Genomic DNA, 72,089 nt, shown 5'->3' on the forward strand with positions numbered 1-72,089 from the left:
CAAAAACTCAAAACTGACCCTGAATCCTAAAAATACCCCTTTACCCAAAAACCCAAAAACTGACCCTGAACCCAAAAAATACCCCTTTACCCAAAAACTGAAAACTGACCCTGAACCCAAAAAATACCCCTTTACCCAAAAACTGAAAACTGACCCTAAACCCAAAAAATACCCCTTTACCCAAAAACTGAAAACTGACCCTGAACCCAAGAAATACCCCCTTACCCAAAAACTGAAAACTGACCCTGAACCCAAGAAATACCCCTTTACCCAAAAACTGAAAACTGACCCTGAACCCAAAAACTACACCTTTACCCAAAAACTGTAAACTGACCCTGAACCCAAGAAATACCCCTTTACCCAAAAACTGAAAACTGACCATGAACCCTAAAAATACCCCTTTAACAAAGAACTGAAAACTGACCCTGAACTCTAACAATACTCCTTTACCAAAAAATAATTATTATTATGTAATTACAAATTAATTATTATTTATCAATAACAATAAAGTAAATATATTAGCACATTAGCTGTAAATAAATAAATGTAATTATTATAATTTTTTCCAAATTAATTTACAATAAGTAAAAAATATATATTAAACTAAATGAAGCTAATTAATATAATTAACTAATTAATATTAATTAATTACCAATTAATTATTATTTAAAAATATGTAAAAAAATATTTAATTAATTAACTATTTAATAATAATTAATTAACAATTAATTATTATTTAAAATTATGTACAAAATTATATTAATTAATTAAGTAATTATTAAGTAATTACCAATTATTTATTATTATTTAATTACCAATTATTTATTATTTAAAATTATGTCCAAAATTATATTAATTAATTAACTAATTAATATTAATTAATTACCAATTAATTATTATTATTTAATTACCAATTATTTATTATTTAAAATTATGTCCAAAATGATATTAATTAATTAAGTAATTAATAATAATTAATTACCAATTAATTATTTTGTACAATTATGTACGAGATTTTATTAATTAATTAACTAATTAATATTCATTAATTACCAATTAATTATTATATAAAATAATTTACAAAATTATATCAATTAATTAATTAACTAATTAATATTAATTATTTACAAATTAATTATTAATAAAAAAAAATTACAAATATATATTAATTTATTAAATATTTTTAAATTACTTTCCACCCTTATCCCCTATAAACCCAACAACCCGCTCCTAAAACTAGATATGTTTTTTAAAATATTTTTATATTAAAGATATTGTAATTTTTTCATATAGACCTTTTTATCAAATTTTTATGTACAATTATTATATTTTTTCCTATACTATTTATTTTTTCCATTACTAGACGATTTTTTGTATTGTCGATATTTTGTCATACGATATTATTTTTTTTGAAATTTATACTTACTTGCCTATTACGATATTTTTGTATACGATATTTTTGCTTCCTGTTAGACGGACCGGGAGGGTCGGCCGAGGATAAGGGGAGAGGTCTCCGGGGAGAGCCGTCTCCAGTGAATCGTACAGACAAGTAACTTCCCCCCCACAGACGGACACCACACAAGGATAAAGTTCAACGATACTTTATAGGCAATTCTTCAAGTACGGTAGAATGGTACAAGGAGGTCTGGACTCAGGGGTCCCCTCTATTCTGGTCTCTGTTTGGGAAAAGGGTAGCGGGACAGTCTTGTTACCAAAAAGATGGAAATAGCTCTCAATCCTCGAGCTCGGTGGTGTAGATGAACGGGCCGCGGCGGAGCCAGCAGGTCCCGAGATGGATGAAGGAAGACGACGGTCCGCGGCAGAGCCAGCAGGTCCCGATGAAGGTGGTGGTTACAAACGGTCCGCGGCCACGCCAGCAGGTCCCGACGACGATGAAGGATAGGGTGGTTCCCAAAGCCGCGGCAGCGCCAGCAGGCAAGACGAGGGTGCACAAGACAGAGCTACGGCAGCGCCAATAGTCCGTCAAGGATGAGTTCTTCTTTGCGTCTCTCGACTCCAAGATACAACTCCCGTCCTGCTCTGGAGCTGCCCCAGTTATAGGGCTGGTGTGCTTTGATGTCCGGACCCTCGCACTTGGAGGTCGGGAGGTCCGGGATGAGGGAGTCCCGACACCCAGCAGGGGGGTGGAGCCAGCGCCCGGGGAGGCGATGGGCGAGCGGCACTTGGCGGGGGAGAGCCATCGACACCTCTTGCTCCCATTGACTGACCAAGTAGCCCGCTCACCTCCTGGGTGGATGTTGGTGCCGGAATGTCTGAGGCCTGGCCAGGCCCAGGGTTGAGGTCGATCGGGGGCCAGGCGGCCTCGTGGTGGAGTGTCCAAGATGGCGCCCAGGATGGGCGCGCAGGCCGGTAGTGGGTCGGCCTACGCGGTCAACAGGTTCGAGTGTAGGGGTCCCTGCGGGGACGGTGGACGTGCAATGGTGGTGTGTGGTACTTGCGTGGCTGGGCTCGGGCCTGGTTGGGCCGGGGGAGAGCGGCCCTTCATGTGGCCTGTCCAACATGCGTCCCCCCCAGCTGAAGGCGGGGAGAGTTACCCATCCTCTTGGGGACTCTTCGCGTCGAGGCGGAAGAACCGGGACAGGCCATCTGCGTTGGCGTGATCTGGCCCAGGCCGGTGTTCAACTGTGAAGTCCATCCCTTGTAGGGAGATGGACCAGCGTAGTAACTTCGGGTTTTCCCCCCGCATCTGCATCAGCCACTGCAGGGGTCGGTGGTCGGTCTGTACCCGAAAGTGTGTGCCAAAAAGGTAGGGCCGGAGCTTCTTGAGGGCCCATACCACCGCGAAGGCCTCCCTCTCTATGGTGCTCCAGCGTTGTTCCCGTGGTAGGAGTCGCCGGCTGATGAAGGCCACCGGTTGATCACGGCCTTCGGTGTTCACTTGAGACAGGACTGCCCCAATGCCATGGTCGGAGGCATCCGTCTGGACGATGAACTCCCGGCTGTAGTCGGGGGCCTGGAGCACAGGGGCGGAGCACATGGCGGCTTTCAATTGTTCAAAGGCAGCTTGACACTCTGGGGTCCAGTTGACTTTCTGGGGCTGATTTTTTGACGTGAGTTCTGTGAGGGGCCTCACGATAGTACCATAGTCTTTCACGAACCTTCGGTAATAGCCCGTGAGGCCCAGGAAGGCTCGTACCTCGGTCTGGGTGATGGGGGGCTGCCAGGACTGGATGGCGGCAATTTTTAGCTGCAGAGGGGCCACCAGGCCGCTTCCCACCTGGTGCCCGAGGTAGGTTACAGACCCTTGCCCAATTTGACACTTGCTGGCCTTGATCGTGAGGCCAGCTCGCTGAAGGGCTTGCAGCACTGCTCGGAGGTGGTGGAGGTGCTCGGACCAATGGTTGCTGTATACAGCGATGTCGTCTAGGTAGGCGGCGCTGAATCCTTCGAGCCCCGCCAGGACCTGATTGACGAGCCGTTGGAATGTTGCTGGGGCATTCTTCATGCCGAAGGGCATGACTGTGAAATGGTAATGGCCATCGGGAGTGGAAAAGGCAGAACGTTCTTGTGCCCGGGGTGTGAGGCCGATTTGCCAGTAGCCCGCCGTCAGGTCGAAGATACTGAGGTAGCGGGCAGCTCCCATGCGGTCGATTAGTTCATCTGCCCGGGGGATGGGATGTGCGTCTGTCCTGGTGACCGCATTCAAGCCCCGGTAGTCGACGCAGAACCGGAGTTCTGGTGTGGTGCCGGGGGCAGCTGCTTTGGGGACCAGTACTATAGGGCTGGCCCAGGGGCTGTCTGAGGGCTCGATGACCCCGAGCGTGAGCATTTTGGCTACTTCTTCCTGGATGCAGGCCCGTACCCGATCTGGCACGCGGTAGGCCCGGTGGCGGATAGGGGGGCTGTCCCCCGTGTCCACATCGTGCGTACACCAGGAAGTGACACCTGGGGTGAGGGAGAACAGGCTGGCGAATTGTGACAGGAGAACTCGGCACTCCTGGCGTTGCTCTCGGGTGAGGGCCTCTGAGAGTCGGACCCCATCTACGGAGCCGTCTTTCTCCCGAGTTCGTAGAAGGTCAGGGAGGGGCTCGGAGTCCTCTTCAGCCCCATTGTCTGTGGCCATCAGGAGGCTGAGTTCTGTCCGTACAAAGTGCGGTTTCAGTCTGTTAGCGTGGAGGACCCGGAGGGGGTTCCGGGAAGATTCCAAGTCGATGAGATAGGTAGCCGGACCCTTGCGCTCGACCACTTTGAAGGGCCCTGTCCACTTGTCTTGTAGGGCGCAGGGTTCGGTGGGGGACATCACCCATACCTGTTGCCCAGGTTCAAATTCGATGGAGGAGGCATTCCGGTCATACCACCTTTTCATGTCCTCTTGACTGGCCTCTAGGTGGGCTTTTGCTAGTTCTCGGAATCGCCGGGTCTGGTTGCGGAGGGTTAGGAGGTAGCGGAAAACATCTGGTGGGTTCTTTAGAGGGGGCATCTCCCAGCCTTCCTTGACTAGGCTGAGCGGCCCCCGCACGGGGTGTCCATATAGCAGTTCAAATGGGCTGAAGCCCAGGGACTTCTGGGGAACCTCTCGATAGGCGAAGAGGAGGCACGGCAGCAGCACATCCCACTGGCGACGGAGGGGCTCTTCCAACCCCCCGATCATCCCTTTGAGCGTGCGGTTGAACCGCTCAACGAGTCCGTTTCCTTGAGGGTGATAGGGGGTCGTGAACCGGTAGGTAACCCCGCACTGTTGCCAGAGAGACTTCATATATTTCGAAATAAAGTTCGTGCCTCTGTCACTGACGACCTCCCGGGGGAAGCCCACCCGGGAGAAGATCCCCATCAGAGCCCGGCCGACTACCGGGGCTGTCACAGTCCGCAGGGGAACAGCCTCCGGGTAGCGGGTGGCGTGGTCCACTAGCACCAGGATGAATCGATGGCCTTGTTTTGTGCGCGGGTCCAGGGGCCCTACGATATCGATTCCGACCCTCTCGAACGGGGTGGTGACCACGGGAAAAGGTTGCAGGGGGGCTTTCAGTTTGCGGCCGCTCTTTCCACTGGCTTGGCACGTGGGGCAAGATCGGCAATGCTGGTGTACATTGTCCCTCATTTTGGGCCAGAAGAAGTGGGTCACCAGGCGGCTATAGGTTTTGTCTTGACCCAGGTGTCCTGCCAGGGGGACATCGTGGGCCAGGTTTAGCAGAAAGTCTCTAAAACGGAGGGGTACCACTAGGACTCGGCTGGCCCCCAGCTCCGCGATTCTTTGCTCACTGTACAGCAGATCATTGTCCCAGTAGACCCAGTGAGTTCCGGAGGTATCCCCTGCGCTTTGGGCTAGCGCTTGCTGGCGGAGTCCCTCGAGGGAGGGACAGGTCTTTTGTTCTTGGCGAAATTGTTCTTGCGTGGGCCCCCCCTCTTGAGGCCACTGGTCGGGGTTAGCGAGGTCTGGAGGTTGAGCTGGTTCGGGGGGGACGTCACGGTCGGTGGTTTCGGCGGGGGCGACCGGAGGCGGTGGCGCCGGCCATTCGGGTTCCTCTGGGCGGGGGTTGGCACGGGCGGTCATGGACCGGGTGGTGACGCACGCCCAGTCCGGGACGCCCAACATCCCCAGGTGCTCTTTTCGTTCGACTGCTGCCCATGGAGAGCTTTCCAGGTCATTACCCAGGAGGCAGTCTACGGGGGCATCATCTCGGACCGTCACCTTCAACATGCCGGAGACCCCTCCCCATTCGAAGGGGACGCAGGCCATCCGACACAGACTTTCTGAGTTATCGGCTGAACGTACAGGGCAGAGAATGTTGGGTAAGTATTGTTCGGGGGTCACCAGGTGACAGCGGACGGCTGTTACACTGGCCCCAGTGTCACGAAGGGCTTCAGCCCGGCGTCCATTGATGCCCACCCATTGGCTGTACTTCTGGGTATTAGCGGGTAGGGGGACCCGCGGGACCATGTCTCTCCCCCCTAGGCAGGCGAGAGCCATGGCGGCTGGCTCCCATTCTTGGTGCTCCTGTTCATATTCTTCTTGTTCCTCTGAGATCTGTTCCTCCCCCAGAGCAGCAGCGGCTACTTGGCGGGGTCTTGGGCTCTGGTACTGGGGGCAGTTTGGGTCGTTTGCATAGTGTCCGACTCGTTGGCATCGATGGCAGGTACCATTGGCTCGATATCCCGGTCGCGCTGGGGTGCTGCCCCGGTTGGCCGGGGGGGTGGTGCTGGTAGTGGGGGTGACCGGAGCGTTGCTTCTACCGCGTCCTTGGCCTCCTCCTCCTCGGGGACGGTGCTGACCATTGTTGTTCCGGTTCTGTTCGTAGGACCCATTTCGACCCACTCTGGTGATCTCCCACCGGTCAGCTTCGGCTGCGAGCTGCCGGGGATCCGTTAACTTGCTGTCGAGGAGGTGCTGGCGAAGTTCAATGAAGCAATTGTTCGACAGATGCTCCCATACCATAAGATTGAACAGTTGTTCGTAGGTTGTGACCTTGCTTCCTTTGATCCAGCCCTCGAAGGCTCGGCTAAAGTAATTGACATAGTCCACCCAAGTTGTACCCGGGATGCGGGTGCAGTCTCGGAACCTCTGACGGTACATCTCGGGTGTGAGGCCATAGCGGGTGAGGAGTGCAGCTTTCATATGGTCATAGGAGGTCATCTGGTGGTCCGGGAGTTGCAGCAGGGCGTCGCGGCCCTCATTGAGGAATCTCCCCCACAGACCGGCCCCCCAATCGCTTCTATCGATCCGGTGTGCAGTCATAGCGATTTCATAGGCCTTAAACCATTGCTGGATGTCGTCCTCTCGGAAGTATTCTCGAACGACATCCTTGGGGATGTGTACCTTCTTCTCTGTTGCCCCTGGAGTGTGGGGTTGCTCGGACACCCCTGCTTCTTTATTCTGTTTGCGTAGGTCGATTTCAGCTAGTTTCCGCTCATGTTCATATGCCAGTTTCTTTTCCTCGAGCTCCCTTTGTCTCTGTTTCTCCTCTCTTTCTTCTCGGAGACGCAGGTGCTCTAAGTTGATTTTCTGTTCGGCCAACTTCAGTTCAACGTCCATTTTGAGCCGGGCCATTTCCAGCTCGTGTAGTCGGGTTCTTTCTCGTTCCTGGATCTCGTCTGGCGAGAGACCCGTTCTTCGCCCTTCAGGGGCCATGGGGGTTTGTGCTGCGATGTTTTGATCGGGGGTTCCGGCAGCCCCGGTTTCTGCCCAAGATTCTAGGGCCTGCTTAAAGTCATCTTTGGTATTTAGTCCGGTGGTAGCGATACCTAATTCGATACAGAACTGTTTAAGTTCACGATGGCTGTACTCATCCAATTTCTCCATCTGGAATTTCTCCGTTGATCCGCTGTCTTTAGTTGACATCGTGATTCGCCGTGGGGTGAGCTACTCTCTGTACGGTTTATGCGGTGATTCGGATCCCGCCGCTGGCCACCAATGTTAGACGGACCGGGAGGGTCGGCCGAGGATAAGGGGAGAGGTCTCCGGGGAGAGCCGTCTCCAGTGAATCGTACAGACAAGTAACTTCCCCCCCACAGACGGACACCACACAAGGATAAAGTTCAACGATACTTTATAGGCAATTCTTCAAGTACGGTAGAATGGTACAAGGAGGTCTGGACTCAGGGGTCCCCTCTATTCTGGTCTCTGTTTGGGAAAAGGGTAGCGGGACAGTCTTGTTACCAAAAAGATGGAAATAGCTCTCAATCCTCGAGCTCGGTGGTGTAGATGAACGGGCCGCGGCGGAGCCAGCAGGTCCCGAGATGGATGAAGGAAGACGACGGTCCGCGGCAGAGCCAGCAGGTCCCGATGAAGGTGGTGGTTACAAACGGTCCGCGGCCACGCCAGCAGGTCCCGACGACGATGAAGGATAGGGTGGTTCCCAAAGCCGCGGCAGCGCCAGCAGGCAAGACGAGGGTGCACAAGACAGAGCTACGGCAGCGCCAATAGTCCGTCAAGGATGAGTTCTTCTTTGCGTCTCTCGACTCCAAGATACAACTCCCGTCCTGCTCTGGAGCTGCCCCAGTTATAGGGCTGGTGTGCTTTGATGTCCGGACCCTCGCACTTGGAGGTCGGGAGGTCCGGGATGAGGGAGTCCCGACACCCAGCAGGGGGGTGGAGCCAGCGCCCGGGGAGGCGATGGGCGAGCGGCACTTGGCGGGGGAGAGCCATCGACACCTCTTGCTCCCATTGACTGACCAAGTAGCCCGCTCACCTCCTGGGTGGATGTTGGTGCCGGAATGTCTGAGGCCTGGCCAGGCCCAGGGTTGAGGTCGATCGGGGGCCAGGCGGCCTCGTGGTGGAGTGTCCAAGATGGCGCCCAGGATGGGCGCTCAGGCCGGTAGTGGGTCGGCCTACGCGGTCAACAGGTTCGAGTGTAGGGGTCCCTGCGGGGACGGTGGACGTGCAATGGTGGTGTGTGGTACTTGCGTGGCTGGGCTCGGGCCTGGTTGGGCCGGGGGAGAGCGGCCCTTCATGTGGCCTGTCCAACACTTCCCAATATTTTTTACCTTCGATATTTTAACTTCGATATTTTGTCTTTCCGATATTTTATTTTCGATATTTTGTCTGTGTACCATGGGAAGGACTAGGAGCTTTGGTCAGAGCAGTGGTGGCCTGATGATCTTAAACCCGCCCGTCACCTAAGGAGACGGTAAAAAACTTGGGTGTCGGGTTCAACAATGGACTAACATTCGAGAAACAGACAAGAGCTGTTGCCGCTGTTTGTTTTGGGCTCCTGAGAGGATTGAGGGCCTTGCTTGTTTTTTTTCCTCCCAGAGTGCGCCAAATCATCCTGCAGGCCTCCATTCTTGCTAGGCTTGATTATGGCAACGCCTTATTTCTGGGTGCCAATAAAGCTAGTATTAAACGCCTGCAGAGGGTTCAGAATGCGGCAGCACGTATGTTAGTGGCGCTTCCAAGATCTCAGTCGGTGGCTCATGTGCTCTCTAAGTTGCACTGGCTGCCCATTGAAGAGCGCATTCAGTTCAAGGTGTTGTGCATCGCGTACAAAATTTTGAAGCACCAAGCCCCTATTGGGCTATGGGGTCTATTGAAGCCCTATATGTCCAGGCGTGCTCTGCGATCTGCCAATCACAGGCTGGTCTGTGTAACCCGAGTAAAAAAAAGCGAGGGCGGGGGGGTCGATCGTTTGGCCTCTTGGCGGCCAAACTCTGGAACTCCCTCCCAGCACGCATCCGAGTCGTCCCTAGTCATCCCTAATCTTTTGATGTTTCGGAAGTCCTTAAAAACATGGCTGTTTCCTACCATCTGATGTTGGTCTCTTGTGAGTCTCTCTGCTCCTCCTCGGTTTCTGGTTGCGCTGGGACGCCTCGTCCCTGAGGCAGCCATGCGCATTACAAATCCTGTATAAATAAATAAATAAATACATTTTACAGGCTGCTTCTGTGGGTGGCACAACCAGTGCTGCCAGTCCACTAGCAGCATTTGGATGTACAAGCCGGGGGCACACTCAATGCACTGTACTATGGTTTGACAAGTAAACCAAACAAACCATTCATGGAATCACTAATCCATACATCAATTTACCATAGGGAGAGCATATGCACTATAGCACTGATCAGCAGTGGTAAAGTGCCCAGAGTCATAAAACAGCCAAGAACAGGTCAGAAAAATTAGAGGAGGAAGGCAAGAAGTTCAGGGATGACCCTGCAAAAAGGGCCAAGTTCAACAGTAAACCTACAAGTCCTGTATATCCCCACAACCATTAGGTCCTGCGGATGTAACTGTAGATTGCTTTTAAAGAGCTGTCATAATTAGATGAAGTTACAGGTGAAACCGTTGACCCAAAAGGCTGTTTTTTTCCACTCATTTTCATTGTTTTCCTATATTAAACTGTTAGTTTCTATAAAGAAACCTTGAAGGATCTACAATAATGACCCCTTTCTGAATTCAGAATTCTGTCTACTTTTTAAAAATGTGTAGCTTTCCAGGATCCATTATTGTTTTCATACCGATTTCTACCAGTAACTTGAAAGCACAAAAAATAGCAAAAATAGGCTATGTCCCAGAAAAAATGTGTAAAAAATTTTGTTTTTCTGACAAAAGTCTGTCAAACCCTTGAAGCTGGGAAAATGGTGATTTAGGCCCCTTTTTTGATACCATTTGCAGGGAAAACTCCATACACTTTCATTTGCAGCACTTTTTTCCCCCAAAAAAAATGTAGCTGTTTTTTGGCTAATTTCTGGGTACCCTCCAGGGGAATCCACAAACCCTGGGTACCTTTAGAATTCCAATGATGTTGGAAGAAAAGGACGCAAATTTGGCGTGGATACCTTATGAGGTCAAAAAGTTACAGGGGCCTAAGAGCGAACTACCCTAAATAGCCCAAAAAAGGCTTAGCACAGGGGGGGGGGAAAGACCTAGCAGCGAAGGGGTTAAGACTTGAAACAGCAGTATTTTACCTCCTTACACAGTGATAAATTATCGTTTGTCACTGGAACTGTGCTGCTTTTGCCTTCAAATGTAGCTGCATAAAGTGCCATTTCTACATTAAACAACAGAGCATAACACATTAGTATACCATAAAGCAACACAACAACACACCTAAAGACAATGGGGCACAACTCAAAATTCAACAACTACACTACAGCGTGATGCAATCATGCAGCTCAAAAGTATAAAGAAAGTTTAACTCATTTAAGAATAGTTTAAGAGCAAGCTGTCACAATAGGTCACCACAGTTGCTAAGAGTCATTTCGCTAATGGCTGCTTCTCATTAGAGTAATGACCTTAAACAAAACACATAACTTCCTATTTTAGAACATGCCAAATGAGGGGATCTGGACGCTGGTTCCATACCTTCATGTTTAATGCATACTTGCCTCTAACTATAGATGGCTGCAAATCACCCCCAGCGGTAGTGGTCCCAGGTAGAACAATAAAAATGTACACCTTAGGTGAACCTAGGCCCAGACACAGCTCCACTTCTCCATGTGTTTGACATAAGTCTTTTAAGCCACCAAACTGAAAGTTATTATGGGCTATGAAACGCTGGGAAATTTTAAGACATGGGCAAAGTGGGCAATTGCTGAGGCCCCCAGCATCCAGAAGACCCCGTCATAATGTATAATTTCCAACATTATCTGACCAAGAAGAGGTTGGAGCTTTAAAAACTGTGTCAGTGAATAATGCCAATACTCCCTCGAACAAAAGTTGCAGCTTGTGTCAAGCATTAGTCTAATTTTATTGATCAAGTATGTGTATCCTACAAAAAGCAAAACGTGTTTATCAAGCAGCTGGTGTTTTAATCAAACACACACAACACTTTCTAAGAAGATAAAAAATATTTTAGGAGGTTATGATGAATAAATCAATCTTAAAGTCATAATATTTATTTCAGCCTTTGTCGGACAATGTCTATGTTTATATATTAGTTCTGAGTTATTCAGGAATTTGACATTTTAATAATTTATTCAAATAGCGTAGAATCAGTTTAGGGTTTTATAGTGACTTTACGGTGGCACATTTCCCCTTTTGTAATTATTTTTCTGGAAATTGGACTCGTATATATATGAGTTTTCAACATATTTGCCCCCAAGTTAAAAAATGTACATCTTCATGAACAGAGTGAAGTTTTTTTTCTATTCTATGTCAAAAGATGGAAAACATAAATGGCCCAATTTAAAAGGTGACATTCAGGGTATCCAACGACAGAGAAATGAGCAAGTTACTCTGTCACCCTGTCGGAGGTCCGGATGACTAGGGACCCAACCTATATGTTGGTATAAAGGATACTCCATCAAAATGGCGATGGAGTACCCTTTTGCCAACATAATGGCCCATCTGCCAGTTTTGAATGCGGACAAACCTTTGGTGTAACGATGGCAGAGACTACTCTGATGGATTAAGGGCTGTAAGAAGATGACCAGTGCGTAGACCCACCTAATTTAGATAGGCAGACATAGAGATCAGTTTTCACTGTCCATCACCACCAGGAAAACAATGGTGGAAAGGGGCAGTAAAAACTGCTAAATGGTCCCTGTTAGACCTGGCATCTTTTGGCATGTTTCCTCTGTCTTTTTGCTTTCTGACCTCCTGGTTTTGACTCTGTTTTTTCTGGTTTAGTGTCTCTGCACACGTTCTTACTGCTGTTCAGTGTTAAATTGCAAGTGCTCCTATTGTAAATTGTATTATGGATTGGTGTTTCCGTGATTGGCATATGTTATTTACTGGTAAGCCCCTAGTAATGTGCACTAAGAGTGCCAGGGCCTGTAAATCAAATGTTGCTAGTGGGCCTGTAGCACTGATTGTGCCAACCACACAAGTAGCCGTTCAAAGAGTTCTCAGACCTGACACTGCAGTGTCTGCGCGTAGTTTTTACTGCCATGTCAATTTGGCAAGTGCACCCACTTGCCAAGCCCTAACCTTCCCTTTTATTCCATGTAATTCACCCCTTTGGGCAGGGTGCAGTGTATGTGAAAGGTAGGACATGCGCTGGTATGGGTGACGTGTCCTGATAGTGAAATACAGTGTATTTCATTTTTCACTATTGAAAGGCAATCTGTCCCATTGGTTTGAGCCCCAATGTACCCCAATCTAGGCCTTGGTAGCTACACAACATTTTACCAAGATTTGTCCTACCTTGCTCTGTATAACAGTTCTAGCACTGACCTTTTACCCAGTTATGTGCTGAATAACTGTCAATCAGTTTATTTAGAAACTAGCCTCATTTATTATGCATGAGGTTACTTAGAAAAGTGTCCTGCAAAGGTGTCATTTGCTGTAATGCAAGAAAGGAAATTACCTCCTCTAACCCCCACCCCTTCTCACTGGGCAAAAAAGAAGGTGGTTAGTGTGTAGGGATGCTTTCACACTCTGAACCCTACTGCCACTGCGCCTGCTGTACTAATAACAGCTAAACACCTGCAAGGCACAATGGAGTGGCCGGACAGTGGTCTAACAGTCTCCTGGTGATTTTGCAATTCATTTTACTATTCCATCTCTCTTGGTGAGAACTGGAGGCAGGTAAGAGGCCCACAAGTCCTCAGTTGTCCTGCAGCTGACCAGTGCCATTGCCCTGTGGTGCTTACATACTGATATAGAGGAGCAGATGGAGGAAAGAAAAACTTCTAGGACCACTTCCACACTCTGTTTCTGAAAAAAAGGGGAACGTGTTGGTAGCCTTCAATGAATTATCCAAATTTGTGAACCTGAGATTAGTCCCACAGGTGGCCCCTATATCTTTGCTCTCTCTCCACTGCAAACAGAGTTTTGCACATAGTTGGTTCAAAAGTTGGTTCATCATCAGCAGCGACCTTTCAATGAAACCCCAGATTAGCGCGGTAGTGTCTTCTAGCCACTTTCAGCTCAGGAAGATTCGTAAAATCTCCCGCCTCCTTACCACCGAGGCCCTCACCCTGGCTCTGTTAGCGCTAGTCATCTCAAGAATTGACTACGCAAACGCGCTTTACGTAGGTATCCCTGACTACCAAGCCAAGAGACTCCAGCAGATCCAAAATCAAGCCGCCCGCCTTATCTTCCGCCAACCCAGACATCAACATGTTCGCCCTCTTTTAAAAAGTCTTCACTGGCTTCCGGTCACCGCGCGCTGCAAGTTTAAACTAGGTTGTATAATCTTCAAATCCCTTGCAGGCGGAGGCCCTTCTTTCATTTCCTCTCTCCTTCACCTCTATGTCCCCTCACGTGGCCTTCGCTCGTCTCAGGTGGCTTTACTGTCAGTCCCAAGATTTAAGAGGAAGAAACACGGTGGCCTTAGGTTCTCATTTTTAGCTCCTTCTTTCTGGAATGCCCTTCCCCTCCCTCTAAGGCTGTCTTCCCCTTACACTAGGTTCCGATCCCTCCTTAAAACCTTTTTGTTTACCGAGGCCTATAATTAGTCTTGTCCCCTCACTTTTCCTCCGCTCCCTCAGCACAAGCGCCAAGAAACCTTCAGGTGTTAGTTGCGCTATATAAATTTTTTTAACATAACATAACAAAAGAAACTTACAAAGCTTAAACAAGTGCAACAGCTATATCAGTGAATTCACTACTGCTTCATTTTCCAACAAATCAATACCTTAAAACTCTAGCCTGACTGTAAATGAATGTAAGACAGCCCTTCTGATGTCACAAACGCAGTTGCACTTCTCAGCGCAAGCCAATATCCAGGCTGAACTAGTAGAAGGTATATACCGCTAGAGTTAGATACTCAGCCACACTTCAAAGTGGAAGGATAGGATGTCAACTTTAACTATGTAGGTGTTTGGACTGCCACTAAAGCAGCAGACGTCAGCCTAATCTGAGGGGTTGGTAAGTATGATATAGTGACTTGGACAGTAGGACAACGTTGTCTCTATCCCTCTCTATGACTATGCTTACTGAATATGTTACACTCTACCTATCCCTGCCTCACTCACCTCTATTTTTCTATCTACTGTTTCTTCTCTGCACTACTCATCTCTAGCTCTATCATCCCTGCCCCAACCTTGCTTACTCTTCTTTATCTCACACACTACTTCCATCTCCCTATAACTTTGTCTTTACTCCCTTTCTACCTCATTCTTCTGCACTTTACATATCTCTCTACCTAATTTGTCACATCTCATCCCTCTATACCTCACAAATTACTAAATCCATACCCTTTCCTCTACCTCATTTCTCTACTTCCCTATTTCTCTGACTACCTCTGTCAGTGCTCTCTAGCACACTCTATCCTTTTATGTGCTTTACAAGCACTAATGCCTTATATATCTTTCCTTATTTTACCTCACCTGTGGATACTCCTCTCTTTGAGTAGACTGCTCTCCTCCCCTTCTCTACCCATTGCTCATGTCCTCGTCTACTTCTCTACCACTTTTATGCCTTCCTCTACCTCTCTATCCTGTTCTCTCAATCTCATCCCTCTACCCTTCCTCATCTCTACCTCTCACTCTTTGTTTCCATTTCACATCCCTGTATCTATCCTCAATCTAATGGACAGTGTGGGTAATTCTTAACTTCAGTTCTGTTATCTTAAACTCACCTCGCCAGAGGTTCTCACAAGAGGTGACATATTTCTAAGGAAATAGTGCTTGAACTTCTCAGAGTAGTTGGAGTACTTCTAATCGTAAAAGTTTAAACATATAAACTGGATGACTCTTCTTGGTATATGGCGGTGTCAAAACGTCACATCAAGGTGACTATACTTTTAATAGTGAAATACTAATAGCTGGTTGTGGTTTCAGCAAAAGAAAACTCAATATCTGAACGGGCTTTTCATGGGGCCTGATCTTTAAAATGTCTGAACTTGTTAAATGGATGAAAGGATGTGTAATGTGAAAGTGATGATCTTGGAAGATAATCTGGGTCATATGAAATTGAGGAGTCAGTGTTTCCAACTTTCTGTAACACTTATGGCGTTTTAGCCTAATATTAGGAAATTGTCCCGAAAGATGCACCATTTAGCTACAATTATTTTAGAGTTTTCTTAGGGAGAGTGAATCCACTACCACCCTGGCGTGAGTCAGGCTTGATGGGTAGAGAATTAGACCACTGAAATGTTTCTTGAAAATTGAGCTGCACAATGTAGAATCTGGCGTGGAATAAGCGTTGACACTTAATTAGTAATTGATGGGGAGGAAATTGAGTATGTGGTGCATTACCAAGAGAGGCCAGCATTGGGACTGGCCGGATGAATTCTGCAACTGGTCAACCTGTTACCTACACTGCAAAGTGGGATTTCTATTTTCTTTGTTATCTTGCTCTCTCCATCGTGTGTAGTTGGTTTGCTTGGGGGATATTTTGAGTGCACAAAGCATATTATGGGATACGTGCGATTGCACTGTGTCCTGAGGTTGCATTCACCGTTTCTTCTCTGTTGCTCTATCTGTTTTTAGTTCAGGTTTCCTCCCCCTCTTTTCATACTACCTCTGAGTTGTACTATCGGCTCTAGCGCTTTCCCCTTCCTTCCGGAGTTCGACATTTGGTTTCTACTGGAGAGGACCTCCCTCCCCACTTAGTGTGGGCTGATCTCACTTCACCCTCCATTTGCAAGTGGTGATTAGGAAAGGGAGAGAAATGTCTCAAGTTTTTCCAAGAAATCCCAGTATCGGTCTTGCACTGCTCAATCTTGCAATTGGTAAACATGTAACCCGCCCTACAAAGCAGCAGGGACATCTTAGGGATTTTTGGGATCTGGTCGAAACATAATATGGGCCCCCCTTCTGGGAACAACTCTAAATGTATTATCTATTTTCAGCTCATGCAAGCCCCCGGCACCTATGGTCTGATCACTGACAACCCTCTTTGCTGCCCCCAAAACCTTTAAGGGGACCCCAGTCCTTCAGAAGGGCCCCATTCAGTGCAAAGTCTTTGAATATTTATGAGATATTAGAGACCTGGGAGCCCCTTTTCACATTGTGCAGGGGGCCCCATCGGGTTTGCGTTATGCCACTGGCTGGGAGTGTGCTAAAATATATGTACTAAAAAGTATAGTGGGAGTATCCTGAAAGTTTAATTATGGGGCCCTAGAAAGATGGGGGTACAGGACCAGAGCCCAGTTTGCCTACGCCTTAAAACGTTTCTAGAAAGTAGAATGTATTTCTTCTTTATTCCTCACTACTATTCATCGAGAATTATCCATAACTTTTGGTCACACCATCTCTACTCATTGGTAAGTACCGTAGACCTGCGTGTTTGTGTTGTCGGTTGCATCGTTCGCAGCATCGCTGGTCTTGGGTGAACCTAAAGACCACAAACACGGGGTGTCTGTTGATTCTCTTGCCCCTGTCCTTTTACATGGTTTGCACCATTACCACTCCTGAGTGGAGCCCACAGATCTATGTACGTGTGGTGTCCGTTGATGTTCTAGGGTTGCGCCATTCAGTATAGGTGGGAGGACACTGTAGACCCATGCATGTGTATCTGTCTTTTGATTTAGCTACAATCCTACATATCCTAAACAAGCCAATCCAAACAAATACTTTCTTATAAAGTCAACATTACAAACTCAATGGTAGTATGGGGACGTAAGTACAAGAAGTGCAAGGAAATGCAAGTCGATCTGTAGCAATCCTTCCTTTTATGGCGCCCTATGAGCAGCCACAAGTTCCCCACGTCTCTGGACCTCGGGCGTAATACTAAAATGCTTACAGCAAAGATCACTTTATAAAACATTCACTTAACCAACATACTTGCTCCACTCAGAAACTGTTTAGGGGTCTCGTTCCGGCAAAAAAAATGCTGTACCCCTACAATACACTACAATTAAAGGTCTAATTCGCTACATATTAGCGCATGACGAGTCAGAACAGAGGAGCTGTTGAGTCAGTACAGTTCATTTAAGTGGGTTGTAGTGTGTTAACCCCTTTAAAGCGTTGTAAATCCCTCCCCAGTGCTGCGCTGTCCATTGGAACTAGTGCTGAATGGACGTCCAACGGTCGTGCGCAGCACTGGGGAGGTAGTGGCCGTGACGACCGTTGGCCGACGGCAGCAATTAAGGGGTTAAAAGTCATGTTTCTACCATGGCACGAATGTGTTTGTCAATGTAAGAAAGGCTGCCCCCTATTTACTAGGTCTGGGAGCAGGGAGAAAAGGAACCATATATATTATTGCAAAAGTAAACTCCCACCCGACCTCTACTGCTTTACCATTGGCTGTCAAAAGCTCAAAAGTCTAGGGCAATTTCAAAAGATTGTCTCGACACATTAATTTCTTTGATTATTTTTTCATTCTTTATTTATATTAATTTTTTTAAAGTAGTTTTTTCACAACTAATTATTTTCGTATAAATATTATTAAATACACATTTCCACAATTGCACAATTCTCAGTTAATTTGAACAAAACATTACAATGTATGAACTCATCACAATGTGCATTGTTATTTACAAGTCCATTTATTTATACATAAAAAGATTAAGCACAAATGTATTACAAATGCAATCCCCTACAATCATAGCCAATTCAGTAATACTCCACAGTCATACTCCATACTCTCACGATCATACTAACACCCAGACCAACACTGCATGCACAGATGAAAAACCAAGGGATGGCAACAGCCACACTCTTGTGCTGTGTTGGAATCTGGGTGCTGGAAGCTGGAGTGTGTGTTATCCCAGATTCCAGCACAGAACAAGAGGGTGGATGTTCCATCCCTTGGTTTTTCATCTGTGCATGCAGTATTGGTCTGGGTGTTAGTATGATAGTGAGAGTATTGAGTATGACTATGGAGTATTACTGGATGGGTTATGATTGTAGGGAATTGCATTTGTAATATTTTTGTGCTTAATCATTTTATGTAAAACTAAGTGGACTTGTAAATAACAATGCACATTGTGATGAGTTCATACATTGTAATGTTTTGTTCAAATTAACTGAGAATTGCACAATTGTGGAAATGTGTATTTAATAATATGTATACAAAATGAATTAGTTGCGAAAAAATCTTCTTAAGAAAATTCATATAAATAAAAAATGAAAAAATAATCAAAGAAATTGATATGTTGAGACAATTTTTGAAATTGCCCTAGACTTTTGAGCTTTTGACAGCCAACGGTAAACAATGTTTTTTGTCTCATTTGCCTTAACCCCACTAAAGAAAAAAAAATGGTAAACAATAGAGGTTGTGTGGGAGTTTGCTTTTGCAATAATATATACGAATGTGTTTGTCTGCATTTCACTCAGTGAACTATATTCCGGTGCAATATATTATATACTGCAGGTGCATTAATCACTGCTTTTGACAAATAGTGCTTCTGCACTGTTAGACGCTTCCACGTTTTTCATTAGTCCCCTGTTTCCTCTTCGGATCTTGCCGTAAAACCCAACTTTGTGAACAGTACATTTGAAAAACTGTGCAATAAAATATACTATCCGGCCTCGTGTTTCCCAAATATCATTGAGAGAATCATCTCCCCAAACCTCTCTGCAGGGTTAAGGTCATACTCGTGTTAAATACATATGAAACTGGTATGTACTTATTTGGCAGGATTACTTCTAGTTCATTTTAAGTTCTCTGTCCAGTCTTGGTGTACTGTAAACTCTGAATGTGGTAGTAACAGAGAAGCGATGATGCACATTGTGAATTATTTTCTTGTTGTGTTATTATTACAAACACTCAAAAGGAAATGCTGTACTTAATTCAATACGCTTAAGAAATACATTATTTTTTTAATTCATGCTGTAATCATCCACGGATGCATTTGGCAGGTTCAAATAGAAATAGGAAAGTAGAAAAAGGGGATAAATATGTCAACTTTGGTATGTGAATTATTTGACACTCTCCCTTGGCCTCGCCTTCTGGGTATCTACCATATGTTGTCAGCTTCTTTCACCTCCATCAGAAATGTGATGAAGAATCTGCTAGTTACTAGGCAACCTGGTTGATGCTGTTTCCTGGCACATACCAGTGTGTGCTTTTTACAACGCTAACTGCTCAGCAAACTCGTGCCTTCAATGGTCTGTAAGGGCACGTGGCAGCATTTCACAAGTATGGAAGAAGCCCTCAATGTCTAATAGCAAAGCCGCTGGCAAGCCGATATATTTTTAGGACACATATTTTAGCATTAAAAAGCCTTGCATATTTTTTTATTTTCTTTCTTACTAGATATTTAATACGGTTGCAGACAGTTATCAGCTTCCTCCATCATACATGTTGGTTGTTCAGGGTCCATGCAGAACAATTACATCATATCAAACTTGTGGTGGCTTCTCATTTTGTTGACTTATCAGTTGGGCACTTAGCACCTCTGACCGAGTTTATTCCTGGGTATTTTGGTATTGGTATTTGTAAAATTCCAAAAGGGTATTTGTACAGCAGCGCTTAACATCAAGTCGCATTGCCCCACTTTGATGTTTGAAGCACCTTTCACGTTCCACTGCAAAGGTACCTTACCTTAACTTGAATTTTAACTGGAATTTGTTTATTTTCTTTTTTATGATTGTATGAAATGGTATCATTTGTGGAATGAGGTGGAAGCCTACTCAAGCAGCAACCACAATTCTTTGCAAGGTGAAACACAGTCACACCCCAAATTAACCTGTGCTTAACCCTCTAGTAGCCTGGCACAAAAACAGTCAGGATTCACAAAGAGACGATGTATGAGAAAATGTATACAGCATTTTAAACAATACTTGGCAGAAATTGGGTTTTTGTTTGGCAGAGGTATGCACTTTGTCGGAGCACGAACCTCAATCCTAGACAGTGTAGGTCACAACACAACCTAAATGATCCTGTGCTCAACCTCTGGTAGTTTGGCACAGAGCAGTTAGGCGTAACTTAAGGGGCAATGTGTAAAGTATGTATTCAACACTTCAAACAGCAACATAGAAAAACACCACTAAAAGACTTACACCAGGTTAGAAAAATATAGAATAAAGTTATGATAAAACAAGACCAGAATGTAAAAAATTAAATGTGGAGAAGTCGAGACACGATATTTTAAAGAACAAATGTCAAAATTGCACTTTGAAGCAATAACACTTAACTGGGTGATTTGGTCGTGCCAGACCGGAGCAAAGTCAGAAGTTGAGAATGACTGCAACGGGAGCATGGCCCGGATACAAGGACCCTCTTGGGCTCTCTGAAATAAAGCCCCTTGATCCAGGATGCATTGTCCTTGATGAGGATGCGAAGTGCAGCCGAGGTAATGCTTTGGTGTCAAGCCAAGCAGTGGGTGAGATGCATTGATTTTCTCCACACAGCTGTGGTGATTCGTCAGTTCTGAGTGTGAGGCACTGGTTGTGGATGCGATGCACGGCTGCTGCTCCCAGAGTAGTGGATGCATTGATTCAGAAGGTGATGCCCTGGTTCTGAGGGCGATGCACCGGGTCCACTCCACGCAACAATGAGGATGCGCTGGTTCCGACTCATGGAAAGGTGAAGATGGGCCGATTTCAATGGAGATGTGTGGGTGCTGGATGTAGAAGCATCATAGGCCTCACTTCCAAGGGACCATGACTGGGATGGTACCACTTACTTGACAGGACAGACTCACAACGTACAGAGTCCAGGTGCAGATGCAGGTAGTTGAGGTCTTTGATATTCCTGAGACTTGGAATAGGAGGGAAACCAGCATGCCCTTGGATTCACTCTGGGTTCAAGTGATGAAGATCCAGTCCTTCTCACCCATGCAGGAGAACATTAGGCAGCAGGGCAGCTCAGCAAGGCAAAAACACAGAAAGGCAGAGTTCAGCAAAGCAGTAGTCCAGCAGAGTGGCAGTCCTTTCAGCAACACAGCAGCTCTTCTTCCTGTCAGAGTAGGCATAGGTCCAGAAGTGAACTTAATTCATAATGTCAGAGGACTAGTACTTAAACCAAGCGGTGACTTTAAAGTGGGGGAGACTTCAAAGAAAAGCATTGAAGTGCACAGAGTCCCTGCCCTTCCTTCCCTAGCTTCAGACTCACTGCAAGGGGGTATTCAATATTTAGTGTGGAGACAAGACATAGCCCTTGCAGAAGTATGTGTCAGCTCTGCCCTCCAATCCTGCCTTGGTTGACCCATCAGCATGCAAATGGCCGTTCAGTCACACCAAGCCTTCCTTTGTGTGTGGACGTTTAGAGGGAATGCAGGAAGAAAGATGCCTCCAATCCGAGACGTGTATTCAGAGACTAGAAGAAGGTACCAAATGGCTAAAGTAAGTAAATGCAAACTTTCTAAAAGTGGCATTTGCTAAATAGGAGCCTGATATAAATCTTCACCATAAGTTGTGATTTCAAATTGTGAGTTCAGTGATACCAAACTTGAAAAGTTTATCTCTTCACAACTGGAATTACATTTAATGAGGTAATAAGGTAATCCAATGCTATCCTGTGGGAAATCTAGGCATTGCAGCAGCGAAAAACTAAATTGGTAGTTTTTCACTACCAAGACATGTTAAGCTTGAAAATACATGTCCTGTCTTTTACATACATGGCACCCTGCCTTGTGGGTTCAACAGGGCCCCTTTTAGGAGTGACATATGTATAAAAAGGGAAGGTTTAGCTCTGGCAAGAGGGTTACCATGCCAAGTTGAAAGGACAGTTTAAAACTACACATACAGGCTCTGCAATGGCAGGCCTGAGCCAGGGTTAGAGGGCTACTTAAGTGGTTGGCAAAACAAGTGCTTCAGGCCCGCTAGTAGCATATTAATTTCCAGGCCTGGGGCACATGTAGTGCACTTTTCTAGGGACTTATAAGTAAATTAAAAATGCCAATCGAGGTTAAGCAAATGTTTTCATGTTTAGGGGAGAGAGTACAAGCACTGTAACAGTGATCAGCAGTGGTAAAGTGTGCAGAGTCCTAAAATCAGCAAAGAGTTTGTTCAGAAAAATGGAGGGAGGCTGAAAAAAAGACTGTCAGGTCTAAACGTAATGAAGGGAAAATACAACACAAGAAAAATTCTACACCAATTTGGAAAAGAAGAGTAAAAGATTGTACATTTTTTGACACCAAAATGACAAAAATGCAATCAGTAGAACCAGAGGTATGCAATTGTACATGTTTAGATACAAATAGTGATCAATAGCACAAAGCACCAACTGTGGTCAACGGGTCGTGCAGTACCTGGACAAAGTCACAAGTTTGAACCGACCAAGATGGAGCACAAGCCGGGTACAGAAACCAAGTTAGGCCCATTGAACAAGATACCTTAAATCCTGGTTGCAGAGCATTGCAAGATTCCACATTGAGGATGCGACATGCAGCAGCTGATCTGAAGAGCAGCGAGCTGCTATGTGCAAGGTCCTGCATTGAGGATGCATCACACAGAGGCTATTCAGAAGAGCTGCGGGGATATGAAGCAACATCCTGAATTAATGATGCATTGTGCAGCAGTGGCCTTGAGGAGTTGTATCGTGCTGCTATTATTCGCGAAGATGCAATACTGGTTTCACTAGACGCGGCGGCGGCGTTTGACACCATTGAGTGGTCCTTCATGTTCACAGTGTTCCCTAATTTAGGTCTGGGTCCTAAATATATCAAATGGGTTTGTCTCCTCTACCAACAGCCATTATCCCAAATAGTGGTCAATAACAGGAAATCTTCCACTTTTGGACTTGGCGGGGGCACCAGGCAGGATTGTCCCTTGTCCCTGCTTCTCTTTGTCCTGACTCTTGAACCACTGGCGATGAGGGTCTGCAGGGACCCTATTGTCAGTGGGCTCAAGTGGATCCCCAGATGGGAAGACCGCATATCATTATATGGGGACAACATCTTGCTTTATCTTGCATCACAGACTGCATCCCTAAACAGGGTCCTGAATATATTTCAGGTGTTTGGCTGTTTTGCTGGTTACAAAATTAATTGGACCAAGTAGGTGCTTTATGTCCTCAGCGGGGCAATGCCTCAACTTCCCCGTGGGTTCCAACTGGTGGAGGCCACAGATGGCTTCAAGTATCTGGGGATTTGGATCTCTAGGGACCCATCCAGGGTCTATGAGATCAATCTCTTACCTCCCCTGCAGTGTCTCAGATCTGACGTCTGGCATTGGAAAGCACTCCCTCTCTCTCTCTTGGGGCGAGCGGACCTTTTTAAGATGATGTCCCTCCCTCAATTCCTATATGATTTGCAAAATACTCCCCTCTATGTTAACTCCTTGTATTTCAAGGAACTAGACGATCTTCTACGAGACCTTCTCTGGGAGGGTAAACCCCCCCGGATTGCCACACACAAGCTCACGCTGGGGTGGCTGAACGGGGACATTGCACTTCAGACATTAAGAAATATTACTGGGCATCCCATCTTGCCGCAATTAACCAGTGCATGTACAAACCTCAGGGCGATCCTGCCTTCCAGATCTATAGGTTACTTCTACTGGGAGGGAGTTTTGAAGGGGCACTGTCCATGCGCTCGTTGAAGCCAGCCCTGACTGGCCCCACCGGCCATGCGGTGCAAGTGTGGAAAGCAGCCACGTAGAGTTTGGGGTGAGAAGGGCAGGATTACGCATGCCACATCACTCTGGCACAACGAGCAACTGGGTAGGTTGACCCACTCGAAGGGTTTCAAACATTGGGATCTTTTTGCAATATCCAAGGAGGGAGACATGTGGAACTCAGGCTATATCATTACCTTTAAGAAGTTGCAGGAGGAATTTGAACTGGCGCGTTCTGACTACTTTTGGTATCTACAAATTACACATGCCTTATTCGATGTGCTCCTCAGAGTAGTGTCACTCCCTGAGTTCTCCCTACTCGAGGATAGAGTGCTAGATGGCGATTTGCCGGAGAGGGCCATATCACTGATCTACAAGAAACTAATCAGTGACATATCTGATCCCCTTGTTCATCTGAGGGCAAAATGATACTATGATGTAGCAGGCTTGGATGACGAGGAGTGGTTGGCAGCAGTGGCCTCTCCTCTAGAGATAGCCATTTCCTCAAGGCTCGATTAATTCAGCTAAAGATCCTGCATAGGTCCTACCTGTCTGGTCCACTATTGGCTCGAATGGGGTACAGTATAGATGGCGGTTGATCCACACAATATGGGCAGGAGGGTACCTTTGTTCACACACTTTGGTAATGCACTACTATTAAAAGGTATTGGGCGATGGTAGTGGGACTCATGGAGGGGGTGTTGGGGAAGAAGATCAACTGCAACATCAAGTTTGCTATCCTAAACGCCTGGAACCCAACGGACCTAAACTCCAAAGAGCGTATATGGGTAACTTTGGGATTGATGGTGGCAAAGCGCAACATCGCAAGATTGTGGAAGGCCCAGACCCCGCCAAATATAGGAGACTGGAGTAGGGATATGGATTAGTGCATGGTCACAGAAAATAACATATATGAAGCTAGGGGGTGCCCCGTCAAGTGGACTTAGGTATGGGAGAAGTGGAACATCCACAGGGGAGGTATATGTGAGCCCCCGAGGACGAGGGAAGAATATGTTATATGAGATTTTAACACGCTCTAATTGCAATTTTCGTGCTTTCGTTTTAGTATAATTCTGTCATGTGACGCCACTGTACCATAACCTGTTGCCACTGTATGTGTAATGTGCCTTTCTCAAATGTCATGCCTTGATGTCAATAAAAAGAATTATAAAAAAAATAAAAGTGAAACAAAAATATTTCTCATTGTTGTGCCTCCTTTACATCTCCTAGGGGACGTTTTTTGCACTGCTTCAGATAAACGAGTGTACGTAAATCTGGTACACTGTTAAAATGCCATGGATGTCACTGTGAATGCCACAAGCAACACCCATTGCATGTCCCTTGAATGCAGAAAACTGCATTAAAAGGCATCAATATTTACGACGCAGGAGTAACCCTAACAAAAGTGGCTAAGTGTTGCCTTGTATATATGGTCTCTACAGTAGATTGCCTCCTAGATCATAAATTACCATGATTAGACATGTAGCGATCTAGAACATTATCCCTGCTCAGGTATTTTCATAAGCCTTTTGTTACTTTTGGTCTATTTGAAAATTATTAATATGGATCCCCATATTCAGATTATTTATTACAGCCCAGCTTAATTAATAAACACTCAAACACTAGGTCTTTTTTTCATTTCTTTGTATTGGAGGTTATTTTTCCATTGTTACATAGACTAGGCCTGGGTGGTGAACTTCTCTCCGTTCACAGTGTTTGAAGAGTTTTCTGCACTTCGCACTCCACGGAGTTCGCGGAGTGCAGAAAACTCCGCTTCGCGATGTGCCGTGGAGTTTTTTCGCGCTCAAAAGAAAAAAAACATTAAGGATAAACTGGTTTGTGCACACACCCAAGTAAAGAAGCCAAAGGTTTCCATCCAGAGCATGCTGTCCCTTCCCCCTATTAAACGACATCACCGAAGCGGGAATTGTACCTTGTGTGCCAGCACAATTGTAGGTGACAAATTTGACTACAGAGGAAGAATTACCATACATGAGGAATTCACCCACGGCAACACATCTAATGTAATCCTGTCTCAACTTGCATACATCAGCAAGACCATTCAGGCCGTGAAAAAGAGGATCACTCAACACAGATCCAGAATCAAATGCTAGGTTCAAAATGCACCAATGGTCCGACATTGTGAAGAAAAAGGACATGGGCTGCTAGATATACTATAGACCCTACTTAAGCATGTAAAAGGAAGATGTTCTGACTCCCTTTTATCCAGGTTTGAAGCCAAAACCATTCTACGACTGGGCACGACTGAAAATGGACTCAATGAGATGAGCGAAATAATGCACTGCGCTTGAACAGATACCAAAGACTTCCATAATTACCCCACACATAAAATGTTCCAAACCCATACACTGTCACACCCCCTGACTTCTTTTCCTCTAAGATAAGAGCATACCATGCCTTCCACACAAACAAAGGCCAGGCTAAAGGTCCGACTATCAACAACTCCACATGCAAAAGCCACTCATCATACAGGCCAGGACCAAAGGGGTGACAGTACAAACCCATCGAAATGTGGACACCAGAGAATCACCATGCCCACAAACACAAAGTAAGGGCTTCCTTGACAACAGAATAACAAAAAGTCATACATAGGATGGGCAATAGATTCCTCACACAAGCCTCAAGTAGCACACAACCACTGGCTCATCCACGGACCCAACAGCGAGAAAGCAACTCGTGACCGTACAAACATGCGACCGCCATTCCTCAGCGGATCATTATTGTCTCAGTACTTCAAGATCATTCACTTAAAACACAGATAAATCAAGAGGAATTACAATTTCCCATTAACAGGAAGTCAGGACCAGGACAGGCAACCGGAAGATGATTGGAAGCATAGTAGCAAGCATAAAGCAATAGGCTTCATGAGACACCACCAATAGGAAGCAAGACACAAGACAGGCACCCGGAGCAGGGTCGTAACCTTAGCAGCGCGTGACCGTGCCCCCTCTATGAAGTACAAAACCAGGAAATAGGCCGAGCTTGGCACATGAAGACGAGCTGCAGGCGGTCTGACAGAAGGCGAGAAGAATACTGCCCCCACAGGAACACAGCTAAGCGATTTAAAGTAAGATAACCTCAGCAAAGCCAAACGCCAAGGTTCACCTGGGACTCGCACCATAGTAAGCACACGAGGCATGTGACCAGGGGCATGGATGAGGGGAGGCTACCACCTACCTCTTCACACAAATAATTCTAATCTCAAAAACCTGATTATCATGCCGCTTTACAATATAAGATAACCATAAAGGCATAGAGCATTAGCACACAACTATGGAGCACATAGGGCATGTTAATAGTGATGCACATGCACACAAGCCCAACGCATAGAGAATGAGCCGAGTTTAATACATGCATATGTCAGCAGAAGCAGCCCATTGTCAAAGTGAATGCAAGTCCCTGTACTAGACCCCCTTTTCAATTCCCCCCCCTTAAATACCCACAGGAAAAAGAAAGAAAACAAGAGGCACTTAGCCCCTCAAGTGGGACATGGAAGACCATCTTCTTTGCAGGGTCTAGCTCAGACCACAGTTGTTAGGTCAACGCCAACAAGACAACACGGTATGTGCTTAAAAGCATCACAACATTATCACTTTTTAATTCTCCCATGACAGTATAGTGTAATTGACATTGTCCATTGATACATTCACAGTATCCACACAAAGAATTTGGCCCTGAAGAAGACCTTCTACCAAAACAACATTAAGATCCACACTTGATGGTCCAAACATGTCAACGTGTCAACGTATTATCCATAAAGGTCAAGAGTTCAGTTGAACAATTCATAAGTGCACAAAAGGCACCCAGTAGTAAGCGCAAGGAAGAGGGCTACAATAAATTCACCTAAACAGAAGTTGTAGCTTGCCGTCCTTGTCTGAATCTTTCTAACCCTTTAAGGTGCAGATAATGACTGTCCTGCAGTTGTTCTAACTGCTGCTCTCGCTCTTTGAAAGAATTTTCATTATGTCTTGCCTTTTGCCATTTGTAAGCCTTTATGGCTTCCAATAATACAATGATACAAATGACAGCTTTTATGATGTGTTTCAAAATGTATCCCATTATAACTTGTCCCAGACTTCCCAACCAGCTCCCAATCTTTCCAAATCCCTTACGAATGTGTTCCTAAAGTCAATCTGCAGCCAGGTCACGTAAATCTTAGTGTATCTCTGAAATATTACTAATGTACTTTCTTATATCCAGACTATTGCCAGGAATATAAGTGCAAAAACCACAGTTGGTGGACAGAATGCAGAACAATGTCATACATTCACCCCAGTACAGAGATCTGGGCCTAAATCCATTGTTTTTTTGCACTCCACACCACCCCAGTTCAGACATGGCCACATGCAAATCAGTCTTCCGAGGACCGGTTTCTGGCATTCCAGCCATCTTCAGCCCGGCTTGCTTGAATCCAGTGGTGTGGAGAGCATGCAGAACAATGTCAGTGGAGAGCAAAAAAACAATGGATTTAGGCCCAGATCTCTGTACTGGGGTGAGTGTATGACATTGTTCTGCATTCTGTCCATCAATTGTTGTTTTTGCATTTGTCACCCCGAGTGGGATGGGTATGCTCAGACGTGAGTCCCATGCTCTCCATACCACTGGAGTCAAGCTATCCAGGCTGATGACGGCTGATAGCCAGAAACCGGTCCTTTGATGCTTGATTCCGGTCCAGGAAAGACATGGCTTGGCAGTTCGGGCTGGACTGTTCCCATGAGGCACAGGGTGAAGGCTGATTTGCATATGGCCATGTCTGACCTGGGGTGGTGTGGAGTGCAAAAAAACAATGGATTTAGGCCCATATCTCTGTACTGGGGTGAGTGTATGACATTGTTCTGCATTCTGTCCATCAATTGTTGTTTTTGCATTTGTCACCCCAAGTGGGATGGGTATGCTCAGAAGTGAGTCCCATGCTCTCCACACCACTGGAGTCAAGCTATCCAGGCTGATGACGGCTGATAGCCAGAAACCGGTCCTTGGATGCTTGATTCCGGTCCAGGAAAGACATGGCTTGGCAGTTCGGGCTGGACTGTTCCCATGAGGCACAGGGTGAAGGCTGATTTGCACATGGCCATGTCTGACTTGGGGTGGTGTGGAGTGCAAAAAAACAATGGATTTAGGCCCAGATCTCTGTACTGGGGTGAGTGTATGACATTGTTCTGCATTCTGTCCATCAATTGTTGTTTTTGCATTTGTCACCCCGAGTGGGATGGGTATGCTCAGACGTGAGTCCCATGCTCTCCACACCACTGGAGTCAAGCTATCCAGGCTGATGACGGCTGATAGCCAGAAACCGGTCCTTGGATGCTTGATTCCGGTCCAGGAAAGACATGGCTTGGCAGTTCGGGCTGGACTGTTCCCATGAGGCACAGGATGAAGGCTGATTTGCATATGACCATGTCTAACCTGGGGTGGTGTGGAGTGCAAAAAAACTATGGATTTAGGCCCAGATCTCTGTACTGGGGTGAGTGTATGACATTGTTCTGCATTCTGTCCATCAATTGTTGTTTTTGCAGGAATATAAGTGCAGCACTGTTGAACTTTCAATAATTTACAGACTCCTCCGGCTTTTGTTAATAGCACATCTAAAGCAAGAAAATTTTGAAGAACCATAGCCCTTATCGAAACCATCTCCCCATCAACAAGTAATAGAATCTTGGCCGTATTCACAGAGAGCTTATCCACTATCGTTGCCAACTTTCTAATTTCTACATCATGCATAATCACACCCACACTAGGTATGATAGCTTCAAATATATCTCCAAAGATTTCTCCAGCACTTGCACCACGTTTCCCTCAGTGGGATCTTTCACTTTCAAAGAGCCATAAATCATCCACATGAAAAGTTTTGGGAAATACCACAGCTAAATAACACATATCATACCAATTCTTAGGCAGCTTCACATAAGCCCTTTTTCCAAACACTAAATACACATTTGGCACTATGGTTTATTTATCCAATAGCGCCTTTCCTGTTGATTAATCAATTAGGAAAATGTGTTCACAATCACTTTCAACCACAAATATCTTGTCATAATATGTTGACAGGTGTCTAATGCATAGTTTCCCTTTTTTGCTGAAAGTCCAAAGCTATTGGACCAGAACTTCCCTTTGCCTTGTGATCTAATTCTTCCTGTGTCCATGGAATAACCTTATTCTTCGGATCTGGCCTAAATAAAATCTGCCTATGCCGATCTTCTATCTGATCCACAAACTTCTTTTCAATGTCAGATAACAATCAGGTCAAATTGTGTCTATGGGCATAAGATGTATCTAAAGTAATAGTTGGCACAAAAACATGGACATTCTCTCTACCTCCTTATAGTAATCATATTTATTCATGTATTTAAGAACTGAAACTTTTGAGAGTACCACATCATAATTTGAGAAATAATACTCAAAATGTGCCTCACTATAAAACATGCTCAACAACACACTACATGTGATGCCATAAGTCAAATGTAAATGATGATATTGAATGCCTTCTTCTACTGATGCTGGTAGTTGCATGCACACATAGCAGTCTTTCGCTTCCATTGTATCAACATACTCATACAACAAACGAGCATATGCATTCAGCGTGAAATCACCTATTGATAAATCTACGTGTAACATCTAACTAGTTTCTTTGATCATATCTCTATCTTTTGCGGATGCACCCTCTGCTAAATCTAAGGTGGGTGGGGTAAGGGTCTCTTGTACCCTTTTCTTTTCAGCATTGTGAGACCCATCCAAAGACGTAACAATCACCACAGTTATGACACTAAGCACTACAACAATAAGGGTACCAATTATACGTTTCTGCTTGCATCCTGAATGTCCTGATTCCTGTTTGAATCATGGTTTGATCTTTGAAGCGCAAAGGAAATCAACAAGTCTCTTTTCTTCTTTTCTTTGCTTGATTCTTTTAATTACAATGTCTTTTTACTGTCCTTTTTCAAGTTGATTATGGCAATATTCAGTCCAATAATACTAAACCTATTGTAGAGATGTAGTCAGCCCTAGCCCTCAATTCTTCTTCTACTGAAATTCCATGATTTTAGATCTTCTTCCAATTGGGCCTAGGTTATCTTCTTTCTAAGGCAAATAAGTTATTCTTTCACAGTTCAGGCTTCATCATTAATGATATCAGATCCATGTATGGTAAGGACAAGCTTCAGAATCTCTGAACAAATCTCTCCCAGCTCTTTTGCAGTGGGCTGTCGGCTAAAAGTAGGAAAAGCAACCTGGTTAATGATCAAAAAGAGTAAACCACTCAGCCTTGGTGGGTCGAGGACTGTCAGAGTTAGGTTTCCAAAGGCTTCAACTCCAGGGGCCAGCAACTGAATAGCAAGGGGGTCCTATCCGTAACTCACTGTACCCGCCCCCAAACTCCCGGATCTCCCGGTTCCCGGCATCTGCAGCTGGATAACATCCACTCAGGAGATGCGTACTTTTGAGAAGGTACCCTCTCTCTTCTGGATCGTCTCAGACCATCCAGTCTTTCTTTGGTTTCACTTTGATGTGATTCAGACGTTTCAGGAATGGGAGCGAGATTTTTCTCAGATGCGAGCCTTAGGTTCAGCCTTTCTCTCTTTGTGGGCCACTTTTCTGCTTCAGCACCTGCTCTCCTCTCCTCCTCTTGCTCTTGCTCTGATCATTCTTCATCAGGCTGTTCACTCTGAGCTGGTTCAAAGTTTTGTTCTGCAATGCCGTCTATCTCAGATTTTGAACTTAGCTCTGGAGCAGCTTGATCTCATTTCTCTTGCTCGATTGATTGTTCAGCCTCATCAAGAGTTCCCACAACCTGACTTGTTCCTTCAATTTCTGTTGCATTCTCAGTTGAACTTCTTGGAACAAGGGGAGTTGTTTCCTCCACAGGCTCTGGAACTCAGCGAGTATGCGAAGCGTGGATCCAGTTTGGCAATACTCAACTCTTAACAGCTGTACTTGTGACCATAATCCCTGGGTAGGGTCCTCACCAGCGAACATCAAAGCAGCTCTTCCTCAAATGCTTTCGGACAAACACCCAGTCACCAGTGTTTAGATCATGCAGCAGGTCTCAGCCTTGACATGGTGGCCAAAATAATTTCAAAAAGGGGGTGGTGATGGACAGAGTATCTGAGTTAATCAGAACACTCCTACCCAGTCAAGAGATCAGGGCTTGATCCATCACCGTTTTTTAGCTCACTGCACCATCCCAGTTCAGAACCTGGCTACATGCAAATTAGTCTGTCCCTGGCCCAGTGCATCATGGGAACAGGGCAGACCAAACTACCAAGCCAATTCTTTACTGGAAAGGAAAGAAGCTTCCGGGGACCGGTTTCTGGCATTACAGCCGTCTTCGGCCCGGCTTGCTTGAATCCTGATGGTGCAGTGAGCAAGGGACTCACATCTGAGCATACCCTTCCACACTTATGGTGGCCAAAATAATTTCAAAAAGGGGGTGGTGATGGACAGAGTATCTAAGTTAATCAGAACACTCCTACCCAGTCAAGAGATCGGGGCTTGATCCATCACCAATTTTTAGCTCACTGCACCATCCCAGTTCAGAACCTGGCTACATGCAAATTAGTCTGTCCCTGGCCCAGTGCATCATGGGAACAGGGCAGACCAAACTACCAAGCCAATTCTTTACTGGAAAGGAAACAAGCTTCCGGGGACCGGTTTCTGGCATTACAGCCGTCTTCGGCCCGGCTTGCTTGAATCCTGATGGTGCAGTGAGCAAGGGACTCACATCTGAGCATACCCTTCCACACTTATGGTGGCCAAAATAATTTCAAAAAGGGGGTGGTGATGGACAGAGTGTCCGAGTTAATCAGAACACTCCTACCCAGTCAAGAGATCAGGGCTTGATCCATCACCGTTTTTTAGCTCACTGCACCATCCCAGTTCAGAACCTGGCTACATGCAAATTAGTCTGTCCCTGGCCCAGTGCATCATGGGAACAGGGCAGACCAAACTACCAAGCCAATTCTTTACTGGAAAGGAAACAAGCTTCCGGGGACCGGTTTCTGGCATTACAGCCGTCTTCGGCCCAGCTTGCTTGAATCCTGATGGTGCAGTGAGCAAGGGACTCACATCTGAGCATACCCTTCCACACTTATGGTGGCCAAAATAATTTCAAAAAGGGGGTGGTGATGGACAGAGTATCTGAGTTAATCAGAACACTCCTACCCAGTCAAGAGATCAGGGCTTGATACATCACCGTTTTTTAGCTCACTGCACCATCCCAGTTCAGAACCTGGCTACATGCAAATTAGTCTGTCCCTGGCCAAGTGCATCATGGGAACAGGGCAGACCAAACTACCAATCCAATTCTTTACTGGAAAGGAAACAAGCTTCCGGGGACCGGTTTCTGGCATTACAGCCGTCTTCGGCCCGGCTTGCTTAAATCCTGATGGTGCAGTGAGCAAGGGACTCACATCTGAGCATACCCTTCCACACTTATGGTGGCCAAAATAATTTCAAAAAGGGGCTGGTGATGGACAGAGTATCTGAGTTAATCAGAACACTCCTACCCAGTCAAGAGATCAGGGCTTGATCCATCACCGTTTTTTAGCTCACTGCACCATCCCAGCTCAGAACCTGGCTACATGCAAATTAGTCTGTCCCTGGCCCAGTGCATCATGGGAACAGGGCAGACCAAACTACCAAGCCAATTCTTTACTGGAAAGGAAACAAGCTTCCGGGGACCGGTTTCTGGCATTACAGCCGTCTTCGGCCCGGCTTGCTTGAATCCTGATGGTGCAGTGAGCAAGGGACTCACATCTGAGCATACCCTTCCACACTTATGGTGGCCAAAATAATTTCAAAAAGGGGGTGGTGATGGACAGAGTATCTGAGTTAATCAGAACACTCCTACCCAGTCAAGAGATCAGGGCTTGATCCATCACCGTTTTTTAGCTCGCTGCACCATCCCAGTTCAGAACCTGGCTACATGCAAATTAGTCTGTCCCTGGCCCAGTGCATCATGGGAACAGGGCAGACCAAACTACCAAGCCAATTCTTTACTGGAAAGGAAACAAGCTTCCGGGGACCGGTTTCTGGCATTACAGCCGTCTTCGGCCCGGCTTGCTTGAATCCTGATGGTGCAGTGAGCAAGGGATTCACATCTGAGCATACCCTTCCACACTTATGGTGGCCAAAATAATTTCAAAAAGGGGGTGGTGATGGACAGAGTATCTGAGTTAATCAGAACACTCCTACCCAGTCAAGAGATCAGGGCTTGATCCATCACCGTTTTTTAGCTCACTGCACCATCCCAGTTCAGAACCTGGCTACATGCAAATTAGTCTGTCCCTGGCCCAGTGCATCATGGGAACAGGGCAGACCAAACTACCAAGCCAATTCTTTACTGGAAAGGAAACAAGCTTCCGGGGACCGGTTTCTGGCATTACAGCCGTCTTCGGCCCGGCTTGCTTGAATCCTGATGGTGCAGTGAGCAAGGGACTCACATCTGAGCATACCCTTCCACACTTATGGTGGCCAAAATAATTTCAAAAAGGGGGTGGTGATGGACAGAGTATCCGAGTTAATCAGAACACTCGTACCCAGTCAAGAGATCAGGGCTTGATCCATCACCGTTTTTTAGCTCACTGCACCATCCCAGTTCAGAACCTGGCTACATGCAAATTAGTCTGTCCCTGGCCCAGTGCATCATGGGAACAGGGCAGACCAAACTACCAAGCCAATTCTTTACTGGAAAGGAAACAAGCTTCCGGGGACCGGTTTCTGGCATTACAGCCGTCTTCGGCCCAGCTTGCTTGAATCCTGATGGTGCAGTGAGCAAGGGACTCACATCTGAGCATACCCTTCCACACTTATGGTGGCCAAAATAATTTCAAAAAGGGGGTGGTGATGGACAGAGTATCCGAGTTAATCAGAACACTCGTACCCAGTCAAGAGATCAGGGCTTGATCCATCACCGTTTTTTAGCTCACTGCACCATCCCAGTTCAGAACCTGGCTACATGCAAATTAGTCTGTCCCTGGCCCAGTGCATCATGGGAACAGGGCAGACCAAACTACCAAGCCAATTCTTTACTGGAAAGGAAACAAGCTTCCGGGGACCGGTTTCTGGCATTACAGCCGTCTTCGGCCCAGCTTGCTTGAATCCTGATGGTGCAGTGAGCAAGGGAATCACATCTGAGCATACCCTTCCACACTTATGGTGGCCAAAATAATTTCAAAAAGGGGGTGGTGATGGACAGAGTATCTGAGTTAATCAGAACACTCCTACCCAGTCAAGAGATCAGGGCTTGATCCATCACCGTTTTTTAGCTCACTGCACCATCCCAGTTCAGAACCTGGCTACATGCAAATTAGTCTGTCCCTGGCCCAGTGCATCATGGGAACAGGGCAGACCAAACTACCAAGCCAATTCTTTACTGGAAAGGAAACAAGCTTCCGGGGACCGGTTTCTGGCATTACAGCCGTCTTCGGCCCGGCTTGCTTGAATCCTGATGGTGCAGTGAGCAAGGGACTCACATCTGAGCATACCCTTCCACACTTATGGTGGCCAAAATAATATCAAAAAGGGGGTGGTGATGGACAGAGTATCTGAGTTAATCAGAACACTCCTACCCAGTCAAGAGATCAGGGCTTGATCCATCACCGTTTTTTTAGCTCACTGCACCATCCCAGCTCAGAACCTGGCTACATGCAAATTAGTCTGTCCCTGGCCCAGTGCATCATGGGAACAGGGCAGACCAAACTACCAAGCCAATTCTTTACTGGAAAGGAAACAAGCTTCCGGGGACCGGTTTCTGGCATTACAGCCGTCTTCGGCCTGGCTTGCTTGAATCCTGATGGTGCAGTGAGCAAGGGACTCACATCTGAGCATACCCTTCCACACTTATGGTGGCCAAAATAATTTCAAAAAGGGGGTGGTGATGGACAGAGTATCTGAGTTAATCAGAACACTCCTACCCAGTCAAGAGATCAGGGCTTGATACATCACCGTTTTTTAGCTCACTGCACCATCCCAGTTCAGAACCTGGCTACATGCAAATTAGTCTGTCCCTGTCCCAGTGCATCATGGGAACAGGGCAGACCAAACTACCAAGCCAATTCTTTACTGGAAAGGAAACAAGCTTCCGGGGACCGGTTTCTGGCATTACAGCCGTCTTCGGCCCGGCTTGCTTGAATCCTGATGGTGCAGTGAGCAAGGAACTCACATCTGAGCATACCCTTCCACACTTATGGTGGCCAAAATAATTTCAAAAAGGGGGTGGTGATGGACATATGCTCACTGCACCATCAGGATTCAAGCAAGCCGGGCCGAAGATGGCTGTAATGCCAGAAACCGGTCCCCGGAAGCTTGTTTCCTTTCCAGTAAAGAATTGGCTTGGTAGTTTGGTCTGCCCTGTTCCCATGATGCACTGGGCCAGGGACAGACTAATTTGCATATAGCCAGGTTCTGAGCTGGGATGGTGCAGTGAGCTAAAAAACGGTGATGGATCAAGCCCTAATCTGTTGACTGGGTAGGAGTGTTCTGATTAACTCAGATACTCTGTCCATCACCACCCCCCCTTTTTGAAATTATTTTGGCCACCATAAGTGTGGAAGGGTATGCTCAGACATGAGTCCCTTGCTCACTGCACCATCAGGATTCAAGCAAGCCGGGCCGAAGACGGCTGTAATGCCAGAAACCGGTCCCCGGAAGCTTGTTTCCTTTCCAGTAAAGAATTGGCTTGGTAGTTTGGTCTGCCCTGTTCCCATGATGCACTGGGCCAGGGACAGACTAATTTGCATATAGCCAGGTCCTGAGCTGGGATGGTGCCGTGAGCTAAAAAACGGTGATGGATCATGCCCTGATCTGTTGACTGGGTAGGAGTGTTCTGATTAACTCAGATACTCTGTCCAACACCACCCCCCCTTTTTGAAATTATTTTGGCCACCATAAGTGTGGAAGGGTATGCTCAGACATGAGTCCCTTGCTCACTGCACCATCAGGATTCAAGCAAGCCGGGCCGAAGACGGCTGTAATGCCAGAAACCGATCCCCGGAAGCTTGTTTCCTTTCCAGTAAAGAATTGGCTTGGTAGTTTGGTCTGCCCTGTTCCCATGATGCACTGGGCCAGGGACAGACTAATTTGCATATAGCCAGGTTCTGAGCTGGGATGGTGCAGTGAGCTAAAAAACGGTGATGGATCAACCCCTGATCTGTTGACTGGGTAGGAGTGTTGTGATTAACTCAGATACTCTGTCCATCACCACCCCCCTTTTTGAAATTATTTTGGCCACCATAAGTGTGGAAGGGTATGCTCAGACATGAGTCCCTTGCTCACTGCACCATCAGGATTCAAGCAAGCCGGGCCGAAGACGGCTGTAATGCCAGAATCCGGTCCCCGGAAGCTTGTTTCCTTTCCAGTAAAGAATTGGCTTGGTAGTTTGGTCTGCCCTGTTCCCATGATGCACTGGGCCAGGGACAGACTAATTTGCATATAGCCAGGTTCTGAGCTGGGATGGTGCAGTGAGCTAAAAAACGGTGATGGATCAAGCCCTGATCTGTTGACTGGGTGGGAGTGTTCTGATTAACTCAGATACTCTGTCCATCACCACCCCCCCTTTTTGAAATTATTTTGGCCACCATAAGTGTGAAAGGGTATGCTCAGACATGAGTCCCTTGCTCACTGCACCATCAGGATTCAAGCAAGCCGGGCCGAAGACGGCTGTAATGCCAGAAACCGGTCCCCGGAAGCTTGTTTCCTTTCCAGTAAAGAATTGGCTTGGTAGTTTGGTCTGCCCTGTTCCCATGATGCACTGGGCCAGGGACAGACTAATTTGCATATAGCCAGGTTCTGAGCTGGGATGGTGCAGTGAGCTAAAAAACGGTGATGGATCAACCCCTGATCTGTTGACTGGGTAGGAGTGTTGTGATTAATTCAGATACTCTGTCCATCACCACCCCCCCTTTTTGAAATTATTTTGGCCACCATAAGTGTGGAAGGGTATGCTCAGACATGAGTCCCTTGCTCACTGCACCATCAGGATTCAAGCAAGCCGGGCCGAAGACGGCTGTAATGCCAGAAACCGGTCCCCGGAAGCTTGTTTCCTTTCCAGTAAAGAATTGGCTTGGTAGTTTGGTCTGCCCTGTTCCCATGATGCACTGGGCCAGGGACAGACTAATTTGCATATAGCCAGGTTCTGAGCTGGGATGGTGCAGTGAGCTAAAAAACGGTGATGGATCAAGCCCTGATCTGTTGACTGGGTAGGAGTGTTCTGATTAACTCAGATACTCTGTCCATCACCACCCCCCCTTTTTGAAATTATTTTGACCTGGTGGGACACAGAATTAACCACATCAGCCCGTCCTCTACAATATTCCATAACCAAATCATCTGTGATGTTATCAAAGCAGTAGCTGGCACCATGTGCAATCGCATAGCTCTTCCCATCAATATCTTGTGGGGAGAGAGCCCTGTCCTCCTATCAGGAGCACTACACAGACTCATCAAAGCCAATGGCAGCATGTCCGGCCATTTTAAAGAAGTTGACGAACACACCTTTGACACCCTCATCTTGATTGTGCCATTTATTGGCTCTACAAGACCAGAAGCCTCAGGCCTGTAGCCACAGTCAAGTCTCTGATTGATTTTCAAAGCTGTGCAGACCAATTTCATGATTTCATTGTGGAAGGGTGTTCCTCAATCTGTCTCCACTGAGGTCGGAAATCCAAAATGCGGTATCAGTTCCCTTAAGAGCAGCTTTGCCACTGTGAGACTTGCACACCGTCTAGTTGGATATGCCTCAACCCAACGTGAAATGATATACACCACCACCAAAACATATCTCAACCTATTGCACCTCGGCATCTCAATAAAGTCCAATTGTATCCTATTGAAAGGACTTCCTGATCTTCCAATATGATTCATCGCAACCACAGTTCTCTTTCCAACATTTATTTGTTGACACATAACCCACCTGTGACACACTGCTTCTGCATGCAATCGTGGGTTGAACCAAGTTTGCCTAAACACTCAGACCATGGCATCTCTCCCAAGATGAACTGCTCTGTGAATCTGCCTTGCCATTGGGCTTAACAAATAGTTAGGTATTACTGCTCTATCATCTGTCGACACCCAAATGTCATATTCTCTCTTTTCACAGCCTGCTCTAACCCAGGATGCAGCTACCTCTTCTGAGACCTCATCCTGCAACCGCTTCACTACATCCCAGGTATCGGCTACAGCTAACATCATGCTGAGCTCGGTCTCTTCTGTGCTCTATCCTACATATTCCCCATTGAAAAACAAGCATGTATAGCAAAAAAACGTGCTACTTCATCCGCATAGTTATTTCCTTTTGTAACAAAGTCTTCTCCCTTCCCATGGGCGGCACATTTAACTACTGCAATCTCTTTGGGTTTCTGTAAAGCAACTTGCAATTGGCGCACAAATTCTCCATTATGGATTGGGGATCCTCAGAAAGTCAAAAATCCCCTCTGTGACGATAACTAGTCGAAACATGAACCACTCCAAACCCATATTGACTGTCCATATAGATAGTCACTCCGACACCATTCAAGATGGTACAGGCACATATAAGAGCAATAATTTCAGCCACCTGAGCAGAGTATACTCTTTTCAAACAGCCTGCTTCCACCACCCCCAAGATGGTGTGCATAGCAAACGCTGCTCTCCAACAACCTTCATTGTCTTTTAAACATGAACCATTAACAACAAGCATCAAATTGGATTCAGGCAGAGGTTAATCAACAATGTCAGGTCTGGGTTTGGTAGATAGCTCAGTAACATCGAGGCAGTCATGCTCTTCGCAATCCGCTCCTTCTTCTTGTGGAAGAGGCAACAATGTGGCAGGATTCAAGGTGGTACAGCATTTCAAAGTAACATTTTTAGAAACCAGTATAACCTGCTTATACTTTGTAAGTCTGTTATTCATTAGATACTGTGTTTTGTTTCTGGTCATGAACAATTCTACTGAATGTGGCACATAAACAATAAGTGGATGACCCATCACCATGCTTTCACATCTCTCAATGCTGACACCTGTTGCAGCAACAGATTTAAGACATCCGGGCAACGCAGAAGCTACTGGATCTAATGTAGCTGTAAAGTAAGCTACTGGTCTACGGGCACCTCTATGTGTCTGTACAAGGACCGCTAATGCACATCCCTCATTTTCACAGCAGAAGAGCGAAGGCTCTTTATTGTAATCCGGCATTTTCAGAGCTGGAGTGCAACTGAGGCTCTCTCTCAGCTCGTGGAAGGCTCTCAAACAGTCATCATCCCACGGTACCAGATCACTAATGTCCTTTCGAGTCAATCTCAACAGTGGCTTTGCTTGCAAGGAAAAATGTGGGATCCACTGTTGACAATAGCCCACCATTCCCAAAAACATGCAGACATCTTTCTGTGTTTTCAGAGTTACCATTTGCACAATCGTTTCTTTGTGATCTGGTGACACTCTTCGTTGTCCCTTCTCAATCTGGTGACCTAGATACTGGACTTCTGTTTGGCAGTACTAAAGTTTGTTTGGGAACACTTTGTGTCCATTCTCTCTCAAATGATTTAGCAAAGCCACAGTATCGATCCTGCAAGCATCTTCAGTCTCTGAAGCGACCAAAAGGTTATCGATATATTGAACCAGGACGCAACTTTGAGGCATCAAGAGCCCTTCAAGATTCTTTTTCAAACACTGGCTAAAAATAGAGGAACTATCCATATACCCTTGTGGGATACAACACCATGTTAACAGACGATCGTCCATCCTAAATGAAAATAAAAACTGACTCTCTTCGTACAATGGTATGGAGAAAAATGCCTGACATAAATCGATGACAGTAAACCTTTCTGCTTCACATGGTACCTGAAGTAATATCACAGCTGGATTCGGTACCACAGGACAACATTGAATAACTATGTATTTTGACCCTGCGCAAATCCTGCACTATTCTGTGCTTGCCACTAGGCTTCTGCAGTTCCATAATAGGGGAATTACAGGGACTTCTCCTTATCTCCTGTAGAATGCCCTGGGAATCATAGACTCAATTACAGGTCTTATTCCAGCAACAGATTCTGGAGTCAATTTATACTGCAGAGTTTGTGAAAATTCAGCATTTTGGTTTGACCTGTATTTTAACTGGTTCAACCCCTCGCATCAAGCCTATCTCCTCTCCTGTGAAATCCCACTCTTTTGCGGAAACCGAATCTCTCAAGTCATGTGGCAATTCCTCCGCCGTGAGAACCACGAACATCTCTGCACATAAACTCATGTTACCGCAGGATTAATTCTAATCCCTTGCATTCAATCTCAAAGAGAATTCAACTTTTAACAAATGAGGCTTTATCTAATGGAGATATCAGCACTAAAGAATACGAATTTTTAAATTCACACAAGAACAAAACGGCATGTATTTATGGTCTTCCAAAAATACATAAAAACAGTAACAATCCTCCGTATAGACCCATTGTCTCAACGATAGGAACTGTAACTGAGCCTCTATCTAAATTTGTCGATCACTACTTAAGACCACATATCCCAAAAATTAAATCATATATCAGAGATAGTGGCCATATGATTAATATAGTAGAAAACCTGACTTTCATGCCCAATAGAGACATCCTTGTAACTATGGATATTAAGTCTCTGTACAGTAACATCCCATTAAATGAGGCCATTATAGCAACAGATTGGTTTATCGACAAGTTTGATATAAATTGCCCAAAAAGTTTTTTGATTGACTGTTTATTTATGGTATTAACTGAAAATTATTTTGCTTTTGGAGATCTACTATACCAACAAATTAGAGGAGTGAGCATGGGCGCATCTGTCGCGCCTTCTATTGCAAACATTTATATGTCTGCCTTTGAGGAGAAGTTTATTGAAAATGAGGTTGCCCCCTTTTTCGAATCTATCTCCCATTGGTCCAGATACATTGATGATATATTTTTTGTCTGGACCAATGGGATGGATCCCCTGATGGAATTCCTGGAATGGATTAATCTTGTTGATGTGAACTTAAAATTCACTGCTCAGTATAGCACTGAGCAAGTGGAATTCCTTGACCTTCTAATAAAAAATCAAAATGATGGTCTAGACGTCGACTTATATGTAAAGCCTACGGCTCGCAACACGCTGTTGCATTTTCAAAGTTTTCATCCGAAAAGCCAGCGTGAAACCATTCAATTTTCCCAATTTTTGAGGGTCCGTAGGAATTGTACTAATTTAATCGATTATGACAGACAAGCATCAGTTATGCGAAAAACGTTCCTTGATCGGGGTTATCCTCACAGGCTTGTGAGAAACTCTTATAAAAGAGCGCGATTTTATGATCGCGACGCTCTACTGAGAACAAAAGAGCCAATAATAAAAGATCAACTTGTCTGCGTTACGAGACATTCCACCCTAGATGAACGCGTCAGACAACTTATTAATGCTAATTGGCATATTCTGAACTGCAACCCGACATCTAAAGAGAATCTGGCGAAGCCCTTATTTGCACATAAAAGAAATAAAAATATCAAGGACTACATTGTCCATTCCAAGTTTGGCATAAAACCTTCAATACTTGGACCCAATCAACGATCCTTAATTAACAATCTTCCAGTGCGTGGCACTGTTAAATGCTCAACATGTAAATCATGCGCTACCATAATTACAGGTGAACATTTTTCACATAATGGGTTTCAAAACAAAGCTGTTGAAATATGGAATTGTAAAACAGCGAATGTTGTGTATTTTTTAAAGTGCCCCTGTGGATTGGGCTACGTTGGAGAAACTTGTAGACCAATCCAAGTGCGGCTTACAGAACATCGTTCTGCAATCAGAACTAAGAAACTTGCAGCTCCCTTAGTTAAGCACTTTTTGGAGAATAATCATAAAGCTGAGGACTTCGAGTGGCGCATCCTTGAAAAAATGAGGACACCGGAAGATAAAGGTGGATGCGCAATTCGAAAAAAGAAAGAAGTCTATTGGATTTTTGTTTTGAACACATTCAAACGAGGTCTGAACGGTGAGATTCCGTGGGAAAATGCGATATTTTAACCATGGTTTCTTTATACGTCATATTAGGAAAATGTCTTGACGATGTTGGATATATTGAAATTCTGAATCGTCTTGTAGGGATACATGTGGGGAGCCTACTGTCTGAGAATACTCTTTTTATATATTAATGAATGATATTGCAACATTATACGTATAAGAAAATATGTTGCCTAACTATATTTAAAAAAAATGTAACTATAAAATAATGTAATTAGAAGATTTTCTGTCTAATTGCCAAACTTGGGTAGTATCAAGGTGGTATCGAACCCCTGTCGGAGGCCGACTGTCTCCGGCTTGATTGTGAGGTGCCGGTTCCTCTAGGCTAGGACGGAGCAGGTTTGTGATTATATAAGCAATCGCAATGGAGCGCAAACCGCTAGCCCCTCCTCCGGATCGCCCCTCGGGAATCTGGTACATGGAGTTCTTGAGTGGTTCACCCCAGTGGGTGCAAGTAAGTACTTGTAGAACTGATGATCTCTAGACCCAATACATGTCCCGGGTTTTTGGATATCGCCCGAGACATGGCTCGGGTTTCGGGATAACTTCCCTCATCAGTAGAGAAAATGGTTAGGGGTGGAAGAGAAGGCCACCAAACAACCGTCAAAGGCCTCGATGCCAGAACTGGCACGCAGGTGCGTCGTCCAGGAGCCCGTCGGCTCAAAGCTCAAGGGAGCCAATTTGTATAAGCAATCGCAATGGAGCGCAAACCGCTAGCCCCTCCTCCGGATCGCCCCTCGGGAATCTGGTACATGGAGTTCTTGAGTGGTTCACCCCAGTGGGTGCAAGTAAGTACTTGTAGAACTGATGAGTCCCTAGGGGTGATCCGGAGGAGGGGCTAGCGGTGGGCGGTCCATTGCGATGGTTTCTACAAATTGGCTCCCTTGAGCTTTGAGCCGACGGGCTCCTGGACGACGCACCTGTGTGCCGGTTCGGGCATCGAGGCCATTGACGGTTGTTTGGCGGCCCTCTCTTCCACCCCTAACAATTTTCTCTACTGATGAGGGAAGTTATCCCGAAACCCGAGCCATGTCTCGGGCGATATCCAAAAACCCGGGACATGTATCGGGTCTAGAGATCATCAGAACAACAAGTACCTACTTGCACCCACATGGGTGAACCACTCAAGAACTCCATGTACCAGAGTCCCTAGGGGCGATCCGGAGGAGGGGCTAGCGGTGTGCGGTCCATTGCGATGGTTTCTACAAATTGGCTCCCTTGAGCTTTGAGCCGACGGGCTCCTGGACGACGCACCTGTGTGCCGGTTCGGGCATCGAGGCCATTGACGGTTGTTTGGCGGCCCTCTCTTCCACCCCTAACAATTTTCTCTACTGATGAGGGAAGTTATCCCGAAACCCGAGCCATGTCTCGGGCGATATCCAAAAACCCGGGACATGTATCGGGTCTAGAGATCATCAGTTCAACAAGTACCTACTTGCACCCACATGGGTGAACCACTCAAGAACTCCATGTACCAGAGTCCCCAGGGGCGATCCGGAGGAGGGGCTAGCGGTGTGCGGTCCATTGCGATGGTTTCTACAAATTGGCTCCCTTGAGCTTTGAGCCGACGGGCTCCTGGACGACGCACCTGTGTGCCGGTTCGGGCATCGAGGCCATTGACGGTTGTTTGGCGGCCCTATCTTCCACCCCTAACAATTTTCTCTACTGATGAGGGAAGTTATCCCGAAACCCGAGCCATGTCTCGGGCGATATCCAAAAACCCGGGACATGTATCGGGTCCAGAGATCATCAGTTCAACAAGTACCTACTTGCACCCACATGGGTGAACCACTCAAGAACTCCATGTACCAGAGTCCCTAGGGGCGATCCGGATGAAGGGCTAGCGGTGTGCGGTCCATTGCGATGGTTTCTACAAATTGGCTCCCTTGAGCTTTGAGCCGACGGGCTCCTGGACGACGCACCTGTGTGCCGGTTCAGGCATCGAGGCCATTGACGGTTGTTTGGCGGCCCTCTCTTCCACCCCTAACAATTTTCTCTACTGATGAGGGAAGTTATCCCGAAACCCGAGCCATGTCTCGGGCGATATCCAAAAACCCGGGACATGTATCGGGTCTAGAGATCATCAGTTCAACAAGTACCTACTTGCACCCACATGGGTGAACCACTCAAGAACTCCATGTACCAGAGTCCCTAGGGGCGATCCGGAGGAGGGGCTAGCGGTGTGCGGTCCATTGCGATGGTTTCTACAAATTGGCTCCCTTGAGCTTTGAGCCGACGGGCTCCTGGACGACGCACCTGTGTGCCGGTTCGGGCATCGAGGCCATTGACGGTTGTTTGGCGGCCCTCTCTTCCACCCCTAACAATTTTCTCTACTGATGAGGGAAGTTATCCCGAAACCCGAGCCGTGTCTCGGGCGATATCCAAAAACCCGGGACATGTATCGGGTCTAGAGATCATCAGTTCAACAAGTACCTACTTGCACCCACATGGGTGAACCACTCAAGAACTCCATGTACCAGAGTCCCTAGGGGCGATCCGGAGGAGGGGCTAGCGGTGTGCGGTCCATTGCGATGGTTTCTACAAATTGGCTCCCTTGAGCTTTGAGCCGACGGGCTCCTGGACGACGCACCTGTGTGCCGGTTCGGGCATCGAGGCCATTGACGGTTGTTTGGCGGCCCTCTCTTCCACCCCTAACAATTTTCTCTACTGATGAGGGAAGTTATCCCGAAACCCGAGCCATGTCTCGGGCGATATCCAAAAACCCGGGACATGTATCGGGTCTAGAGATCATCAGTTCAACAAGTACCTACTTGCACCCACATGGGTGAACCACTCAAGAACTCCATGTACCAGAGTCCCTAGGGGCGATCCGGAGGAGGGGCTAGCGGTGTGCGGTCCATTGCGATGGTTTCTACAAATTGGCTCCCTTGAGCTTTGAGCCGACGGGCTCCTGGACGACGCACCTGTGTGCCGGTTCGGGCATCGAGGCCATTGACGGTTGTTTGGCGGCCCTCTCTTCCACCCCTAACAATTTTCTCTACTGATGAGGGAAGTTATCCCGAAACCCGAGCCATGTCTCGGGCGATATCCAAAAACCCGGGACATGTATCGGGTCTAGAGATCATCAGTTCAACAAGTACCTACTTGCACCCACATGGGTGAACCACTCAAGAACTCCATCTACCAGAGTCCCTAGGGGCGATCCGGAGGAGGGGCTAGCGGTGTGCGGTCCATTGCTATGGTTTCTACAAATTGGCTCCCTTGAGCTTTGAGCCGACGGGCTCCTGGACGACGCACCTGTGTGCCGGTTCGGGCATCGAGGCCATTGACGGTTGTTTGGCGGCCCTCTCTTCCACCCCTAACAATTTTCTCTACTGATGAGGGAAGTTATCCCGAAACCCGAGCCATGTCTCGGGCGATATCCAAAAACCCGGGACATGTATCGGGTCTAGAGATCATCAGTTCAACAAGTACCTACTTGCACCCACATGGGTGAACCACTCAAGAACTCCATCTACCAGAGTCCCTAGGGGCGATCCGGAGGAGGGGCTAGCGGTGTGCGGTCCATTGCGATGGTTTCTACAAATTGGCTCCCTTGAGCTTTGAGCCGACGGGCTCCTGGACGACGCACCTGTGTGCCGGTTCGGGCATCGAGGCCATTGACGGTTGTTTGGCGGCCCTCTCTTCCACCCATAACAATTTTCTCTACTGATGAGGGAAGTTATCCCGAAACCCGAGCCATGTCTCGGGCGATATCCAAAAACCCGGGACATGTATCGGGTCTAGAGATCATCAGTTCAACAAGTACCTACTTGCACCCACATGGGTGAACCACTCAAGAACTCCATGTACCAGAGTCCCTAGGGGCGATCCGGAGGAGGGGCTAGCGGTGTGCGGTCCATTGCGATGGTTTCTACAAATTGGCTCCCTTGAGCTTTGAGCCGACGGGCTCCTGGACGACGCACCTGTGTGCCGGTTCGGGCATTGAGGCCATTGACGGTTGTTTGGCGGCCCTCTCTTCCACCCCTAACAATTTTCTCTACTGATGAGGGAAGTTATCCCGAAACCCGAGCCATGTCTCGGGCGATATCCAAAAACCCGGGACATGTATCGGGTCTAGAGATCATCAGTTCAACAAGTACCTACTTGCACCCACATGGGTGAACCACTCAAGAACTCCATGTACCAGAGTCCCTAGGGGCGATCCGGAGGAGGGGCTAGCGGTGTGCGGTCCATTGCGATGGTTTCTACAAATTAGCTCCCTTGAGCTTTGAGCCGACGGGCTCCTGGACGACGCACCTGTGTGCCGGTTCGGGCATCGAGGCCATTGACGGTTGTTTGGCGGCCCTCTCTTCCACCCCTAACAATTTTCTCTACTGATGAGGGAAGTTATCCCGAAACCCGAGCCATGTCTCGGGCGATATCCAAAAACCCGGGACATGTATCGGGTCTAGAGACCATCAGTTCAACAAGTACCTACTTGCACCCACATGGGTGAACCACTCAAGAACTCCATGTACCAGAGTCCCTGGGGGCGATCCGGAGGAGGGGCTAGCGGTGTGCGGTCCATTGCGATGGTTTCTCCAGGTTCGTGATTATGGCAGGGAGTGCACTATTAAATTGTGTAAACCTGCCGTTTAAATAACCAATCCTCTTGTTAGGAAACACAGCTGAATACTTTCAAGAGCTGAAAGTTTAATTTCCATCACTACCGCTTTAAAATGTCAAACACTGCAGGGCATGTCACCATAGAAAGGGTAGTATTTAAAGTGATGAGGTCAAAGCGGTTGTCGTTTCTTTTTCATCCGCCAAGGAGACGCTACCGGTTACCCGTCGCTCAGGTCCGTATACAGTCATTTTCATTTCATTTCATCAACTTTTATTCGATTATAGATATATATAATCATAAAAAGTACATTTTTTAAAAAGAAGAACATTTTTTAGACATGAATCAGAAATTAAAATCATTATAAGCATTATACAAAGGATCACAAAACTTGAATCACTGTGAAGAAAGGAGTTTCGAAATAATAATAATACTGTTTCTGTAAAAAGTGAAAGTATACAGGTTTAGGTAAAGGATTTACGACGGATTGATATTACTGTTTTAAGAAAAATAGCTATCAGTTTTGCTTCGTGCGGGGATTTCGGGGATTGTAAGTGGGAAAGTGCTAGGTGCGATTGTCTTATTCCACTAGATCGGAGAATAGGAAGAATCCATGTTTTTCTTGCTGGACTGTAGTATTTGCAAAAAAGAACGACATGGATCGTAGATTGTTCAGAAACTCCCTCACAAGGACAGCTCATTAAATTCCGGGACCAGTTGTTCGTTTCCGGAAATGAGACCAAACGGTAAAAAAGGTCAAACCGGAATCTTGTGATTAAGAATTTTTCATAGTTCGATAAAAAGTATGTCAGGTAGGGCTGAATGAGTTTCCCTGTCTGGAGAATGCGAATTTTTTCGTTTTGTGTTTTAATAATCTCTGCTTGATTGCGGAGTTCCCTTAGATGGCTCATACATATTTGCTTCAGCTGTCTCTTCGAGATGTCTTCGATAGAGGGTGGTTCGAGAAAATAATGCTCACAGTCAATATCTACGAAAAATTTGTGGATGTAGGTAAGCCACGGAATTTTCCGCCAGTGCGCTAGGCCAAGACAGTCTGTGATGAGGGACCGGGTAATATGACTTTCGGGGTTACACCATATACGCTGCCACAGTAGGATAGGCTGGCATCGTATGGTGTCGATAATGTACTCCATACCGAGCTCCCGGTGTGAAGCTAGGGTCGGGGAGCTTTGGGGAAGGGCTAGGATGTATTTAATGAAGGCGTTTTCAGTGACCTGGAGTTGGTCAATACATCCATAGCCCCAGATACCTGCTCCATATGTGGCCACACTGTGGCATTTCGCATAGTATATGGTTAACAGTTCCGCAGGAGCCGGTTTGCCTAATTTCCTTGAAAAAGTAATTAGTGCTGATGTAGCACGGCGGAAATTAAGATTTCTGGCTTCCACTGCCTTGCGCCAAGTCATTGTGTCATCCACTAGAATGCCCAGATATGGGTACACCGATGTTTTTTCAAGTACGCTGTTGTTAATAAGTATGGGCTTGGAGACTCTTTGCCTTGGGCCGATGTTCATTGTAAAGGTTTTTTTAATGTTGACTTTAAGGCCTAGAGAATCCATGAAAGTCACATATTTGTTAAGTTGCCGTTGGAGTTGGTTCGGGGTCCGTGCCAGAATGACCGAGTCGTCGGCATACAGGAGAATGGGTATCGGGCGATGATCTATCTGTGGGAGGTCCTGGCTCCCTTCCAGCATGGCCTGTTCAAGCCCATTTGTGTATAGGTTGAACAGGAAGGGAGCCAGTACACATCCCTGTCTTACTCCTCTTGAGATTTTAAAGGGTCGTGATAGTTCACCGCCAGTGCCGAATCGAACTCGGCCTTCTGCGTTGGTATATAACTCTCTTAGAAAGGCTAATATGGGTGGGTCCACTCCAAGAAGTTCTAGGATCTGCCATAGCTTTGGATGCTGTACGCAGTCGAACGCCGCGCTTAGGTCTACATAGACCAGGAAGATGTTGCCTCCTTTAGCGCGCGTGTACTTTCCTGCCAGAAGGACAAGATTTAGGGCCTGTTCGACCGTTCCGAGCCCCTTCTGGAAGCCATATTGCAGGTCAGTGATGACATTGTTCTCCCGGGCCCAAGATTGTAGTCGGTCCAGGAGTATTCGACCTGCAATCTTGCCCATGGAGTCCAGAAGGGAGATCGGCCTGTAGCACGCTGGGTCATTTCGGTCCCCTTTTTTGAAAATGGGCAATAGTGTCGATGTTGACCACGAAGGGAAGAGACCGATTGAAACGACTGCAGCCATGACACATGTGATTATTTTCGACCAATAGTCGACATCGTGTAGGAACAGATCCATAGGGACCCCGTCTGGGCCGGGGGCCTTACCTGGTTTTGAAGCCTTGATTGCCTTTCTGACCTCATTTAGGGTGAAGCATAGGTTGATTGGATAGATGTTGGTCATTACCCGTTCAAGTTCCTGTGTTTGGATTGTTGGTGTGACATCCGATGATATACCGAAGATTTTTGAAAAATGGGAGACCCAGTCATCCTCGGTTATTGCCACATCAAGATGGTCAGGGTCACTGATGTTGGCCAGGAGAGGTGATCTTATGGTCTGCCAAAAAAGAATGCTGTCTTTCCTTAGTGCGCTATCATGTAGTCGAAGCCATAGATCTTGCTTTATCTGCTTTTTACGGTTTTTCCGGGCAGTGTTGTACATTTTCCTTAACTTGGAAATTTTTTGAGGGTCTCTCGGTTGCTGTCGTAAGGTTTCTTTGAGAGACGTAAGTGCCTTCCGGCATGCGGTATCGAACCATCTCGAGGTAGGGAGTTTTTGCTTGTTTTTTGAGTTAATGAATAGCTCGTCCCTTATTACTTCCTGGATGTTTTGGAAAGAGGTGACTATTAATTCTGGGGGTGCCCCGGGGGACAGACAGTTGGTTAGCCAGAGGTGTGTTTTTTCGAGAAGCCTCTGTGTCATCTCCTCCGGATCGATCTTTGTCCATTTAATTGCATACCCATTCAGCTTCTTCATGGCAAGCGATTGTTGGTCTAGGGAACTAGCCTTTGAAGAGGGTATCCCAGCTTGCTTCATGTTGATCTCCATACTGAGTGGATAATGGTCGCTGATTGGGTTGGACCCAATTTTATAATCACTTAATTGCCCTTTATAAGAGTTTGAAGCTAAAATATAGTCGATGGTTGACAGGGAGCCTCGCCCATGAAAGGTGGGTGCGAAGGCCTGCTCCGGGTTGACTAGTTCGTTGACAAAGTCAAGGTCTAGGGTATAGAGGATTTCATTTAATTTATTGCCCCCTGGCGTGTGCCCAAAGTGAGGGATGGGGTTTCCGTGTTCGTTATGAAGCCCACAGTTCCCATTTTTGTGCTTTGGCCACAACGTGAGATTAAAGTCTCCACCCCAGATGAGATATATTGTACATTTATTGTTTGTTTTTTGAAATGAGAGTAAGTATGCAACTAGTTCATCTAAGTGTGAGCAGCATTCCACGTTACCTGAATTATTATAGTAGTTTATGTATATGTGTAGGTCACCTTTCGTTATTGTTGACTGTGTGATTTGTAAAATTTGAAAGAACGATGTTTCCTTTAACAGTTTCACTGTAAGTGGAAGGGTATTTGAAATAAAGGTCGTAAGCCCGCCTTTTGGTCTGCCCATACTACTAGGTACTGCTTGAGTGAAAATGGTTTTATAACCCACTATGTGAAGTGGAGTTGTGCACCAGGTCTCTTGTAGGCACAGAATTTGGTGGCTTTTTGCTGTGTCAAGCCATGTGGATGAGGTTATTTTTGTAATTAGGCCTGCGACATTCCAATAAGCGATGGCCAAAGTCAGGGTTGAGGGTTCCGTATCGGTGTGTGAATATTTTTCCGGGTTCGTATTAAAGGCTACCGGTTGCTGTGGACACAATCCCGTATTGGTGTCAGGTTCTGTTAAGCAGATGGTAGTTGGGGCCTTATTTGGGACGTTAGGTAATCCCTGACTAATATATGGAAGTTTTCCAGTTTTGGTGAGGGAAATATTGTAATGTTCCTGCAATGTGATTTCGTGACTCACTTGCGGTGACTCTGGGAATGTTAAATGGTGATTAACGTTCAGTAAATGCAATGTGACATCGGTTTTAGGATGTCTCGCTGTGTCCTTGAATGGTCAATCGACCATTTCTAGACACTCAAAACGGTTTTGAGTTGGGAAGCCCTGCCATCCTTCATAGGTTTGAAAGGGTCTTTCTTGCCAATAGGGCCTCTGGCGTTCTCTGGGTCTTTCTCTCGGTCCACCCCTACCTACATAGTCATATGAGTATTCCGGCTGTTTCCATGGCACTTGGTACCATGGCTCCTGGTTCCATGGTTCTTTGGGGAGCTCGTGCCATGACCAGGGTGTGGGGTTACGTTGGTGTTTTGCTGGCGGATAAAAAAAGGAGAGATGACGAGCGTCAATCCCCCCTTTTTTATCAAGCTGAGGCCAGGCACAGATGTAGTCCACTGTTGAGGGATCTCTGCATGTTACAATGATGCAGTCTCCGCGGGTTGTCTTTGTTGTTTTACCAATCCAGACTACCCTACGGGCTGTTGTGATCCCTCCAGATAAATGCGATTCAAGAGGCCTATTGATGCTTAACCACTGCATGGCTTTGTTTTTAAGAGACCATGCAGTTTCGGGTGTGTCATCAGTTAGCTCTGGTACACCTGTGAGAACTATTGTGTAAGGAGTGGCTTCCGGAGGCAAGTGGGCAGGGCGTCTGGCTGCAATGGGTTTTTTGGGTATGTTTTTCGGGGTCGTTTGAGGGGGCAGTGATTTAGATAGAAGGATTTCGGGCCTTTTTCCTGAGCTGGCTCTATTGCTATCAGTGTTTGTCGCTGGACCTGGAGTATCTATCATGACTGAATCTGTGTTTACTGTTTGCTTAGTTGCTATAGCCGGAGGTTTCTCCTTCTGGGGTTGGTGCGTTTTGGTAGCGGATGTAAGTAGTGAAGTGTTTTGTTGGTGTTTTTTCTGTGCTAATGTCGGAAGGTTTGTGTGATTAACTGTTTTCTGTATGTGTGCTTGTAGCTGTTTTTTAGGTGGCTGTGACGTGTTATGCTGACCCTTTGTTTCTATACGGGTATTTGAGTCTAGGATAGTAGCCGAGATGATAGTTAGCTGAGCTTCGAGATTCCTAATACTCAGTTGAATGGGCTTTAGGTGTTGGAATAACAGATCTTTTATTGTAGTGAGGACTTGTGAGGTAACTCTACAGGTTTTGCATTGGTTTTCTAAGTGGTCATTGGAAATTGCCTTGTGGGGTTGATTGGTTACTAAGGAAAATGGTAAGGTATGAGACGCTGTAGGGTTAACGAGAGTTAGCGCCTGTTCTAGACGCGGAGCATTAGTTGGTACTTCTTCAGTGGTTGCTGAGTGAATGTGAAGAATTGCTCCTTCCCTTTCCCCTTGTTGAAACTGGTTATCGTGTGGTTGGGCATCCCCTTGGGTATGACAGATAGCTAAATCAGGGGTTGTTTCCAAGTCATCAAACATAGTGGAGAGATCTGATTCGGACTGTGTAACAGAAAGATTTACTACCGACGGAACTGAGTTTGTGTCTGGTACTGACAGAGACGTCGGAAGGGAACAATTTTGTGTATTTAGATGAATCGGGGTGGTGGCATTTGCAATAGCGCCTAGAGAGGAGCGCTTCGCATTAGCACTCATGAGATCTAGTGATACTCTCTTTTCCATCAGGGCTATACTCTGATTTATTGTCTCGTTGACCCGTGAGATGAATAAATCGATAGGGCCTGTTACTTGAGCTACTTCTTGTGCGTGTTTGGATTTGGGCTTAGTGGAGCTCCTTGTTTTTGGTGGCATGGTGATTACCTGAGTGCGAGTTCAAAGATGAAAGAGGGGTGGCCCGGACCGGTCTCTGCCGGGCACTAACGGGCAACAACGGGCCCGCCCTTGGCCCGGGCTTCGCCCCGGGCTGCGTCCCGCGATGCGCGTTGATGGCCTCGTATAAATCAGTGAGGAGTGAAAGGGGGCGTGGCACTGGGAGGGGGCGCGGCTCACGCGGGAAGAGGAAACAGCTGATGGACTTAACGCTGTTCCTCGCAGTCCCTGGGCCGCGCCTCTCACCTCCTCTGCGGCCTCGCGAAGGCTCCCTCCTCCCTCTGATGGTGCGGTGATTCAGGCAAATGAAGGGCTACTCCTGCAGCACGAAACAGGTAACAGGGAGACTCTCGGTCAGAACCTCACTGCGAGCGGCACCCGCGAAGCGGGGGCCGCGAGAGGTTTTGAAGTCCTTGATGGGGCGGGCACTGGGAGGGGGCGCGGCTCACGCGGGAAGAGGAAACAGCTGATGGACTTAACGCTGTTCCTCGCAGTCCCGGGGCCGCGCCTCTCACCTCCTCTGCGGCCTCGCGAAGGCTTCCTCCTCCCTCTGATGGTGCGGTGATTCAGGCAAATGAAGGGCTACTCCTGCAGCACGAAACAGGTAACAGGGAGACTCTCGGTCAGAACCTCACTGCGAGCGGCACCCGCGAAGCGGGGGCCGCGAGAGGTTTTGAAGTCCTTGATGGGGGCGGGCACTGGGAGGGGGCGCGGCTCACGCGGGAAGAGGAAACAGCTGATGGACTTAACGCTGTTCCTCGCAGTCCCGGGGCCGCGCCTCTCACCTCCTCTGCGGCCTCGCGAAGGCTTCCTCCTCCCTCTGATGGTGCGGTGATTCAGGCAAATGAAGGGCTACTCCTGCAGCACGAAACAGGTAACAGGGAGACTCTCGGTCAGAACCTCACTGCGAGCGGAACCATTGCGATGGTTTCTCCAGGTTCGTGATTATGGCAGGGAGTGCACTATTAAATTGTGTAAACCTGCCGTTTAAATAACCAATCCTCTTGTTAGGAAACACAGCTGAATACTTTCAAGAGCTGAAAGTTTAATTTCCATCACTACCGCTTTAAAATGTCAAACACTGCAGGGCATGTGACCATAGAAAGGGTAGTATTTAAAGTGATGAGGTCAAAGCCGTTGTCGTTTCTTTTTCATCCGCCAAGGAGACGCTACCGGTTACCCGTCGCTCAGGTCCGTATACAGTCTTATCTCGGTAAGTGCGTTGGTAGAATGAGACGCTACTATTTTGAGGAAAGGGTAGGGTGCTGATAGAGCCAGACGAGCAGATCTAATTTTATGTCTGTCTGCTTAATCCTTATACACAGACTCAAGCGCCCAGAACGTAAGGAGTATCATTTTAACCTTGAAAGAGAAACGTTCGGGTCTATTCCTGTGATTGTGCATATGAAGCACCTGAAGTATCTGCAATCTTAACCGGAGAAACAGTCACTCGCGGTTAGTAATTAGCGGTCCGTTTACCGTACATTAGACCCTGATGCGAGATTCATTAAATAAATACTTATCAGCCTATGTTATTATTTTAGGTGTATCAATCTACTTCAAAAGAGAAACGTCTGAGTCTATCCCAGGGGTTGCGCAGATGAAATGTTTGAAGTGACTGCAGTCTTAACCGGAGAAACCGTCACTCATGGTTAGTAATTAGCGGTCTGTTCACTATACATTAGATCCTTAGGTGAGATTTATTAAACTAATATTCATTAGCCTATGTTATTATTTTTAGGTGCTCGATTTGATGAACACCAATATATTTTTCGGTCAGAGTTTTATCCGGATGCCCTTTGATGCAATCACAAGGACTTCCACTTTAATGATAAAAATATTAATGGTAAGAAAAAACAAACAAATATCTCTATAATACCTCTACTGACAACTGACCATATAGGATATAGTGTATTTAATCATTTGTGAACTTTTTTGGCCTGCAGATATAATACAAAGTGGAAATACTAATATAAAGACGAACCTATTCTTGAAGCTGTTGTTGAACATGAATTTGTGTATAAACGGGTGTCAGAGTTTTTAATCGGTGAGTGCTATGAAATATACTCCTTTGACCAAGCCCTAAAAGAATGACTAAAATAAAATTAAGAACTTTATCGTTCTAATTAGACAAATGTAATAATCAAGATCCTACCTATTTTATTTACTAGGTGCAGGTTTCAATAGTTGCATTAAGAAAACGCAATTACATTGTATAAAGTCTACCTGTAAACATATTCTTGTCGGGTTATGAAAAACATAATCTATAAGCTTTTTTAAGTAAGTACTTTTTAATAATATGGTCCCAATATGGGGCTAGTGTAATAATACCAACTTCCTTGGGTATCTGAGAATATTACAAAACCCGGGTTATAAGTATTGCCCAATGATTGACATGGTAATTAAAAGAATTAGGAATTTCCTGAGAAAATATCAACTTCCTGAAACACCTTGGGCATTAACTATGTAGTGACTCATTAAGTTAAAAGTTTTTTATATATAAGCAGTTGGTACCTGCTGATAAATTGTCACCAAGATCATAGAAACAAGATAAAAATAAATAAATGCAAATGCTCAACAAATTGACTGTGATTTTGCACTAAATGTATAAATATGTTTATTGTAGAGGATAAACTTGTGATCAAAGTTGGAAACTGAAATACTGTTAAAAGGAGAACAAACATTTAATTAACAAGGCAGATAAGTAACGTTGTAATTAACTATGTGTAGTGTTATGCAATTGGTAAATTAACAGTCAGAATTTTTATGCTCTTTTCACAGAAATACCCGTGGCTCCTGAAGAAGGCGTTTTGTTTGACGCCGAAACGCGCGTAGAGACCAATTAATGCCACTAGTTGATTTTAGATTTATTGTTTTGTTTAAAATTGTGTATGAATTCTTACATGACCAATTATGTATTGTCGATTCTGATTATAAATGTATGATATGAATTGTTTTTAATATGTTTGTGTAGATTAAAACTAAGTTGATTTTTTAAGAATTTTGTGCCTTGTTTGTTCTCTTTTATTGTGATCTCATTTTTTCCTCTATGTTATTAGTGAATGCCTGGGGTTATATACATAAACATAAACTCATGTTAGCCATTTTAAAATCAGCGTCATCATCATAAGTTTGTAATTCCATACCCCTCGGAGTGCAAGATATAGTACAATTTAGCTTACACAACAGATCTCCTCCCAACAGAGTTACAACACTACAAATTGATGTTTATCTCGGAATGGTCCTATTCTCATAGGTAACTCGTTTGTCAATGGGTTAGTCATTCTCTGGTCGGTAACTCCCACCACTTGTATCGATTGTCCTGAAAGGGATACATTTGGGACTACTTCTGTCCTTACAGTGGAGCACCCAGCGCCAGTGTCTAACAGAAGGGTAACAGGATATCCATTCACCTCTGCATCTACAAATGGTCCACTCTGGTCTACCTCGAGGGCCGCACCTAATGTGCATTCTTCCTGCACCCCCCTCTGACACGCATGAGGATACTGAGTTTGGTCAAATCTGTCTTGTATTTCAAAATAGGGCACCTCATGATACACCTGATTGTTTGTAGGTATTCTTGGAGGCTGAGGTACCTGCATTTGTCGCTCATACCCTCCCCCATACGGGGATATAGGTCTAGTCACAATGTTCAACGTCTCTTACATCTGTCCCTCTCCCTCATTTTGCATCTGATTTGCTGGATTTAATCGACACTCGTGCTTCCAAAGCCCGATTTTGTGACAATAATGACAAGCAGTGAACTTCTTTTGATTCGCTACCCAATCACCTCCTGTACCTGCATCCATCCCCCTTCTTCTTCCCTGTCCAGGTTGGGTACCATCTGTTGACCCATTCCTCTATCACTTCCTCTACCTCGACCCATCGCTCCTCCAATCCCTTGCATCAGATCGGGTCTTTCGCCATTCTTCAACTGTACTAATATTAACTTATCCTTCATTTTCTTTTGTGCCGATTCCACTTGATCACTACAGTATTTTGTTTAACGCAGAATTTCATCAACTGGCTTATTCTGCCAACATATCAAGTGTGTCTGTATCATCAAGCTAATATCAGATTTTAATCCAAGCACAAACTTTGAGACAAACTGTCCTATATCTTTCTTCTCAATTGTGCCCAATCCACCATGCTGTTTAAAAGCCACCAACAGTCGCTCATAATAGTCATGGAGCGACTCCTTAGGATCGTGAGTAGTACGATCGATTTTAAGCCAATCAGCAGTCTGAGGAGCCACCTTGGATTGTAACCATGTAATCACTTGCTCATATTTCTTCATTACTTCGGGTGAAGGACCATGATTCACCACATTTCTAGCTGGTTCTACGGTAGGCCAATCAATGGCAACTTTACATGCAGCCTACAAATAACCTGGAACCACTATATCAAACAAGGTGTTCAAATCAATCCATAACACTTTTGAAATCCTCACAAACCTGTCTATCTGTTATACCAGTCAGCAGGTTTTTCCCTCAGCCAAGGAAAATCATTAGTGAATGCTGCCAAATCACCCCTACTCCATGACACATGTACATACCCTCCATTTTGTACTTCTCTTCGAGGGAAATTTCCTACTGTTCCCATCCCTCCACACGCAAGTGGAGTATCTCATTTCCCTTTCTTGACACTTTTCTTTTTGGCCCACCTTTCTTCCCATTTGTCTAATTCTTTCCACGCTCGCATCCCTATCACCAATTCTTTAATTTGTTCCTTTAACCCGTTGTTCATTTCTCTTCCAATAACTTATCCATATAGCTCAATCTGCAGAGTCCCTGCATCATTTTGGCCTTTGTCAGATCTACCTCATACCTTTGTGCAAACTGAGACAATGCATCATGAGCTCGTTTTGCCTTTCTGGTTACATCCTTCCTTAGCTACAAATAGCAACTCACTTGGGTCATATGTTTCAATTCTGTCCAGTGGCAGATTCCCTTAAATCACCTCATCTATTTCTGCTGTTATTCTCACCACATCCAACAATGGGGCCTTCATTGCAACCTGTAAAACCTTCTGACCACTTTCACTTGCTGATTCCTCTCTATCACAACTTTGTGTTCTCCTTAAACCCCCATTGTCTTCCATTCTCCCAACTGGGTGACTTTCTCTCTCAAAACTTCGACTTTTCCATTGGTTACCTGCACACACAACCTGTTGCCCAAACATTACCCTAGGTGCTTCTCGTATCATCTCCATTTCGCCTCTCTGTATCATTGATTCCCTTACCGGTGGAACCCATATTCTGATATCTGACCTAGAATTTGTCAAAGCTCCTGTTCGCCTTCGTTCTGACCCCCTGTCCATTCTCGATGGATCAGCTGTAGCTGGCAGTGGAGTACTAGCTTTCACTGGTATCTGAGCCATGCCCGTTCCACTCATTCTAAGACTCCCTCCATATATAGTCTCTTCTCCTTCTCCTGTTTGCTGTTGGCTTCCACCTGTTCTGTCTCTCTGGGGTTATATATTGAAACTACAGGTCCAATAGTAACTCATACAGTAATAGCTTCTGATAACCACATGTTACATGCAGTTTCATTTGACTCAGGATCTGCGTACCCTTTTCCTCCGGACCCTCCTTCAAGCAACCTGAATGGATACAATGTTTCTCCCTCTATGGTGTCTACTCTCCATCTCTTCAGCTGTGCATCCCATCTGGAATCCTAATACGCCTTTATTGCTTTTTTCATTCTTCCCTGTGAAGCTTCTCTTCTCTTTACTATTGATGCTCTCATCCAGGCATCTAATGCCTCGACATGTGTCGGTCTGGGCGGAGGTTTCAGAGACAACACCACTCCCCTCAGCTGATACAACACCTCCATGCGAAATGACCCATAACGAGAGAAAGCCAATTTTCCCTCTTTTTCTGTAATCTTATGCCAATTTTGAAGCCACGCAATAGTATGGAGTTCTAGATTCGTTGCCATATAATGTGCTGGGGTGTCATCTGGTGGCTTTTCTTCAGCTACTTGAGTCACCAGCCCTGTGTCGCCTCTCACTCCTTGCAGCGGCTCAGCTGACTTTACAATTTCACCTCATACACACGCTCGCACATTCGCAAAACAAGTAACTGTATATCCAAAAGCTATTAAACCAAGTACCTGCTCCTAACAGAGTCACAATAACTTAGTTACATAAAACATCATGTTATTGTTCACTAAAAGATCGATAGAACATTCTTACAAGAACATTCGTCCGCTGTGACCCCCGACCTGCGCTGGTCACTCAATCGCCGTAGTCCACCCCGGTACCTGAGGCTTTCTAACACAACGAACTCTAACATTCATTCAAAGTTCCCTATCACAAGTGAATCGTCGGTAGCGATTCAGGACACCCACAATTTTGATCAGATTATTACAATTACAAATCTATCCCAGGATCTTGGACTTCTCCTAAGTTCGCTAACCAACCTTCCTGATCCGCACGTGTCTGGACCAGTAAACCAATAACCTCACAATCACTCAAATTACATCCCAACTTCGCAAGACATCACGCAATTAGGTCATCACTGCAATCTAACACACCGCACAGTTTCATACTCACGCGACCACTGAATCCGCCGCACCGTCAGGGTCCGCCAACTTCCATCAATCTTCGCCGTCTTCTACTCCGTCCAAAGCACTATAATTCTTCCGATCCTTCTCTACTTTACCTTGTCTCCCCTCACTCTTAGAAGGTAACAATCCTCTGCTACCATTTGATTATGCTAAGTTTGGGTCCTGCCTTCCTTACTATATTCAAGGCAGATGGTCTTTTATTTACCTGCTAAAAGTGGTGGAGGGGAGTAAAACAATTCAAGGTTATACTTTCAATTTAGTCACACTGTAAACAATCACAGACTCCGAATTCAGATTTTGTGGATTTATTATAGAATTAATTGAATATAAACACACCTCAATATCAAAGTATATAGGCACAAAAAAATCAGTACAGAGCTGAGTCCATGAATATGAGTCATTCAGCATAAAACGCACATGGTGATGAATTCCAAAATCAAAAAGCAGCAAAGAACAGAAGCGGAGTCCAATTCTCTTTTCATTTAAAAAGGAACAAAAATATCTTTCCCAACACTACTCTAAAGAGGGTCCTACCTAACTCCCTTAATTTATATCCTAAAGATGTCAGCACGTGTTGACTTCCTAAGAAGTACTCACGTTAAATTGGTATGATAGCATAAAGCTATGGAGCTCTCTCTAAGATGTTCCTTGTCCTCCGAAAATTAGCATAAGACTCCCGAATCTGTCCCTGCGCATCATACAAAAAGACAATGCTCAACCCACAGTACATCACATGATGAACTGTTTCAATTGCAACATTTTTTAGTAGGTTTCCACAGAAGCTTTAATTAAGTTCTTCTTCGTCTTAGGTTTCAGATAGGCCAGGCACAGAAGGCATCTTCCCTTCTCACCTTTCAGTCTTCTTCAAAGACATTCCGGGTATCTCCGTAAATCTAATAATAACGAGGTTGAATTCCGGCACCTGCAGTAGGATGAGAGCATAATGATTTTTGAGCACAACAAGGATTCATTTAATTATATCTTGAGCAACAAAGGACAAAAGAAACTCAAAACAACTTTCAATTGGGCCTACAATTCAGGCAACTTAAACTGAACACAGTTCACATTGTACGAATATAATTTAATCCTGCATATTACACATACAGGAACAATAAGTGTCTCTAATACATGTAAAATCCTATTTGAATGTACACACTACATTTCTTTACTAATATAACGTGAATAAATGCATCCTAATTAGCATAAAACACTGCAAACAATAAAAAGTCATATGAGTGTGTTTAAACCACGAGTATAGTGCACCCATAAAATTTAGAGTGCTGTAAGCGCTCTATCACTCTGTAACTGAATCACTCCCCCATTAGCCGACTGCCTTGTAAATATGGAGCATGCTCCTGCTCCACAGAACACCATAAAAAAGTGTACTTCCAGCAGTGCCAGGCCCTTTGTCTGTTGTGAAGCGTGTTGTGTCAGACAATGAACCTGTGACCAGTGTGATGAATCTCTTACACATGATCACATAAAAGTATGTTATCAACCATTGTTGCCAAAGTGTGCCGCATGTGCAACTGAAAAATACACTCTCCACACAGCCCAGACATCTGTACAACTGTAACCCATGTAGGTAGCCATACTACATCTCCTACCTGCACTGAACGCAGTGCTCCGCCAGGTTGATATGGCCACTATGTACTGGCATGATTGCCTGTTGACATGCCAATTTCCATAACTCTTGTGTCACAACATTGCTTGCCTAACAAAAGCCATTGTGTGCCATTTCAGTGCTTGTGTAATGTCTATGTAATGTGCTCAATGCATTCACTATACACATGTCCAGCATTCGCAGGGCAATTTACCTGTGTTTATACCTCATAGGTGGACCCCAGGCATACACACGAGGGGAGGTGGACATGTTATAGGACCCAAATGCTACCTAAATGCTACCAGTGAGTATCAAGCCTCATGAAAGAGTCACAATGTATGAAGCCTCATGTCAGAGTACTTTTGGATGGAAATGGCTGGGACTAACCATGATAAGTATGTGAGGACAATTCATGTATGTACCTGTGGTCAGGGCTGATAGCTGTGTGAGTACCAACCCTAAACCTACTTTGCTTTTCCAAATGCATTCATGGAGTCACCTGTAGCAGTGTGCTGAGCAGATTTCCATGCATCTTGCTTCCTGTGTGTGGACGTACTGTCAAGGCAATGGCGGCTTAGTTAGTATGCCAACCCCAAACATGTATTTGAATTTGGAGCTTTTGTTGCACCATTTGAATTTTTGTTCATCTGTATGTTCGCGACTTACCATGAGCTGTCATTGCACTACATGCGAGCATCCAGGACAGCTTTGGGAAAAACTGTCATCACATATGACCAAGTTCACATGGTGAAAAATATGGTCTGGTCCATCCTGTAAATCTCATATGTTAGGGTCAGGTGCCATTGTACCGATCATTCATTGCTGATATCAACAAATAAGCCTAGTCTGTGAATGCATGACTCCATAGTGGCATGTCATGATCTCATTGGTGTGCATTTTTTTGCACACATCCTTCTGAGTCCTGTCTGTGGGTAACATGTGATTGTGAAGAGCAAGTGATAGAAGGGGGCATCAGCCTGAGGCCTATTGTGCTGTCCCCTAACTAATTGGCACAGTACAATATGAGTGTATGGATAGGATGCAATTGCCCTCATAGCTGAACAAATTTGATTTATTGAATGTTGAGCAATCAACACAATGCACAAGGATATTGTGTCGCATGTAGGGACATGTGTGACTGCATCATTAACACATAGGTTGTTTTACCTTGCCTGTACATTCTTGCATGTTGCATGTCCTTCTCCATGGAGTACCTAGCTGGTTCCAAGATGGGCATTATATGTACATGTGTCTGCACACTATTTCAAACACTAAACTCAGGTTTTGAGTTTATCATGGTTCAGGGTGGCTTTTGCCTGTCACTTCCATTTCATCTGATCACAAGCCAATTGCAAGGCTGTTCATGTGATGCCACAGGATGTTTTGGACAACCTGGATAGGTACTTTTGTAGTTTTTTCTCCCACATTAATCAGATGTTTGGCACTAGTTTAGCAGTCAACATCTACAATGTTCTGATGAATTGGACAGCAGAGAGTGTCATCTATGAACACAGTCGAAAAAATATGTCTCATTCGTCTCAAACAGAAAACATGAATGCAGAGGAGAAATGGGCATTTAGAACTATAAAAGCAAGATACAGCCACATCTGTCCCATTGCCAAGGGGTTCCTGGAGATGGAAAATGTCCATGAAATTTGACATGGAGAAGGCAGCAAAGCCCTGGATTTCTTCAGTTCCTGCAAAAGTCCCAGCTAACAAAAAGGACAGCAGGGCCTCCAAGGGCAATAAAGGAGGGCAGGATCAACAGGCAGGCCCTTCATCAGCAGCCACACCGGGGCCAGGACAAGCTATGCAGTCCAATGCAGAACAGTCGGGTGGTCAGGGGGGGACTGCCCAAGATGGTGAATTTTTTTAAATGTATTTGGCCGGACTGAAGCTGCAGATGGCCACAATGTGGACCACATCCTGGATCAGCGATAGTTAACAGTTGTTTAAAACTGTTTTATTACATATTATTTTAGGTTCAGTAATAGATATATTGTTAGTATATTGTAAGTTAGATTAGGTAGGTTTAGATAGTTGTAGTTTTCAAAGATATGTAGGTAGTTTTATTGTTACATTTATGTGTTATTAGATTTAAGGTGTGTGGGCGGGTGAGTGCAGTTTCAATTGTTTTATACATGTATGAAAAAAATAAAAATAAAATAATATTGTGTAGGCTCAAATGTTTAGTTAGTTTGTGTATAGTTTAAGTAAAGGGATATCCAATGTTCATCAATGTGTTATTGGGGGGGTTGGGTAGATGGTTTAGTGATCTTATGTGATACTTTTGTAGCATACAATAAGTAAAGGTTAGTTAGGTAGTTTATTGTAGCATACAATAAGTAAAGGTTAGTTAGGTAGTTTATTAGTAAATTAGAATAGGTTAGTTTTTTAATAGATATTTTAGATGCAGTTTAATTTCATTAGGATAAGTACGTTTTATACATTTCTTTTGAAAATCATCTTTATACTTTTATAGTTAATAAAAAAATGTTGTGCCATATATACTCTTGTTCTTTGTTGGGCAGCATTACAGTTAACGTGTGTTTTTGAAAAATTGTGCCGATGCAATGTTATTTTGAATGTGTGTATATGTGAGTGTGTATGGCCATTTGTTATTGTCCATCGTCACTTGTCTAACATATTACATGTGCTTTCCACACTTGTGACACAACAGTTTAGCACATACTGTGGTGGGTGATCGTACCTTGCAGTTCTAAGTGCCTGGGAATGTGGTGCCAAAAGATTTTGGGACATTAATGTTGGTGACTGTTACATTTGTATCATTAGGTGTTGGTTCATACACAGATGGCAACCACATGCACACTCCACATTGACCCACTATGTGTTGTTTAACCTTTTTTTGGTGCATGATCAAAACATGGTCAATTTATGCCACTAATCATCACAATAGCTGCACAGAAAAATGTTGGCTAGCAGGAATGGAACCTGGTGTTCAACGGAACTACTTAACATGCATTGTGAGTTCTGATAATGACTGCTTACTCTCACTGTGGCTATGTTGCTAAATGAACATGGTAAGATATTTGCTTCCGATGGCTGTTGTTGTACAAAGTGTAGCTGCATGCACATTGTAGTCCTTTCAAGACACATGTAGAGTAATTCCACACACTGGCACAGATGTTCATCTTTATTTATACGTCTCACAGAAAAACAAAGTGGCAGTACTCAAAGTAATCATACATGAATCTGGGAGCAAGACTTTTGATGTGCAGTCATGTTTCCAGGGGAGATATGTGTAAAGATCCATGTGGTCAAGTAGTGTTCTAGTGAAGATGTGAATGACAGTGCCACAACATGATATTCTTCAACAACAACGGGACAGCAATGGTGGAGTGTAACTTGTGGGCAAAGAAAGAGGAGTACAGTATCTCCTGATTACACACATGCACATTCATGAACAAAGTTAAAATTTTTCACATCACATGTGACATAGGGAAATGTTTGTTGGCTGCCTGACCCTGTATTTGTGCCTCAGACAAATCTTCATCCTCAGATGTGTCTATTCGCTGCTCTGTGGGAGTTGTAGTAGGTGACTAAGTTGGATGAGTTACACTGATAGCAGGGACTTGACCAAGATTTCTGTAAATCATAATACTGCTACTTATTGGTCACTTTTTAATTTCTCAAAAATCGGTTTTGCACTCATAAAGGAATTTATGGGCAGATTTGCTCATTCTTTTGGTGGTTGCAAGCCCCAAAACTCTCAAACTCACAGAGTTTGTGACTGAAAAATGATATTGTGCTATGTACTAAACCCCTTTTTGAGTAGGAAATGGCTTTCTCACTTGCAAAATGGGATTACAAATCATTACAAATCAGAATTGGTAGAGGACATTAAAGGGTTTTTCTCTCCTAATTGTGATTCACAGTAAAGCATATTATTGGTTCGTGGCAACAATTGAAAAGTTGAAACCTTTTCATCACCTCAAAGGAGGTAGTAACTGATTTGCAAACAGAGAGCTGTCCTCAGAGCACACCTATCCCTTTGGGAATCATGTCAGGCAGCATTGGGGGCAGACAGTAGTACAGTAGACCGCTGTGTGCTACCCCCGATGTGTCCCAAACTGGACAGTTTTTTAAAGGTAGCACTTGGCCCTTTACTGGACAAGGTCTGCTTTTATGAAATCATGTTTCCCATTTGGGAAAGCAAATGCTAGGATGGCAGTCCACTTTTCCTGCAAATGTGCAATTTGTGATTAAACCTATTAGTACATAAAGCATATGACAAATCATAAACCCACTGGTGAATAAACTGAACAGCTTGACTTGTGAATGCGTCGTAATACATAGAGTCACTAATCACACAAATATTTACAATTGAGTACTTCTATTCAGGGAAATGGAATGCACTATGTATTTATTTTTCAACAGCCACAAACTAGTACAAGCTGTTCTCCCACGATTGTGCACTCTGGAAGAGAGCACCCACAAACTTGTTTGTTTGTGAATGGGATTGTGTTTCTTCATGAGGAAAAATATCTTCACCTGTTGGAGTAAGTAGAAAACAACTTTATAATTATTACTTGGACAACTGATTTTTGCATGAACAACTACGCCTGTTTCTATCTGCTCATTCAAAATAGGAATTCACAAATGTATTCACCAGATGCCTTGAAACATACTACTACCAAAGTATTCTGGTATATTTAAGAAAACATTTAAGAATTTCTGAATTCATGTGATGTCATAGATCTGCAAATGCAAAAATACAGCCTTCTCTAAAACTCAGGCCCATCATCTTCATACACATATACTGTCACAATCTTAATAACTAAATCCATTGCATTAGTTATGTTCTTTTATTCATATGTGAAACATGCAGGGACAGTATGTGATACCAATATTAGTTACATAGCAGCCACTTTAAAGCACCTCAGTGGTGGATGTAAAGGGAGAAGTCAGATGTATGGAATCCAGTATAGGTTTTTGTTTTAGTTTGCATAAAACTGATGAGAAGATGTGGGCTTCTCTAGTCCATGTTGGCATTTAATATATTTATCTTTTAGAATGAGGTGCAGTGGACGAGACTTCCAGAGGGTTGTGCGCTGTTTCTTAAGAAGTTTACCTTTTATAATTACATTTGTTTTGTGAAGAGATATACCTCTTATATTTCCCTTGGTAATGAAGAGATATATTTCTTATCTTTTACAAAGAGGTATAAATCTTATTCTTGGCTGGGAAAATGAGAAGTAGATTTTTGGAAGCTAACTATGGGCATCTTGTCAGTTGGCAGTGTAAGAAGATTTTACCGAGGTACTCGCAACCCCAGATGTGAAGGGCTTTAGGAACGCACAGATTGGTTTGACCTGAGTTGTTTACTGTGCTGAGAACCAATGTAGAGCCATCAAGGATGGGGTCAAGTCTAGCTCATAGAGATTTACTTGCTCTCCCAACCTTTTTGCTTAACTTTATCTCCCAACGTTTCCAGAGAAAGAGGTACATTTGCACCCCATAACACAACACTCTTGACCCGCTCAGGGATCACGGTAGCAGGCCATCACCTTTCATTCTCTCCCTCATACATGTCCACAATAAACAGAAAAGAGACACAAAAAGCTCACACTATTTATCAAAGCTTTTGTGCTCTATTTTGTAACAACTGTGTTGCAATTAGAAGACATATGCAGGTCAGAAATGTGTTTATCATATCAGCCGACTGTACGCAATAAAAAGCCCTATCATATTGAAAGACAGATTTGCCTAAGACTACTCTCACTATGGAAGCACAGTGATAATATTCTAGAGCTCTGTTTTTACTGGGGTACCCCATACCTGGCATGCATAGGTAGTTGCAGGCAGCAGTTCTCTTCTTGGGACCTTTGCTCTGCAAGAATGTGTCCTCTCTGTTTTTAGTCCCAACTTATGTGATAAGAATTGCATACTCAAAACAGCAGCTGGAAGTCTCTATTATAGCTTGGGGTTATTGTCCGACCACAGAGAAAATAGAGATCAGAATTTTTCGTCCTTGTATCAAATATTCAGGATAAATAGCAAAACATGTGCAGCCTATTTCAAACATAAATATGTAGCACAAAAACAACTTTTGTAGCATGCACAAAAAAGAAGCAGCCTACTACTTGAAGTTAGGCTAAAAAAAGGGAAAAAACACAATGGACCTTTAGGAAATATATTACAATAGCAGTGTGTAGACTGCATAACATTATGCTGTTTGAAGTTTAACCAAGGCTCTTTCTTGTTGGAAATCACATTCCAACACTCAACACAGGTCAACATTATTGTTAACACAAATGTGATCATTGATAAGTACACAGATATACCATGAGGAATTATAGGTAACATTTTCCTGATGGCAATAAAGTAGGGTACCAGATAAAACTCAGAGACGTATCGTTTCTTTGATTGCTTTTTGGTGGGAAGTATCTATGGAAGCTGGCCAGCAGAAAGGCAAGATTGTCAACTCTTCATGACCTAGGATTAAGACAGAGAGTGTTATAATGTATCCAATCCCACAGGTAATCGTGTGCCTATTGTTGAAATATAGAATCCTCTTTGTTCCAAATGTGGATTTGGATGTCATTGGTGTACATGTCAAAGTTGATGTTATATTGTATTGTAATGTATTTGCGATGTTATGTAGAACTTTACACCCCAGACAAGGCTGGCAAGTGCCCCAATTTTTATCGGTTCTTGGGAACACTTTTGAAGATGTATTTTAATACAGAAAAGTCACCCCTAAGATAGGCCGTAAGTAGCCTTAGGGCAGGGTACTTTGTAATTAAAAAAATTGGACATGTACTTTTAAGTTTTGCATGTCCTGATAGGGAAAAACACCCAAATTATTTTTTGAGCATGCACAAGACTTCACGCTCAATAACTCGGCATCTGGTCATGACATAGCTAATGTACTGCTGATCACAGTCACCAACGTACCACTCAGGTAGCTTTTGTGCTCGAGAAGCAGCTAAAGATGCTTTTCAACTGTATTTTCCTCTCCAACAGGCCGCTGGAGTTGTTTTTTTTGTGGGAGAAAACTTTTTTGTTTTTACTTTTTTTCTAACATGAAGGAAGTGCCCCAGAGACTCCAACTTCCTGTTCCTGCCCCAGTAGGCTCTTCCCAGTGCTTTGTCTATCTCCTGGTCACTTTTCATTTGGATTTGGAGCTGAAAGGATCACTCTCCTTTTCCGTTGCATATATACCATTGGATTTAAGGACTTTGTATTTGAGATTTCACAAGTAAGTTAAAAAATCTTGTATAAGGGTGTTGTTTTTTTGTACTTTTATTTGATTTTTCAAAGTTGTTGTGGTGGGTGTCCTGCCTTTTTCAATAGGGGCCAAGTTATATTTTTGCATTTAATTCTTTTTATTCTGTAAAGGAACAATGTTGCGCAGTTCAGTACATTTTCTCCATGTTTGTTACATTTTCAATATTTATTTATTTTACTATGTCGACTACTCTGGCAAGGGGCCATCCAGTAGGCCCAGGCCAGTGCTAATTTTGGATACATGAAACAACTGTTTCTGTGGTAAATGTTGTTTTAAAACATCAATTATTGCTGGGATGGCATTAGATTAAATTAAAAAATATATTTTTTTTGCTCACATTTCTTTTGTGTATAAAAAGTGTATTTATCGGATAAAATGTATTGCCTTTGGAGGATGAGTGTTGTAAAGTTGGTATAGCACAGTTCATTTTCATTTTTGGCATTACTGAATTATTGGTAGTGTTTTCTTCAAGGTTACCATGCCTCCTCTGTCTATTCAGTATATGTGTGCATTTGCCATAGGCCACCATTGATTTGTCCTTGTTCTCTATGCCATGTGGCCAGGGCCATTTTGTGGAGTCTGTGTCCATAGGCCTAAATGTGTTCCCTTTGTTCCCCATTCCCGTTTCCTTGCTGTTGTTGTTTGACCATGTGGCACTGGCTGGCAGCCATTTTGTGCCTCCATTGAGTGTGATTTTGTCATACACTTGCTTGTTTTCTTTGTTCCCCATGCCTCTTTGTTTGCTGTTGTTGTTTAACAACATGGCACTGGCTGGCAGCCATTTTGTCCATCCAGCCAGTGTGCTTTAGCAATAAGCCTGCATGTGTTCTTTGTTCCCCATTCCGCCTTGCTTGCTGTTGTTTGACCATATGGTACTGTTTGCCAGCCGTTTTGTGCAGGCAGCCAGTGTGTCTTTGCCATAGGCATGCATTGATGGATGTGATATCAGTCTAATAATATGCTTGAGGATCATAGTAGTAGGTATATTAAGAATATGATTTTGATGAACAGTGCTTAAATATATAAAATGCATTTATTTTCGTCTGCACCTCTTTGCCTCATAATTTTTATTTTATCTTTTTCATTTGTTGTATTTTAATTCTTGACATTTTTTATTTAAATTTTTTTGTTTAATTTTGCCTCATGTGAATGATTTATCCACTCATCCATTCATCCACCATAGGCATACAGCCTTGAAACAGCATTCAGCTTTCTTTAGGTATAATTTAATTTCATTCTGGACACCCAGGCTGTGGTGCACTGGAGACTATATGAATGTCCAAACTCCAAAAATGGCCAGTATGTACAGAGTACCTAAAATACACAAAAATAAAACCAACCCTCCGTACAGACCAATAGTTACGACGATAGGTTCTATAACTGAACAATTATCGAAGTAACTAGATGCAATTTTGCATCCTTACATACACCAAACTCCAGCATATGTCCAGGACACAAGACATATTATACATTTGGTTGAAGGCAGCCCTATGAACCCAGGACAACAGTACCTTGTCACCCTGGACATTGAAAGCTTATATAGTAACATTCCAATTTCAGGAGCTCTACAAGCTGTGCAATGGTTCATTGAAAATATGAACATATAATTCAATAAGATATTCATTAAAAACTGTCTAAAAACAGTCTGGAGGAAAACGTATTTGAATTTAATGGCCAAATATTCAAAAAGAGAAGGGCGTAAGTATGGGCGCATCTTGCGCCCCCACTATTGCGAACATGTACATGGCCAAATTTGAAAATACGTTTATTTACAACAAAATATCTCCAATTTTTGAGACAGTGTTAAAATGGTTACACTTTATAGATTACATTTTCTTTGTATGGGCAGACACTGTAGATACTCTGCAGGAGTTTTGAACATGGCTAAAACTTATGTGACAGTAACATTAATTTCACATCAAAGTTTAGTACTACTCATATTGGATTTTTAGACATCATTATCAAAAATGACAATAGACAGCTAGCGTTGGACCTATATACCAAACCCACAGCATGCAATACACTTCTGCATTACAACAGTTTCCAACCCCCATCACAAAAAGACAGTATACCTTTTGGTCAGTTTTTAAGAGTGCGCTTCAACTGCACAAGCCTCAAAGATTTTGGTGAAAAAGCAGTGGCACTGAGAGATACATTTTGAGAACGAGGGTACCCTCACAAGTTGGTGAGCAGTTCATACAAAAGAGCGAGATTTTTTGACAGACACCATTTACTAACTAATAAAAGCGACAAAACTAACTTGAAATTAGTGTTTGTAAATCAACATTATATGCTAAATGAACAGATTCAATGCATCATTTGCAACAATTGGCACATTTTAAATGCCAATAAAGAAAATCAAGATAAAATCGATAAACCACTTTTTGCGTACCGCAAAAACAAAAACTTTAAATCAATCAGATATTTGTAGAGAGCACTACTTACCCACAAGGGTCTCAAGACGCTAAGGGGGTGGGGAGGGGGGAGCTGCTACTGCTCGAACAGCCAGGTCTTGAGAAGTCTCCTGAAGGTCAGCAGGTCCTGGGTCTGGTGCAGGTGGATGGGGTGGGTGTTCCATGTCTTGGTGGCAAGGTGGGAGAAGGATCTGCCGCCGGCAGTCATTCAGTGGATGTGTGGAACGGTGGCGAGGGTGAGGTCAGCGGTGCAAAGCTATCGGTTGGGGGTGTAGAAGGTGGGTCGTTTGTAGAGGTATGCAGGTCCGATGTTGTGGAGTGCTTTGTGAGCATGAGTGAGGAGCTTGAAGGTGATCCTCTTGTTGATGGGGAGCCAGTGCAGGTCCCTCAGGTGGGTAGTGATGTGGCCATGGCAGGAGATGTCGAGGACGAGGCATGCAGAGGCGTTCTGTATGCCTTGAAGTCTTTTCTGGAGTTTGGCCGTGATTCCCGCATAGAAAGAGTTGCCGTAGTCCAGCCTGCTGGTGACGAGGGCCTGGGTGACCGTCCTTCTGGTTCCGGTAGGGATCCATCTGTAGATCTTGCCAAGCATGCAGAGGCTGTTGAAGCAGGAGGAGGAGACCGCGTTTACTTGCTGGGTCATTGTCAGTGCTGAGTCCAGGATGAACCCTAGGTTGCGTGCATGGTCGGTGGATGTCGGCGCAGCTCCCAGCAAGGCTGGCCACCAGTAGTGATACTAGGCGGAGGGGGTGGAGCCGAGAATGAGGACCCTTGTCTTGTCTAAATTCAGTTTCAGGTGACTGTTCTTCATCCATTCGGCGACGGCCTTCATGCCTTCCTGGAAGTTGGTTTTGGCAGGTGGCAGGGTCCTTAGTGAGGGAGAGGATCAGCTGGGTGTTATCGACGTATGAGACAATGTAGAGGCCGTGTGATCGGATGATGTTGGCGAGTGGTGTCAGGCAGATCAAATACGTACTTCCATAGCGGACGGATAAAGAAGGAAACAAGACGAGCATTCGTGACACGAGGGTCAATTAGATGGGTTTGTTCTGTAATTTGTCCAAAGGTTTGGAGGTGTATGAACATCAGAATTAGGGTGGGC

The sequence above is a fragment of the Lissotriton helveticus genome, chromosome 4_1 (genome assembly GCF_964261635.1).
Source record: "Lissotriton helveticus chromosome 4_1, aLisHel1.1, whole genome shotgun sequence".
NCBI classification, from domain to species: Eukaryota; Metazoa; Chordata; class Amphibia; order Caudata; family Salamandridae; genus Lissotriton; species Lissotriton helveticus.